The sequence below is a fragment of the Camelus dromedarius genome, chromosome 1 (assembly GCF_036321535.1).
Source record: "Camelus dromedarius isolate mCamDro1 chromosome 1, mCamDro1.pat, whole genome shotgun sequence".
Taxonomy (NCBI): Eukaryota; Metazoa; Chordata; class Mammalia; order Artiodactyla; family Camelidae; genus Camelus; species Camelus dromedarius.
In genome coordinates this window covers 4537613-4609701 of record NC_087436.1, presented here as the reverse complement: position 1 = coordinate 4609701, position 72089 = coordinate 4537613, and the positions used below count along the sequence as shown (strand labels likewise).

The 72089-nt window shown below is 46.3% G+C and overlaps 1 protein-coding gene across 5 annotated transcripts; it reads right to left on the bottom strand.

Moving 5' to 3' along the window:
- Positions 1-17276: 17276 nt before the first annotated feature.
- On the bottom strand, positions 17277-71331 carry GUCY1A1 (guanylate cyclase 1 soluble subunit alpha 1). Of its 5 annotated transcripts, none has more exons than XM_031463696.2 (10): positions 71108-71331; positions 47730-47828; positions 45949-46358; positions 39858-39919; positions 36470-36528; positions 34148-34863; positions 32113-32598; positions 28598-28741; positions 23879-24033; positions 17277-18166 (listed from the first exon to the last, which is right to left on the bottom strand). In XM_031463696.2, exons 3-10 carry the CDS (start codon positions 46210-46212, stop codon positions 17965-17967), a joined length of 2088 nt encoding a protein of 695 aa, XP_031319556.2. In that variant the 5' UTR covers positions 46213-46358; positions 47730-47828; positions 71108-71331; the 3' UTR covers positions 17277-17964. The 5 variants fall into 5 exon arrangements, with proteins under 5 accessions (XP_031319556.2, XP_031319554.2, XP_031319555.2 ...); XM_031463694.2 differs by lacking the exon at positions 71108-71331 and adding an exon at positions 70332-70768; XM_031463695.2 differs by lacking the exon at positions 71108-71331 and adding an exon at positions 69903-70158.
- Positions 71332-72089: the final 758 nt, after the last annotated feature.

The window sequence follows — 72089 nt, the reverse complement described above, 5'->3', positions numbered from 1 at the left end:
ATTAAAATAAAAACTAACAAGTTTCTTACTTTGGCCACAGCCTACACTTACATGTGGCTGAGAGAGATAATGAGACTTAAAAAAAAAAAATAAGAATAGATCTACCATGAATATGTCAAAGATTCAAAGATTTATCTACTTTGAGCTCTGAAAGGTATTTTTACAGGTCATTTAGTAAAAACCTTTTTCTATATCAGGAAATTATGCACTTTGCTTTGCTGGGGAACAATGAACATTTAAAATATTAGCCAAGAAGTATGAATTAGTAAAGTAATGAATTATTGTCCTTAGAAGCCCTGGAAGATTTTAAGATTCCTAGGAAGCCAGGTCTAAATATACCTTCCTCTTTTCTCACGTAGCGGTGGTTGGAATCGAGCCCTTGCATCACATATGTCGGTTTCAAAGTGGTCCACGACTCTTAAGAGCCTCTAGGTAGTGCATTGAAGTGTGACTCCGTTCAATTACACACTGAGTGTCACCGGTGAGAAGGAAATAGAGGACCATGAGAACCACACATTCAACTGTCTGAATGCCTCTCTTTTTATCTTTCCCTGGTTGAAAAAGCAAAGGGCAAAGTTAGCTACAGGGACAGTCCAGTGTAGGAGTTAACCTATAGACTCCTGAGTCAGACTGCCTCTTTTTCACCATTGGGTAGAGGACTGATGTTGAACAAGTTTCTCAATTTTTCTCACTTATCACATGGGGAAAATAACAGATCAATACACTCCAGGGTTAAGGAGATTAAACACATTACCTCCCTCGCAGGTTTGTTGTGAGCAGCACATGGTTTTGTGCGAGTGTGATCCTCCAGCAGTGGAAGGCGCACTCTGAATGCTCAGAAACTGATCACTTATGTTATTTTTCAGGTTGTCGCTGCGATTGCTGTTTTCAGAATCAACCACTAACCTGACGAAACTCCTTGTGCCCCTCTTCCAGAAATGCGATATGTCCCCCTCGTGGCGAGAGCACGGTGAAAAGAGCTAACATTTGTAAATCTCAAACTCCCAAACTTATCCCCTCCCACCCCGTTTCCCTAGTAACCATAAGATTGTACAGCAGAGACTGACCCATTGTAATTGATTGCACTTCAATTTTTTTTTTTTTATTAAAGAGAGAGTGAAAAAGAAAAAAAGAGCTTAAAGGCGGCAGTTAGATGGTCCAGCTCAGCCTTGTCAGTTTCTTGCTGGGCAACTTCCCTGGAGCCTCTGACTCCCCATTTTATGACCGGGATGGCAGTGCCTGGCCCACTGTGCTCAGCCAAGGTACCAGGAGCATCACGTGAGATGTGTTTGAAAGCATCGCATCAGCTTTAAAGAGCCACCCGACTGTTACTTACAGCCTGGAATTAGGAGCTCCGGCGAGGACTCACGTAGGAAGCCCTGAGTGACACGTGACAACCTGACAACTCCTCGGCTGCGTCTACCTTGCATGTTCAGAATTCTGTACTTTTCTTTTTGTTAAAAATAAAATCCAGGGGAAAGGGGAAGGTGGAGGGATAAATTGGGAGTTTGGGATTTGCAGATACACACTACTGTATATAAAATAGATAAACAGCCAGGTCCTACTGTGTAGCACAGGGAACTACATACAGTATCTTGTAATGACCTATAATGAGTCATAATATGAATCACTATGCCGTACACCAGAAATTAACACAACATGGCAAATAGACTATACTTCAATGAAAACATAAAATAAAATCCAAACCTAACTAAATTTTACAATAATATTATCAATTTTCTAACAAATATGAGTTAAAAATAATGAAAAGAAAACTGCCCTTCAATGCATTTACATAGAGTGTGAGCTTTTATTCTGAAGGGGTGCTTTATGAGCAACATAAAAAGTTGAAATTCTAGGCTGACGCGGTAAAATCTTACTCATTTTCATTGACATTTGAAGCAAAACAATTGCATTGAATGTATCCACTAGTATGTTTATCAAGCGTACATATTTATTAAAATGCCCTTTAGAATGCATTTTGAAGGCTCTTTCCTTCGCATGACAAAGAACATCAAGCTGAAATACAGAAACAAAAAGCCCTAAACCGGTTTGGCCAGATGCAAAGAGCCCTTAACGCAGCTTCCCTTGTGAAGCATCAGTGCCGTTTTGAAAAGATCAGAGTGTGGAACAGTATTTGCTCCACTGGAATGAGTCTAATGCTCTTCGGTTTAAAAGGAAAGTCTTACCTCTGGGTAACTTTTGCCGTTTACCAAGTGCTTGCACACACGTTGTCTGCGGTGTAGACGTCTCACTGTCTGTGAGGGAAGATACCGCTTTGCTGATTATGGATGTGAGCACCTGAGGCTGGAGGAGAGAGGAGCTCATAAGCTGGTAAGAGGCATCCTTCCACTGTGTGACCTGACCCTGCTGAAGGTGGTTGGTCCCAAACCCATAGTTCTTTCCTTCTGATGTAACCCTCTACGCGTCTGAAGAATCAACAGTTTGTGTTTGTTTGTTATGATGACTGAATAGGTAGAAATCAAAAAAGGAGTCGTCTGCAACTTGATCACCATGTACATAGGGGAGTTCACATGACTTCCCTTCTCTTTTCATGTCTGTAAAACAAGGACATTATAAATAGTCATGAGATAATAACAATGACAGTAATGATAAAATAATTTTATGCTTTCTGTAGTTTTGATAAGGATCAAATGAATTAACATACATGAATGCATCTTGCATATAGTACAATTTAATGCACTTTGGACTTGCTGTCTTTATCACATGATTCTCTGTCTGAATTATATAAATTTTGAACATTCGTGGTGTAAGAAAACGCCGTGAAGAGGATAAGAGAATGGGGTTCCTAAGGCTTCTGGCCTTTGGCCCTGCTGTGGACAGCTTACTAATCTCTCCAAACCTCTGAAAGTAAGGCCGTCGTGGAGATGAAAGGACATATGACAGCACCTGATACGCAGTGAATACTCATCGAACGTGACCTGGATAATGCAGATCAGAAATGTGCTTCTAAAACAGTCCCAGTCCATTTTGACCTGCGCTGTGCTGGTGACAGTGCTGGTCCCTGGTCATCAGCTCAGCGCCGCGGCCCGGAGCCCGAGTCAGCTCCAGGTCTGCTCTGCTCTATTGTCCTGAGTGAAGGAGAGTCAAGCCACCCCGGGGTACGTTTTTCTGTTCTCTCCACCAGAAATCTGCCTTCATGTTATTGAAAAGCTCTTATTTCTTCCTTCTTGGACTCTGTTGTTTCATTTGCATCCTTGCCAAGAAACCAATAAAAAAGACCACAAGTAACTGGCCATAGTTTCCAAGGCTGCTCAGACCTACTTTTTTGGCCTGCTATGGAAATCTGTGGATTTTTTCCAATCTGATCTAGGTAAAGGTGATTTTAGTGAAACCAAGAGTTTTTTTTCACATTAAAACAATAGTACAGTGGTGTGAGCTGTGAGCTAGTTAAGGAGTCCTGAGCTGTGATGTGGGTGATCAGGTGTGCTGTGGTGACAGAATCCAGACCCCCACCCACCCTCACCCCCACCCCAAGATGTCCGTGTCCTCATCACCAGAGCCTGTGAGTGTGTTACCATATATAACAAAAGAGACTTTGCACATGTGAGTAAATCAGGAATTTTGAGAGTATCCTGGATTTTCTGAGGGACCCTGTGTCATCACAAAGGTCCTTATAAGAGAGGCAGGGGTGTCCAAGTCACGGTCAGAGATGTCAACAAAAGTAGAGCCTCCCACTCTGCTCCACCCACCCTGTTACTCTGCGTGGCCCTCTCCCTGTTCTCCTGCTGGCTGTGTTGTGTTTCACACGTACATCACACTGATGTACCTTACGTACAGTATAGGAACCCACACACACACGATGGAGGGCCACGGCTATCTTTGAAGGAAGGATGTTTCCCCAGGATTAACCGTCACAAGAATGGTTTGTCCCACCATCCATCAGAGTTCTACCCTGCAAACAGTAGAAACTAGCTGTGGCTGACTTACACAGAAAAGAATCTTAGGAATATTTTTTTGTGTTGTCTTCATATTCGTTTGCCTTGTAGGCTAGTACAAGATATGGAATATAGTTCTCTGTGAATGATAGACGTCCCTGTGAACAAGAAGAAACGTGCTGCTTATCAGGTTTTGTGAGGATTTTCTTGTATTTCCAAAGTGAAAGATATTCTGCCACAGTTCAGTAGGTATCTGTGCGGATTGTTCCATATTTAGCTGTAATTTTTGGGGTGTTCGTGGGAGAGGGTGAGCTACACGCCCTTCTACTCCACCACCTTGGAACATCGAGGAACTCACAGAACCGTGAGGAAGACCAGCAAAGTCCTGGGAAAATCATAAATTATGTGGAATTTCACTAACTTCCTCTATAAAAAGTGACCCCAAAAAGAGACTCTATGAGTTACATTGCATGTATTATATAAGTATGTGGATGAGGGTGGTGGTGGGGCTTTTTACAAGGAGGCAACATTATTTAATAGTTTTTGATATGAGGAGCTAGAAAAGGTGCCTTTGCTCTGTGTTGGTAGGTGCGTTACAGGGTCTAAAGTTTTTCCTGCTTGTCTTTCACAGTTCGAAGCCCTCCTTCCACCCCCGTCAAAAGCCTTGGTCTGTTTCCCAACACTAACAAATTTTTTTCCTTTTTATCCGTCACATTTGAACATCAGGAATCTGTAAAGCTTCGCCCTGAGAGCTGAGAATGAGGTTTCAGAAAGAGCCAGCAGGGAAGCCAGAGGCTGGGAAAAAGGATGGGGACCAACAGATGAAACCGCTCATCTTGCGGGTAGAGAAAACTCCAGAGGAAGTGAGTCACGTTGCACGATGCGCCTGTGAGCACAAATCACAGTGGTGACTTCTCATGGTTTTGCGCTGAAGACACTGATCACATAAATGGAGAGTAAATGCAGGAACAGCCCTACCGGCCAACTGGCTGGCACTTCTCCATCCCAGTCCGACGATTTCACCTTCTGGTCTGCGGCCCAGAGGCTGCTCCTTGGCTGGGACTCTTAGTGACTGTCACTTACTCCTGGGCTCGGAAGTACTCCGATCACGTTTGGTCTGGCACGCTGGGTCGGTCTGTCTCTCCTTCTGCTCCAGGCTCCGTGTGCTGGACCATGCCCATCACCCCCCACCCCGACCCTGCTGAGCCTGGGAGAGCCAGGGATGTGCTGGAAGGAATCCAGGGAAGTTTGGTGTTTCTCTGCCTCCCTAAACGCGTCCGCCGGCTGTGGTCTGGGAATCTGGGGGACTGCGGGCTGCAACGCTGACCCAGCAATCCGCGGGTTAGAGAGGTGTTCCCGGCTGGCAGACTCTGCCGTCCAGCGGATGAACACTCAGACAGTGACCCAGCCCTTGGAGAGGGACTGTATATAGTAGGCATCTGGAATTGAGAATTCTGATTTTAAAAAAGACAAAATCTGTTGAAGCATTTGTTTACCCTGCAGACTCCTGGGTTGCGACCCTGCCATTCTACCTGACAAGCCTGTGGCTGTTTCCAGGGACCTGCAGCTTTAACAAGCTCCCCTTTCTCCCGCGGTTCTGAAGCAGGCGGCCCACTCTTAGAGGCCCCCGTGGTCAGGATGACCACAGACAGTGCCCTCTGGACCGTGTCCATTGTCTGCTGAGCCTCCTGGACCAGGGCTCCCGGTTACACCTCACACATGGTACCCCTGCCTCCTCTACCTTGATGCCAAGTTTGCAGGATGAGTGGCAGGAACTCCCTGTGAAGACAAGACTCCTAATCAGGCTGCACCAGCTCCAAGGAAGCTCTGTGCACACTGCAGCCCCTGGCAGGAAGGAGCTCCCGGGCTCAGTGCAAAATCATCCTGGAGGGAAGCTGCCCCCGGGTGCAACTGGCCAGGTGGGAGGAACCGCCCTGCAGGACCTGCCTCCCAGCCCCTGGTGGAGCCATGAGCCCATCCAGGGCCCTTTTCAGCCTGCACAGCCAGCCAGAGAGGGGACATCCCCACCCACAGGAAGCAGCTGTCAGTAACACACACTTCCATGCCTTTGCCAGGTGATGGCAGCCTCTCTGTTGGATGTGTCCTTGAGGGGGGGGAGTGGCGATCTCCCCGTCCCTCCCTCTACCCAGAACCTCCAGGTTTATAACAGGGAAGATGCATTTGCTCTTAATTCAGGAGTGTTTCATTCCCCCTGGAGAGAAGGGCTCTGGGCCCTGGTCTAGTAGGCTCGGTGGACCATGGACACAGTCAGAGAGCGCCGTCCATGGTCGTCCTGACCTGGAGACAGTAGGGGTGTCAGACATCAGAGGATGCGACAGGAGCCATGTTGGGGTGCCCCCTTCGCTGCAGTCACCCCCAGGCCTCACCACCCTCCCATGCCGAGCCCTCAAACCCTTGAATATCTCCTATTTCCTCCCTCCTCCTCCCGCTTCTACAGGACAGGTCTCTGTGTTTTCAGAGGAAAGGAAAATCCGGGCTGGGCTGGCACACAAGTGCAGTCCCAGATTGCACACGGTGCCCCTGGAAAGTGCTGTGGCCTCCCACGTGGAAGTCCCTGCAGGCAGGGCGCACAGGCTGATGGTGCCCCCTCCACTGCCTCCCATCCAGCTGGTAGACGTGAGGGGTCCCACCTGTATGCATAAACCAGTCTAGTCTTTGCTCATGAAGGTGTCAGGCCCCCGAGAGACCGAGTGGCTGCTGCTCCGGGGGGAGGGGAGGGGAAGGGAAGCCTGCAGTTTGTGCAGGAGATGCTGGTGCTGGACCTCTACCCGCTGTGTCTGAAAAAGTCAGTAAGTGTCAGCGGGGCGCAGAGGACCCTGTTCCTTGTAACCTGGCAAGAAATGACAGGGCCTTCAGTATTTAAGGCCAAAAAAAAAAAAAAAAAAAGATTAAAACACAAAGCATGTACAACAGTTTGCGGAGATGCAGAGGACATTTTCTTTTGTGACGAAGGTCTGGCTTGGGGAGGGGGCTTTGAATGATGACCATCACTGATTCTCTTCACTCCGCCCTCCCTCCGGGGGTCAGGGAGCCACCCCCACCACCCACCGAGGTGGGGGACTTCCGCTCCTCCTCCCCCATGAATCTGCGTCTTATTTCAGCAGCTATGACCTCAGCTTCTTTCCAATTCTCCCCTTATTTCACCTAAATCCCTCATCTGGAAAAGTCAGGTGCACTTTAAATAAAACTTAGAGAAACGAATTACAGTAACTACAATAATAATTATTAATTATGTTCATCGATTCTATTCCCCACCTGTATGGAGACTCAGTAAGAGGAGACGCTCCACCAATAGGTCTTCATCCTTATGAGCTGGAGCCGCGTCCTCCAGCAGGGAGGTGACAGGTCCACACCTCAAGCAGGACTTCTGGGGAAGGCTGACTCCCTTCCCCATGGGCTCCCACCAGCAAAACAATCCGACCAGAGACTTGCAGCTCAAAGGCATCCTGAGGGCTGGGGGCCCCAGGGGAGCTAGCACTGGTCTGACTGCGAGAACCCCCTGAGGCATTCGTAGCTCAAGGCAGCAAGAGCACAGAGCTGGTCAGTTCCAAATACACGTCCAGATGTAGATGTAACGACACTACTTATGTAGTTAGCTTACAAAGCCCCGAACACAAGATACACTTCCTTCTTTCTTCCACTGTGGTTTTTACTTACATCCCACTAATTTAATTCACATGCCACATCCCTCCAAGGAACCAGGTGGGATGGTGACTTGTCAACAACAGAGTCATAAAATTTTTCTCTCTTTCCCTCCCCCTTCCCAAACACCCCCCGCCCCACAATATTCAGACAGGTGCTTGTGACCTGTGATTCCACGTGGGGGCAGGGAGACCTTGACCTCACCCATGTCTGCTTTAAGCAGCTGAGGTCAGAGTAGGACGGGTCAAGGAGTGTGGAGGGGATGGTGGCTTCAGGCCACTAAGCAAGGAGTGTCACTGTCACTTTTGAGGGTGTGGAGGTGGCTCCATCAAATGGGCTTCCAGTGTCTTCGATCTGCCCAGCACGCTCGAGCTGGTGGCAAGGTCCTCATCACTGTCCCCGTCTGTCAGACTTGGGGACACTGGACTCTGCAGAATCACAAGGCAGATTCCAACAGGGGCGTGGGTTTTGCTCAGGTCAGTTGACAAGGGGTTGACTTACAAGTCTACAGAGCGGCAACTTCTTTTTAAGGAGCTTGCTTTAATCTGGGGCATTTGTTGCCCTCCTACCCAGAAAATATCCTTAAATTCTTGCCCAATTTACATGCAAGTTCTAGATAGTTTTCCAGGGCTGTGGGTCTGACTTCAGCACTTTGTCTATGTGAGTCTTACATTCTCCAGTGAGTCATTTTAATCAGCACTGTAAATCCAATTCAGGGCATTAAAGGTCCAAATATAGGTCAATGCCTACATTAGTTTACTTGAGTTGCCAAAACAAAGTATCCTGGTGATTAAACAGCAAGACATTTATTGTCTCCTGGTACAGGAGACTAAGATCCAAAACCAAGGTGTTGGCAGGTCTGGTTCCTTCTGAGGAATGTGAGGAAAAAAATCTGCCCATGCCTCCCACGGGAATTCTGGCTGATTCTGGCATTAATTCTTGTTCTTTGACTTGTAGAAGCATCACGGCTCTGCCTTCATCTTTACATAGTGTCCTCTCTGTGTGTGTCTTGTGTCCAAACGTCCCCTTTCTGTAGGTGTACCAGCCACACTGGATGAGGGGTGGAGTCTGTCTACTCCATAAGGCCTCATCTCATCTCAGCTTCATGAATTACATCTTCTAGGATCTTATTCCCAAATAAGGTCACATTCGGAGGTACCCGGACCAGCGCTTCAACAGATGAACCTAGGGGTAACACAGTTCAGCCCATGACAGTGCCCTCTCTACAGGTCCCATGGGAGTTGGTCTGCCTCATGGAAATCTCCCCCAAAGAACCCAGCTCCCTCGTGGCAGCCAGGGCCACTGAACAAACTCCCACACCTCTGACCATCATCTCTGGACAGATTGAAGGCTGAATGAGGTCTTCAGAAGAGCTAAGCCTTTGATGCCCCCGCTGCTGCCATTCTTCCTGAACAAGTGCTCTGCCCTCAGCGGGCTCAGGGCACCCGTGAACCAGCTGGGGCCTTAGCAATTCACCTGTTCTGCTCAGAGGGTGTGCAGGTTGTCTTCCTCTGCAGTGAGGATGAACGCAGGCTTCTGGAACTGTCGCATGAAGAGGGCTGGGACTTTCCTCTGGTCCAGGGCTGTGCTTCGTACTAGTTATGACAATGAGATGGAATTGAGGCTGGCAGCCTGATTGGGAAGAAAGTCTTCTCACCCAGAGGGGTGTTAGCAACAGTTACCAAGCCACTATTCAGATGGCTGAACTTGAACCTCCTACCTGGTGCTTGACATACCCTTCACTCCCCAGTTCTTCCTCACCAGCATGTAACAGAGGAGAACAGATCTGACTCTATGTTGGATCTGTTCCTTTAGCTTTAACCACTGTGCCCTGTTCTCTAGGCTCAGTCTTGCCAGCTCTGCACCTTTTGGGAAACAATGTTGCCTTTAGTCTGAAATCTATAGGAGAGCCTATTGTCCTGGCCTGACCTTTAAGGATGGTAGCTCTTCTGCACTCATGTAGATGAAGGCAAGTTGCAAAATAGAGAATAACCTTTGCTTTGTTGGAAGTTTACAGGGACACCATGGCCTGACCCACATGGACAGCTGCAAGAACAAAGGATTCCTGCCACAAGAAGTTTGCAACAACCAACCACACCCCCTCTCCTGTTTTGTTTTGTTTTGTTTTGTTTTGTTTTGTTTTGTTTGTATAAAAGGAGCCTGCATTCTGACTGGAGCAGGGTGGTTCTCCAAGACATTAGTCTGCCATCTTCTTGGTCTGCCGGCTTTCCAAATAAAGTCGCTATTCCTTGCCCTAGCACCTCGTCTCCAGTTTTATTGGCCTGTTGTGCAGTGAGCAGAACGAGTTTGGACTCGGTAACAAGCAGATAATAAAGTGGAAGTTCGTTATCACACTGCTGGCCATACAATTTGGTCACCATGTTTGGTGACACCACATCCCATGGACTTTTCCTCTAGATCATGATTAGCCCACAAGACCCTGGTCCATCCTCTTCCAGGAAGCCAAGTCTCCATCCGTCAGCATCCCACCCTCACTGTCAAACTGTCAACAACTATGAAGACATCTTTTGCTCCACCTGCAAGTTAACAAGTTAAACCGTCACAGTTTTGTGAAGTGCTGGCAGAAGACACAAGACCCTCGGGTCAGAGACAAGAGACTTCATGACTCACAGCTGAGCGAGCAGACACACAGAGTCAGCCTTATCTTGCACCAGCTTCCACAGGACAGTGTGATCTCCACACACACAGTGGGCTGCATTCTAGGTCAAGCCCTGAGCTTAGGGACACAGATCTTTTACAATGGGTGGTAAACATGCTGCCCTTCGCTCTGCTGGAAGGCATTACCTCTGTTTCTAAGGCTGCTGGCTATGCATACATTCTTGGAAAATTGTGTAAAACAAAGGCCACTGGTACTCCTGTTTCTCTACAAAATGCAAGAGAGTGGTGGAGACAATGTCTTCTGGTAGCATGCAGCCAACAGATTGACCCCAGAGCTACTCACCGTTACTCCTGGATAAGCTGAGGACAGTTTTACTCTTAAATTTAGGGTTTTAAATTTTTTTTGATGTTATTTGTGATTTGAAAAACTTGAATGTGAGTTGTATTGGAAAAAGGAGTTTTACAGACCTAAAGAAATGTATTTTGGTGATCTGAGTACTGTATTTAAGGGATTTTGGATATCTGTACACAGCAAAAGCCTGAATTAACTGGTGTTGGTCTTTTTTCTCCCACAGCTGTGCTAAGTTTCCTCCATGGAAAACAGCAAGACCTACAACAGAACAAATGTATTTGTACAACTTGGAAAAATACTGTTTTTACCTAACTCAATGGTTCACCTGTCTTTTTCAACAGAACAAATTTTAAATGTAAAGATTTTTAAAAATATATTTTATTGAAGTACAAGGAAGACTTTTATTTAACACTTTTATTGCAATATTTATGTGGCAGCAATATCTAACAAGATTCTGAGACACAGGATGTATTTCTGATAGACTTTGCAACTCTGCCAGAAGCTGAACTCAAAATCAACGTGTTACTTAAAGCAACTGGGAAAGTCATCATAAAAGAAGCATTGTTAATATCCAGAAGGTTTTCAATGCAAGGTCCAATAGCTATCCTATTTTACAAAGAGGAAAAATGAAAAGAAATACTTAAATTAGAAGAAAGAATTGAGATATCTGGAGCAATGCACATTTACCCAAAGCTTGAGAAAATACATTAAGACATATGTTCAATATTTGCTGAAAAGAACACGTCAGTTGTCTGTATATGGAGCTCCGTGAATTATTCCACAGAACAAGGCGAAAAGAACGAGCTGCCTTTATTCCCAGAAATCAGCAGTGATCACAGCTGAACCAAAATGCACGGACCTCTTCTAGTTATTTGTTCTTTTCTCATTTTGAATGTGATTTGCTGGTTCTTCCAGTTAGTTCCGAGTCTGACGGTCCCTGCTACCTCCCTAGGGTGGCCCAGGAGTCGATTCCAGGAAACCCCCAGTCTCTGGAGGTCCACGTCAGCCTTGGGGTATTGCCCGTGTTTAGAAGGGTGCTGGTCTGTGTCTCTCCTGCCTTCATCCATTCTCAAAGTGATATGTGACTAATGAAATGAAGACCCACTGGCCTTGTTGTAATAGTTTTCAGAGTAAAGTATAAACATGACTCGCTGGGGAAGTAAAGAAAATACTACAATTTCTGTTCATTTTCATGCTCACTTAAAGATAAGCCTTATTCCTATATTGCAGTATATCAGATTGAAAGCAGCTTATTACATTAATTAATAATGTTTATGTGATAAAATTTATTTTATATATTTATAATATATTGTTGGTGTACTAAATATCTTACTAATGGTTTGCAGAATCCAAAAGGCTGGAGAACACTGCCCCAGATGAGTGATTATCAAGTTGTGTCATAAGACTTTGCAGGACGTCTTTAATTTATGTGTGGGAGGAAGTGAAGAAACAGTACATCCTCAAACACTAAGGTATTTGTATCCACTTCCATTTTCCAAGATACAAATTATCTGGGAAGAAGGCAGCTGACTGTGACTGGACAGGGTGCAGAAGCTGCGTCACTGAACATCGCTGTTTTCACAGCCGCAGAATTCTCTGACCATTGTCACCGTAACTTCCCAAAAGGCTCCGCTTTTCCCTTCCTATTCCAGGCGTGCAATACACAAGATTTTCCAACTTCGGTAACAACATTTTTGTTTCTCTTTGTTTTGTTTTATTTTTCTCTGAGACTACTTCACGGTTCTTTCTTCAATTCAGATGGGTTTGGCAAGACCAAACATCTTCGCTGATAGTTTAAGATTTGGGCATGCTGCAAAGTCATTTTCTGCCGAGTTCTCTTCTTCCTAATCTGCAAGGTTTACTTGCAATTTAATATTTTGACATTAAATACTTGAAAAAAAGTTGAAAGGCAGCACAACCTTATCTAAAAATCTTCTACCAAAATATCTGAGATTAAGTCCCAGGTCTGTGATTTAAATTTTGTCCTGATTTCTATCCCAATACTCAAATCTTAAATATTACCATTTTCCTGAAACCAAGTTTATTATGATGGAAAAGAATTTGCTGATAATAAAAGAAGCATGGCTTTAAGAATATCACCTTTTTTCCCCTTTTGCTTAGTTTTTTAAAACTTGTAATTTATGCATTTATGAAACCTCTTTTTTTGTTTCTGGTTTTCTGGTTTTTGGTTTTGGGGTTTTTTGGCAGACACTGAATACAGGAAAAATGAGCGTAGTCATGAAGGAATCTTTTTCGAGGTAAAAGAGTGAGGATTGTGTGAGCTGGTCACAATACTTGCAGGTGTGAAGACAGGTCAAAAACAAAGCTGCCTCAGGAGAAATCCAGGCAGCAATAAAGTGTAAAATGTTTGAAGTGGCTTGAAGTGGGAGCACGGGCGGGTGCCCATCCCCAGCACCCTAAAAGGTGCCTTTGCGAGGAGCCACCCAGTCATCTGGGAGCAGACACGCCCAGAGCAGAAGGGAATGACGAAGGACGGGTCACTCCCAGGCGCTCCTGGCTCTCACAGCAGGAGTGACTCCCCCACCTCAGGAGAGAATCCGGAGATTTCCCAGGACTGGAGAAGAATTCCCGCGGAAGGTGCGCATCAGCGCTGTTAACGTCAGTGCCCGCCTCTAGCCAGTGCTCAGACAAGGAGACTGGGCTTTTCCACCGCCTCCGCAGCAAAGAGGTTGGTTTTCTGGAGACGGTGAGTCCTTCCTTCCAGGAACTGCACCACCGCTGGGCTCCCCCTCTCCTGATTGCCCCCCACCTCTCCCGTGCCCTGTCCCCCACCCTTCCATCTTTCAGTCTGCTTCACTGAACTGCCCAAGCACAGCCATTCACAGGCTGAAAGAGGGCCGAAGCCCAGCCAGGCCAGACCAGCTTTGTCGTTCAGGGGAGGGCGGTGGTCTCCCCGCGCCACCCACCCCAGCAGACACACTTCAGAGTCCTTTCCGCTGATGGGTAGCGAGTTGTCCAGGTAAGGCCCACGTACTTACAACGATCACAGTACTCCAATAGCCATCTCTCTGGGATGCTAACGGTTGCGTTAGCAGGGACTGGGGTGTGGCTTGCAAGCTCGACGCAGCCCAGACTGCACCGGGGCTTTGCAGGCAGAGCCCAGTGCGGGCAGGCACTTCCCCAGCTGGGTGACCCCTGGGGGGCCCGAGTCTGTCCCCTGCCCCCCAGCCGCTCTCCCCTTCCCTCCTGTCTCACTTGCTCACCCACCGGAGACCCTCCTGTTCTGTCTCTACAGCGGCTCCTAACCTCCCTGAACAAGGGTCTGGCTTGGAGTGACCGTCAGGGAGGAGTAACTTGGAGGAAAAGTTAGTAAAACGCTGAAGCAATCCTTCCTCCCTTCCCACCAAAGGCTCTGAGACCAACGGCTTGGAGAGCAACGCGAAATTCCCAGGCCAGGCGTCTCAGCTTTATAGTCCTCCTCGTGGGAAGGTCCCCAGGAGAGAGCAGGAACCATTATGCTCTGAGACACAGCCGTCTGTGCAAGTAAACGTCCCCCCTCACCCAGGCTGCGCTGGACGGGACAGGGCTTCTCAGAGTCACACATGTGACCCCACCAGTCCCTCCTCGGCACTTGCCGGCTTCCTTCCCCGGCAGTTTGAAAACTTTGGGGAGGGAGGCTGAAGCCAGTGGTCTGCTTTTTCCCCTTTGCTTCCTGTTTTTCCTTCTGTAGACTTATTTTGAGCGAGGGCTCCGTGGAGATTAATCATAACGGTGCTTAATGGCGAGTCACACCCTGACAAGTGGCCTTTCTGTCCTGACTGTCCTCACCCGACTCGTCCCAGGCACCTGGTTGTCTGGAAATCTCTGTCCATCTCCAAGACGCCGTCTCTGCCGGTGCCTGGTTCGCCTGCCTGGACCGCGTCCCCCCTCCTGCCCGATGGGCTCGTCACAGCCTAGATACTTCTCCAGACCCCGAGCCTCCGCAGTGTCTTCCCACAGCATCTTGTCACTCTTTCTCTTATGTTCACCATTCAGTTTTCTTTCTGATGGAATGGGCCAGACTCTATCTTCAGAGTTCCCAAAACAGCATTATTCCTGGCACACCAGAGACATTCAATAAGTGATGAATAAATACATGAAAAGTAAGTAAATGAATCTGTTTGATATTGGTTCAAACTTTGTGTTTTTTCTCCAAAGTCTAGATGGAAATAGATAAGGCAAAACGGGAAGGGACACTTGAAATCGATACATTTCTCTTTCGAAGACTCTGCTGTAACTCAGTGCTTGCTTACTGGACACAAAACAATGGGACAAAAAGTCATGGAAACAGTAGAACTGTTAGGTAGTTAGGTAAGCGGGGCACCGGGCAGCTAAGGGGGAGGGGAGGAGGGGCTGGAAGATGGTGGTGTGCCCGCCTCCAGCATAAAAAGGCTTCACTTTTTCTAAATGAGCACCAGTAAGAAACCAGTTAGAACCTGACAGCCACTACTACACAGTAGTGACAAGGACCTAACAGGACACGACCCAGTGCTCACTGTAATATAATTAACATTGTGGTTTAGCCTCCCACCCACGGGTCTCTCTGTGTGCACCACGTTATGTAAGGACATGTGCAAAGGGGCCAAACATGACTGAGCACTCCAGGGACGAGCTGTCAATCAAGAGACCACCACCAAGCGAGGGTGTAAGAGAAGAGGAGACAGAAACAGCCAGTTTCCCTCCCTTGGATCAGCCCGCCTCCCGTTCCTGGGGTTGTACTTTCCCTTTTCTAAGTAAATCTTTTAAAATCTTCAGCTACACAACGCACCATCTCCTGACTATAATCTTGCCTTCCAGGTGTGACAAGAACTGGGATCTTTACCTTTTGGGGTAACAGAACCAGTACAGAGCAGCTCTTGGATTCTTAGGAGGAACGGGCGTCTTGGGACCCCACGTGGTGATTTAGGACGATGAACCAGCACTAGGATTCAGAACCCTCGGCCCACAGCCGGCCATAGACCCTCTCGTCCATTCTTTTCTCCATCCTTGATTGCAGGGCCAACCTCAGGCCCTGTCTTGGTCCCTTCCTCTCCCTGTGAACCTGCCTTCTGGGAGTCCTGTCCCTGGCTGGGTACCATCAGCACTCTCGATCTGAGATGTCTCCAAAGTGGATGAGACACAGATGGAGAAGGGAGTCCTTGGTGCTTTTAGCACCCAAGCTGCAGATCTCGAATGCAGTCCGTCATGGCGACGTGGCTATGCCTGCCTGGCTTAAGGTCTGTGGTCTGTTCCGTGATTCTTGAGCCTCTGTAGGCTGGCCTCTGGGAGAATACATTTTTTTGGTTAACTTTTCATTCAGATAAAATATCAAATTTATAGAAAAGGTGCAAGAATAGTGCAAAAAATTCCGTGTAGCTTTTACTCAAAAAAATTTTTTAATGGAGATATTGGGGATTGAACCCAGGACCTCATGCATGCTAAGCATGTGCTCTACCACTGATCTCTACCCTCCCTACCCCAAGATTGTTTACATTTTCCTCCATTGGTTTTGTGTGTGTGTTTACATAGACATCCACTAGAAAATACTTTTTGAATTCTAATTAATTTACAACTTTTAGAGCGTAAGTTATTACCAAATTTGGGTCTGCTTAAATATTTGATAAATATTTTATGCTTTTAAATTTCATTTAATTCCTAATATTTTCCCTGCAATAAAGGTGCAGTTCCAGAAAGAAACATGTACTTAAGTCTTTATTTCCCTTTTAAATACTTTTATTAACATCATATAATTGTGAGATTATAACTATATTTTCCCAAGGCCTATAGCACTCTCCAGTAATAAGACTGGTATTTAAGGAGACACATTCAGCACTTTAAGACATGGGAGCATCATTCTGTAAAGAGTAATCATGGTAGAATTCATAGAAGCACTCTAGGGGATCCTGGAGGCCAACCAGTGAGGACTTTTTACTCCTGAGGTCACCAGGGACCAGCCTGGACACCGATGGAAATAATTAAAGAAATTTTAAACTGAGTTACTTCTCAGAACTCCAAACAAGAGTTCTACGAATACTGATTTAAAACTGTAATGTTCACCTTTTTCTCGCTCTGAAGTTGAGTCTGTTTTTTTTTTTAAATCTCCTTGTCTCAGACCAGGCTCCTGGCTGTCACTGAGTTCACCAGGGGTCTTAGACTAACATTGTGAAGAATGAAAGTTCAGGCTCCAGAAGTATGTTTAGAAATCTCCATAATTGAAATCACAGCATCGTCTGCTTCATCAATACTACCATTCTCTTTGAAAAGTATCATTGAGTTATCTCAACCAGAATAAAAACTTCACAGATGCATACTTAAGACTAAAAACTTGATGATTCTCAGGGCACGTACACACACCAAAATGTTCAGCACAAATACTTGGAAAAAAGCTATCAGCAGAAAGAACAAGTCTTCTTTCCCTCTTCTGTACTTAGATGTTCTTACTGGAACTGTACTGGGCTCAGCATGGCAATGGACGATGTCTGCTGAAACAGGTCCAAATTGCTCTTTTGTGTGTGTGTGTGTGTGTGTGTGTGTGTGTGTGTGTGTGTGTGTGTGTGTGTGTACGTGTACGTGTGTGTCAGTGTTTCACTTCTGCGTTTACGGTGTGTTCCCTGAAAACTTCCTTTGCTCCCATGTTGCTTCTGGTTCAGCTAAATTAGAACGATATTATTGCATTTTAATATGGGCTATAATCCTCTTTTATCCTGAACATTATGACGCAAATATGAATTAACAAAAATGAAATTGCTGTAGCCTTTACCATGTGTAGAATTTTTAAAATATCAAAAAAGGAAACATTTATTATGACACATGATATTACGGCGAATATTCTTATAAAATAATCTTTGATATTTACAGAAGAACTACTTTATAGTCTTATTGCAGCTAACCCATAATTGCTTACTTTCTTTAAAAAAAGAGAAAATGGAACAGAAAAGTGCAGCAGAAAAAACCCTCAATCTATTTTGTTATATATGCCAACAGTGAAATGAGGAAAAGTAACAAAATGCAGAGTTGACAGGTTCAAAGAGCTTAAGGTATTGAAGACTATCATTTCTATTCAAAATGCTGTTTTGAGACAATACTATCACAAGCACACCTTAACAACCATGGTGTCCCACCCGGGGCACGACTGCGGGTCACTCAGCAGGCTGCCCGGTCCCTGCAATCACCTGACATACAGGCGCTGAACTTTGAGTACAGGTAATAACTGATTGTTATGTAACAGAAACACCTCCCCTCCCAAAGTCACTGTTTGAGGTTTCTTTCTTTCTTTTTTTCACTGAAGACTTGAAGTACTGAAGTGAATGTATTTCTGTCCCATTAAGAGGAAGGAAAAGTAGATGGTCTCTTAGTCCCTCCGCCCCCCCGCAAGCGCAAAGTGCTTTCAGAGGTTCCACGCACGCTCCAAGGAGTCAAACCCCAAAGCCTGACCGTTGGGGATGCATTTTGCTAATCTATCCCCGAGGCTTTGCCTAAAAAGTTGGCACTGCCTTCTTCAACATCCCTCTTTTGAAACCACAGTTTTGAATTGGTTCCTTGTTGATAAGCTTCCAGAAAATGACAGATTCCGGGAATTTCACTGGGGAAGTTTGGTGGAAGTTCCTCCCTGGATCGAGGTGTAAACACAAAACCAGGACAGTCTTTGAGTAGTCTGAAAAGATGAAAATAAAAATGTTAATCCTGAAATTGGATACTGACACAACTGCCTGTTCAAGAAAAGACGATCTAACTCAATGAAAGTTCCTGAGAACGTTAATAAGCCAGCCATTTTCAGTCTGATTGACCCCAAGCCCCTAATAATGTTTACAAACACCTTCACCCAAGGACAATTCACAACAGCAGAAAATTCTACCAAATAATGTATTTCACTCATCTTAGGAAAAATAACTATAAAATTTTTTTTGTAAAGATATAGTCTACAGCCTACATAAGAGCACAAGTCACAACAGTGGGGAAAGAAACTCAAAACAATCCGAAAGTTCAGTAACAGCAAAAAAAAAAAAAAAGTATATGAAAATAATGTTACAGAATTGAAAAAGTTGAAGGAGATAAAGACATTGTCTATCAGTGCATTCATTTTGTAACTAGTACTAGGAAGTAAGCATGGACAAGAAGTTGTGACAGGAAAGGTCTATATATAAGACATTTGTATATAAAATAATATGAGAACGAGTTCTGGGTCTGTCACTAGAACTTTTCTGAATTCTAGGTTACAGGACTAAGGTGAGATTTAGCTGGATATGCAACACTCTACTATCTGACATTTGCAATAATTTTCTTCTCAAATTCTTCTTAAGAATTAAATGTCTTCAGTTCAGACCTTTGACCAGCTTTAATTACCGGCTGCATTTGTCCACTATGATAAACTCATTTTAAAGTCTAACCACACTGATTACATTTCTGGTTCCTCTCCCTGCTCTCTCGCTCTCTGTCAGATGCAAACTTAATAAGCATCTCTCTGACCTATTACTCAGGCCATGGAAGAAATGGGCTTGAGACCTCCCTCGGCAGAAAATCGCCCATCATATCTTCCCAGTCAGGGCGTGGGCATCCCCTCCCCAGTCTGCAGGGTCACGTCTCAGTGACAAGAGTGATGCTGCTACGTTTGAGGTCGGAACCATGACACCCTCCCTGGTCCAGACAAAACTGCTGGGTGGGAACGCAGGTCTCAGGAATTACAGAACTCGAGTAGCGTACAACACGTGAGTATTCGATGGACTAATTTTTATCTGTGCGCCAGCAAAATGTGTACCCTGCAAAATAATAAAACTAACAAAAGGACGTTTTAGTCCTGGATTCATAGGCATCTTAGAGTACCTATTATTTACAAGGCACAGTACTTGGTAACATATAATGAAAAATTACAGAATTCCACAATATTGGAAGTATAAGCTTCAACATCTGGTGGATCTAAGTTTGAATAGAGATGTCAGCTGTCTAGCCTTTAAAATGGGGATGACAATAATACGTACCGTCTCTTAGGGAAGTAATGAAGATTAAATACATTGATTAAACAAGCCTTATTAAGCATCAACTGGATACCACATAACACCCATCACAGGGGAACAATTAGTAAGTCTGACAACAGCAGGCACTGGGAAACAGAACTCAGACGCTGGAGTGCAGGCTGGTAAAACCTGTTCGGACAGCTAACTGATGGCTGGTAAAGCTGAAACTGGGGACAGCCCAGGACCTAGGACACCATTTATAGGTGTATTATCTAGAGACGTATGTATATTTACCCAATCACGTTTTGTAACAACTAATAGCCGGATATCCTCCAGTAAGCATGGACTGAAGACAGTCTTATTTATACCCTGGAATACACCTTACCTGGCATGCACATGTGACTTGCTGGATTTGTCTCATATGGCCCGTGACAACTGTCAAACACTGGTAATCTGTCAAGCCACAAAAACCATCGGGAGCCTGTAACCTGCCATGGTGAGTGTATCTACACTTTAAAAATCGGTAAACGCGAGAAATTGGAGATTATCCACTTCACTCCCCAAAGCTGCCTTCCCAGCATACCACTGCACTCAGAATAGTTTAAATAAATAAATAAGATTTACATTTCATTAAGAAAAAAAAAATCTCAAAACCATAATATCGGGTGGATTCAAGGCAAGTTGCAAAAGGATGCAGAAAGGCTGAGTGGGCATCTATTTTTCTCTGGTTTTATTTTTCTACCTGGAGATCTTACCAGTGGCTTTAAAACTACCCTCTGAATTTATTAAATGCCTTGCTTGGAACTGCACATCTGGTAAGCCCTGTATTTCACATTGCAGGACACACTTCTGACTATAAATCCCATGCTTTTATTTTTTAATTTTTAAAAATATTTATTTATTTGCCATTGTATTATTTAACTCTTGTATTTTGGTGAGAGTAGGTGGGGATAATTAGGTTCATTTATTTTTAGTGGAGGCACTGGGGGTTGAACACAGCACCTCACGCATGCTAAGCAGGCACTCTACCACTCAGCTACACCCTTCCCCACAAAGCCTGTGCTTTTAAACATAACTGGAGTGTCACGGAGTTAGAAATGTTCATTAAATCAGCTTCTAAAGAAGATGCGGATTTGGAAGAGAAACAGGTCAGAAAAATGAAACCATTTCGACGAAAGCCTGACGGCAGTCCCGGTGCAAATGCTCACGTGTGGTGGGGCGGTTTCTCCTTACCCGCTCATGACCGGGCACCATTTTCCCCAAACGCCTGCACCTGCTCTCCTATGGGCCCTTCATTCTCCTTGTTCCCCTAAGGAATCCACGCCCTGCCTCTGGGGGCTATGTCCTCAGAGAGAGGAGTTCTAGGTCAGCGCCCCCCCCCCGCCCACCAGGCAGCCTCCATTTACACCTCCACCTGCCAATGTTGTCTCTCCTGATCGCTCACCACCCAAACCTCTCGTTAACCCACTGACTCGAAACTCACGCAACATAGAACCTAGTCTCTTGTGAGTTTTCCGTCCCTCAGTAACAAAAATGCAGAAAATTGTCCCCTAAACTAAAACCCCTCATGACACTGAAAAGAAAGGAATGTGTAGCTGTCATTACACCTGCTACGTTCTAAATTACCGATGAGAATTTGGACGTGGACTTTGAAGGTCTGGGTATTTTTTGGTGTGGGTACCCGTCCTAAATTTACACGTGTCTCACTGTAACAGAGCAGAACAGATCTGACTCTATTGGATCTGTTCCTTTGATTTTAACCACTGAGCCCTTTTTTCTGGGTTTAGTCTTGCTAGCTCTGCACCTTTTGTAAAAGAATGTTGCCTTTAGCCTGTCTGGTAAACAGGAGAGCATGTTCTCAAGGCTCTGACCTTTCAGGGTATTAACACTTTCTACACTTATATAAGGATAACAAGTTGCAGAATAGAGGGTGGCCTTTGTTTTGCTGGAGGTTTTGCAGGAGCACCATGGCCTGACCCCCCCCAGGATGGCTGCAGGAACAAAGAATTCCCACACCAAGAGGTTTCCAACAACCAACCACACCCCTTCCCGTTTTTTTGTTTTTGTTTTTGTTTTTTTAATAAAAGGAGCCCATATTCTGGCTGTAGCAGGATGGTTCTGCAAGACAGTAGTCTGCCATCCTCTCGGTCTGCCGGCTTTCTGAATGAAGTCGCTATTCCTTGCCCCAACACCTTGTCTCCTAATTTACTGGCCTGCCGTGCAGCGAGCAGAACGAGTTTGGACTCGGCAACATCAAAAAAGTATGAGGGGAGTGACGCTTCCTAATGTCATGTTACTGAGAAATGCCATCCCAGGATTCAGCGTATTACCCATAAAGCTGTCCAGAGAAAGAATTCCCTTTAGTATTTGTACAACGTCTCACGGGATTCTGAACTTGCTCTGACTTGACGAACCATTTCGACTCAGGTACGAGCGGAGAGGGTGACAAAGGGAAACAGGTAAAGAGACAGCAAGTATCTCTGATTCAGGAACCGGTTTACCAAGTCTGATGGGAAAACTAAGGCCAGGGTTGCAGGACATCAGAGGGTCGCGGGATCCTGATCAAAGCAGACTCTTCGGTCTGTGGTTACAGGTTTAATTTCATTCTGGTGGCAATGGGACGCCATTGGAGGGCTATTACTGCGGGGTTGACGAGATCTGACATCCTTTAGGAAGCTCCCCTGGCTCTTGGGTGGAGGGTGAACGGCGGGGACAAGGCTTCTGAGGAAGCAAGCGGGGCTCAGACTGAGGTGAGGCTGAGAGGCTTAGGCTGGAGAGCGAAGGGTGGCTTGGGTGTGGCACCGAGGGAGGTGGGAAAAGCTGCATGCAGGGTATCAGTTGTAAGTGGAGGGGGTTGGACGTGACATGGAGGAAGGGATGATGGCGCCGAGGTTTACCGTCTGAGACTGATGCTGGAGACGGATGAAGTTTGGCTGGTGGGAAGTGGATTCTGTCAGGGTGAGTGTGGGAATCACTTGTTCTAACATGGTCACATTGATTGTAACTCATCAATTAGTCACCAGAGCACAAGGACAGAACAGAAAATATGAGTCTGAAACTCAGTGGAGAATTACAGAATGGGCTAGAGATAAAAACTGAACCATCAAAAAGTTAGGACCCAGGTAGAACAGGGACTGAGCTCTCGACAGCACAACCTTCAAAGGTCTAGTGTGGACAGAGAACCAACAGGAGACACCGAGAAGGTGCAGCCACGGGGTAACTAGGAAACCAGGTGAAGTGGTCACGAAAGCCCAGAGAAGAAAATGTTTGCAGGAGGGAACTTCACATCAAGTCAACAGATTCCGAGATGCTGAGGAAGATGAGAACAGAGAACTGCCCAGATTTCAGCAAGGAACATGGATGATCCTGGTAGGAACCATGTCAGTGAAGTGTAGGGACCTCCGAGTGGGGTGCACAGAAGAGGGAATGAGGGTGAGCAAGGAGAAGCACTGAGCGTAGACAAACCTTAGAAGGAGTTTTGCTGGGAAAGGAGTGGGCACATAGGGAGATGCCTGAGACAGAGTTGGAGACAAGGAAGACACCGTCTTTAAGGAGGTGTAATAGTCAGATGCGTCCGTAGTTTGATGGGAATAATCATTTCATTGGAGAAACTGGTCATGGAGAAGGCTGATACTTTCAAGAGAACAGGTTTTCAAGGAGGTGAGAGGAAATGGTACTTGGAGCAAAACCAGGGGGCCGCAGCCCCCGTAACAGGTACCAGGACCTAAGACAGTGCAGGCAGCTCTGTCTATGGGATCTGAGGGTGAAGGTGGCGTGGTTCTTAGCAGATGGTAATCTCTTTTTGCTGAGGAATAGAAAGTGAGATCTTCAACTTACAGTCGGGGCCGGACAGGAAAGGACAGGAAAGGTGGTTGGGGCTTTAATGAGAAAGAAGGTGCTCTAGGACTGTCACCTCTGAGAACAGAAAGGTGAACTTGCCTGAGGTAAGTCAGTGACCATATCGATCTGGAACAGTTTTTTTGCCCTTCGAGGATTTCCATGACAGTTGGATTTTTAAAACCAAAGTTTCCACAGCAGGCACCTGAATTAAGGGCATTCTTGTGGGGGACCACGCCCTCTAACGGGTGGGTGCTAACTCTGGGAAGTGAGTGCCAGAGTTGTACTGCAGGACACCTGTCCGGGCAGTGTGAGAAGTAACACGCCTTGAAACGGGGAAGGCAGGATGCGCATCAGGGGTCACAGCCTGGCGACAGACACCTCAGGAGAGGCGTTCTCCCGAGGCAAATGAATAGTTGACAGAAGGTTAAAGCCAGGATGATAAGAGTTACTGCTTCTCTTTTCCTTTAAGGTTACCTAAGCGAGAGGAAGGTACGAAGAGTGAAACAAACCGATGGGACAGCGACAAGCGGAGGTAAATGAGATGAGCAGACCTCGGGCGCTGGGGGCTGCAGTACCTGTACGTGGTGGGGCTCACGTTGATTTTCCGCGGCACACTGCACGACTCGAATTTGTTCGCCAAGGTGACATTGTTCCCGAAGAGACAGTAACGGGGCATTTTAACCCCAACAACTCCAGCAAAAACTGACCCGGAATGCAGTCCAATTCGCATCTGAAAGCAAAAAAGGAGCACAGTGTTCCTGGTCACTGGTAACACACGCCCCCTCGTCGCAGCTGTGTGAGTGCCCTGTCTGACTGACTGACTCCTCGCTCGCACCTCCGCTCCTCCTCACTTCCGATCAGCAGCGACTAGTGAGGGTCAGTCACACCTGTAACCCTTCTCCGTGTATGTCCTTAGGGCTGTTACCCAGGGCAGCTTTCTCTCCACTGTCTTCAGCATCTGAACCAAAATCCCACACACCCATCACAGTCACCATAGCAACCAGACACCGCGTCCATGGACCGTTTCTGTAAACTCTTCTGTTCCTCAGGTGAGGGAGACAAGACTTCTGGAGCCCAGAAGTTATTCCTGAAACACTGTCAGAGGCAGGTAACGAGCTAGCTCTGGGGATACAGAGAACGGGGCTTTTAGGTATCTTGCTTTCAAAGAACTTTATGCCAAACTTCCTCCCTATTTAAATGACCAACAAGCGGAGAAAGCGTATTGTAATATTTCAGGAAGCAGCAGAAAGCTGGGGTTGCCGAGGCCTGGCCTTCAGTGACTGTGTACATGTGAGCTAAGAAAGTCCAGACCCACGGAAAGCACAGTCGGGCCGGGTCTGGGTGCGAGAGGCAGCCAGGATACACTGCGGTGTAGGGATCCTGGAAGTTATCAACGATCTGCAGAGCAATCAAGGCGGACTGTTTTCAACCGGGATCTCCTAGAAGATCTGAGCGCTTGAGGATCCCAGAGGATGCACTAGCTGCTAAATTCCTGCTACAACAAAGCAAGTGAAAGCGGGACGTTTTAAACAACAATCGGACACCATGTGCATTATTTCCGAGTTCCATGTTCAGTTGACCATTTTTTTAAAGTCTTATTAGAGATGCGTATTTTGAACAAAGGCTAAGTACTCAGGAGCTTAGATATAATTTAGAAATCCGAAAACTGCAGTCTCCTTAGTTTTTCAGTTGATTTCAGAGCTCTTCTAGAAACTTTTGAGAATCATTTGCTTGTAACACGTCAAATCATGAATTCTGCGAAACTTTCCAACAGAAGCACTAGGCAGTGAATCAGGAGAGTTGTATTAGGAATAACCAGCAGTCTGCCTTTTTTTAAGTGGAAGTACACTTGACTTACAATGTTATATGATTTTCAGGTGTACAGCATAGTTATTCAATAGTTTATATTCTGTACTCCACCTACAGTCCTTATAGAACATTAGCTATTTCCTGTGCTGTGCATCACATCCCTGTAACTTACTTATATTTCATACCTAGTGGTTTGGGCCTCTTACCCGCCTACCCCGACTTCTCCCCCGTCACCCCTTCCCTCTGGCGGGCACTGACTTGTTCTCTGCATCTGTGAGTCTGACTGTCTGTACGTTCCTTCATTTCCCTAGCGCTCTTTCCTCGTCTATAAAGCGCAGGATTGGATAATTTCCATCTCCCTCCTTCACCAAAGCTTTACGCCAAGCACAAAAACACAGCTGTTTTATGACATCTGGCTTCTTCCTTAGGAGAATATGGTTTTACATGTAAACAATATAACAAACAATAGAAACAAATGAACAAGAATGATGACCAGAGGCTATCTTCTGCTTATAAACATCTGGCACAATTTTAGATTTTACTCTCTTTGGCACCAGCTTCTCTCTTCACACTTAGCTATTCCACCTTTGAATTTGACAAATTTGTCATAAAATTTTAATGTTTCTACTGCATGATTAATATAGAAATACATCCTCCTCGTAAACATGTGAACTACAATGCAGATAAAGCCAGTGCCCCTCTGGTTCCTCTCATCCCCACCCCGCCATCCTTTCCCAGTCTTGAGGTTCACTCTCAACTCAAAGTGTTCTTGTCAGGGAACCATTCAGATTTACAAGCATGAAAATGGTGCAACGTTTAAGATACACATCATGCCTCGAATGGACACTTGCTGGGAGTACCTCCCACTTGGGGGCCACTTTCGACGTAACCCCCTCCTCATGGCAGGCTTTAGGGAACGGGAGGAGGGCCCCGAGTGCCTTTCCAAGCTCCCTGACTCGCTCTGCTGTCCTCGCCCCCTGGTCTCCAGCACGAGTCCCCCCAGGGGTTTCTAAGCCTCAGGGGGGATGTGAGTGAGGGATCAGCCGGAGTAAGTGGGCATATGGTCTGTACAGATGACAGGCTGGGAAACCAGAGTTTGAAAAGAAAAAACGGAAATATTTCCTAGTCTTTCACCTTGACCCCATTCCATGGGGCAGGAGGGTAAAAAGTAGTGAAAGGCTGGGCTTTGAAGCTGGAAACACACGGCCCCAAGTCTGGATTCAGGAGGGACGTGGCTACTCTCGTCTGAACTGTGGGTTCCTCTTTTAATGTTGTTATAAAGATTTTAAAGAAGACAACATTTAAGTCACAATCTGCTCCCCACAATACACATTAGTGTTTCTCTCTCTCCTAAAAGTACTCTGCACTTCTGTCTCTGTGACATGTCAGGGACAGCCCCCCAAGGATCTCAGAGATGCCCTAGGACTGCAGGGCAGAACAAATAAAAAGGTGTATTTAGTGGGGAAAGGGTATAGCTCAAATGGTAGAGCGCATGCTTAGCGTGCACAAGGTCCTGGGTTCAATCCCCAGTACTCCCTCTAAAAATACACTTAATTTTACCTGCCCCCCCTGACAAAATAAAATAATTAAATAATATGACAATAAATAAAAATTTTAAAAAGGTATGTTTAACGTCTCCCTTTACAGGTCAGTAAAGCTGAACTATTATCACCCAGGTAATTATCTCGGAAACTCGCTATGAATAATTCTTGCAATGGCCAAACTCTAAAAGTACATTTCTGCAAACATCAAAAATCATGTCACTAATCCCCCTGCCCCAAACGTACACATCTTAGTAACGAAACCCATTTATGTGGAAATCCCTGGCTTGATTCTTAATCTGGATACTTTAAGCATTTACTTTGATGTTATGAGTCTCCTCACCAAAAAACAAACAAACGAACATAATTCTCCTCTAAAAAAATTACAGAAATTAAGCATCTGGACAAGTCAGATGCTGTGATGCTTTTAAAACAGTTGAGAATTATTTCACACTCTTCCTGTTGGGCAAGTGTGTGACTGCTCTGACCAACAGAATATAATGGACGTGTCACTGGGTATCTCCTAGGCGAGGTCATAAAAGATCGTGTGGCTGACACCAACCTGGTTCCCTGGGACGTGAGTCACCAGGTAAGGAGCGTGACTGCTCTGAGGTTGCAGGGCCTGAGCACACGTGTAAGGACCTGGGCCGACAGTCCAGCTGAGCCCGTCCTCAGCCACCCCCAGCTCTGGCCCCAGGCAGGTGAGTGAAGCAGGCACCTTGGAAGGGGTCCCTGGTCCAAGGGGTACCATCCAGCCATGCCACATGGCCTCACCCATCTGACTGCTCTCAGCCCGGGTACCAGGTCTCGTGAGGAATGAAAAGGCATCCCCGCTGGGCTTCATCCAAATTCCAACGCACAGAATCAGTGCACAGTGATAGGCCTGCGGTCGCAGACCTCGAAATGCAGAGGAGTGTATCACACATCAGCACACAGTGGGACGACAGCTGACTTAGAAACCAGTCCTGAAGACTCAAACACGTGGCTTCTACTAACACTGGAGAGCACCAGGACTAAACGTCTCATTTTCCCTTCTTCTCTATGTTTTACAGCACCCCAGATAGGATTCCACATCACTCCCAAGGCCCATTTCTGAAGGTTTATCAATAGAGGCTACTCTATAAAAATTAAGTGGCAGATTCACTACATGTGGGACGGATCGAAATACTCTGCACATGTAATACCTAGCAGACCAACGGCTGGCATGTGAGTTTGACTTTCTCGTCTGCAGGAGACACCATTATTCTGGGATCCGGCTCATCTAGAAATTGTGGAATTTTATGTGCCCTAGAAAACACTGGGTTAGCAGTCACCTCTGTCCTACTGTGATTCCTCCCCTGCTGGGATTGGAAAACTAAAAACTACATTTTCCCAACTCCCTCGAGGCTGCTGCATGTACTCAGGGTTGGAGACTCAGATACCCTGTGTGACATCTGGGAGCTGGATTTCTGCCGTGCCTGCCCTTCCGCTGGTTACACATGTGAGCCCAGCTGCGGAAGCCTCTGGGTTTTCTCTCGCAAGCTTAGAGGCAGCCCAGACTCCAGTCACTCATCTTGTGAGAGTCATGATGCAGGATCTCTGTGTTGCTGGTTGAAATCATAGGAGGGGCCCTTCTGTCCTGGAAACCAGCAGCACAGACAGCAACTTTCTGAGCACAAGGGTTTCCCTACTGTGGCTGTGGAGCTGTGGAGCCAGCTACCAGATCACAGAGAAAGCAGTGGTTCTGAAGTGTCACTCTGGGACCCATTTTTTGAGCGAGCGAGGTGTAGACAGACTCTTGGTCCTCTCCGCGATTCTGTAAGCCACTAAATACCACGTGGTAAACACCTTCCTGCTTGACCTAGCCGGAGACGCTGCTCTCTGCCACCAAGCCCGCGCTGGGCACCGCCCGTCTGATCACTGACCAACCACGTGGACTCTCACGACAGGACGAGGCTGCCTCACCTTGATGGGCTCCCCGTGGGGCGACATGACTTCGTCAGAGAGCTCCATCATCTTCAGGGCCATCAGCGCGATCTGGACGGCGTGAGTGTCGCTTTCTTTGTGTAACCCCCCAGCCACACAGTACGCATCGCCAATGGTCTCCACCTGCACATGAGAGATTTTCCACGTTAAAACAGGCACTTGGGAAGCACCACCGTGCACATCAGAGAGCGGGCACTCAGAAGCACACAGCAGAAATCTCAGGGTTCGGGCCAATGGAACATCAGAGTAAATCATATCCTCCAAGAACAGGCTTTCCTCTTCAGGAAAGTCACAGGTCTCTGAGCCTTGCATCATGGGCTGCGCTGAGAGGGACCACAGCCCCATGAACTCAGGATCAGGAGGGGTTCCAGCTCCCAGACCTGCCACTCACTCACCATGCCATTTCACCTTTCTTTCCCCGCCATGTAAAATGGCTTTGTAGAAACAAATGATGTACTTTGGATTAATAATAAATTGCTTAAAGTTATTGGATGATTTTACAGCATCTCAGCATAAAATACAGTGTTTTGAACAAAGCCACTACTCAGTCAATGTCAGATAAATTTAGTAAAGATGTGCAAGGTTAACAAGGTTAGAGGTTTTCAAAAGGATTTTGGGGGGTCCTCACAGCCATGATAAATTGTTTACATGAGTATTAATCACAAAGTATGGAAACCAAAATGTCAAACCAGGAGGCAGAAACCATGGTGTTTGGAAAGCTACTGGAAGTCAAGCTGTTACACAAATTCATGTACATTAGTATTATGTCATGTTACCAGCGATTTTTATCTGGGACTCTAAGTACAAAGCTAATGGTTAATTTAAACCCACAAATAGGCCACCGAATAGTGACAGGTGAGATTTTCTTCCCCTCTAAATATTTACTGTAACTTATCAGATCATATCGCCACTCTTATCCTAAGCCCCCAGTATGGAAAGATGGAGGTGAGAAAGGGAGGCTAAGTTGGCGATTCCCTATTTCACTTGGAATAAATGCTGCAGCCGTTAAAATGCCCTGAAGTTCTTGCCCGCCTTTCTGCTGCTCCCTGACTCGGCCTCCTGATCCTCCCTCTTGTTCCCTCTGTCCCAGCATCTCTGATTGTCCCTCAAACGTACCACACGTGCCCCCACCTGCTCTCCCCTCCCTCTGCCGGGAGCACCCCTCCTGGTCCCTCACTTCCCCAGGCCAACGGCGTCTGTGAACAGTGCTCGCCCCTGACCTTCCGCTGTCTCCCCCGACACCTGCCCCATTTCCCCGCCAGAGCAGCCCAGCGACGGGAACACTGTAACCTTACGCACTTGTTCTCTGTCCTTCTTTGCCCCGTGAAGCGCAAGCTCTCTGCTTATCACCTCCTGTCTCCCCCGTGCCCAGAACAGCCACCCATGGAGGAACCAGGCAGCAGTGCCTCCAGAAGCTTTTCCTCCAGTGCAGACGGAAGGAGCGCTCAGCACAACAGCTGACACATCACAGGTGCTCAGTGGGTGGAACTAGTCAGGAGAGGGGCGCCCTCACCCCTCCGTGGTGCTGGGAGTCTGTTCCCTGTGCTGCTGTACCCCCCCACACACACCGGAGAGGAATCGCATGTCCACCATGTCACAGGAAACTGTCCTGTGCCCCTATCCAGGTGCCGCCCCTCCCCTGACATGTGGACATGTGAACCCCCCTCACAGGGACTGTACCCACCATGCGGGCAAATGCTGGACGACCGGTAGGTATTTGCTAAAACAACAGATATGTAAATACGGAAATAAGCAGAAAAAATGACCAAAAGATTGAAAGACAGAAAAAAAAATGAAACGGAACAAAGTCCCGGTACCACCAGGTACTGGAAGAAACAAGAAACTGACTGCTCCTGGAAGCCATCACCCCCACAGGTCAGCCTATGGTGAACATTCCTTGTATCTTGAGTTTGCTTATTCCAAGGTCAAGACCCATCCTTGTTTACCTACAACCGCTCCAGGTGTTCTGCAAAGTCAGAGAGCAGAGGAGGTGAGATGCGGACAGACAGACGCACCCGCTCCGGATGCCGAGCCAACCAGCGGATTCTGGGGCTTCCAGCCTTGCAGCAAGGACAGATTCCAAACACTTGAGAGGAATGACCGCGTTTTTTAAAGTGTCAGCAAGGTGAAACTTCTAGAAGTGGCTGCTTGTGCTGGCAATCATAGCAGTCTGCCAAAGACAGTAAGACTTCCTAACCACAGTTCCCAGAGAGGAGACATCCTCAAGGCGTAAACTGTCTACAGATAAATACAGCAAATTCCACAAGAGGCCACCAAGCTGAACCTAACTGAAGCCAATTATTTTATCTGTAATTATACAAGGCCCTCTTTTTTTTCCCCCCAAGGGAATCATAGCTCTGCCTGGAATTTCCTGTTAGAAATTTTTAAAAAGGAAAGTTTTACTTTGAGCATCTAGATTGGGGCTTATATATTCCCATAAATAATTTTTGTTTGTTCTTCAATAATCTATTTATTTCATGTTGGCTTAAGCTCTGAAATGCCAGATTTTTATGTGGCCAATTAAAAGATGATTCAAACCACATATATGAGAAGCATGCTTTATTCTCAACACCAATATTGAGAATAATGCAAAATACTTTTAAATCAGTAAAAAAAAAAAAAAAGTTTCACTTCTAAAGAAACAGGAAGAACATGAGATCTCTTCATTAGCTCTCTGTACATCCCAAGTGCCTAGAATGATGGCTGGTACCTCGAAGGCACTCAACAAACCCTGCTGACTGATGGACCACAGATATAAATTCTGTGGGTGTATATTATTTTCTCTGCTCTAGAAATGAGAAAGGTTACTTAACGTTCTCCACTTACAAGGCAAGTAAGGTAGAAGAAATGATTTGAAGACAGACCTCCCTGTCCCGATGTTTCTGCCCTTGGCCTCTGTACAAGAACACCTTAAGCAGGTGGCCTGGTGTCTGTTACTGGCCATGAAAAATATCACACTGACTCTGTACTGAATTCACTTGGCACAAGGCAATTTGTATACTCCTCACACTCCTTTGCTTTTACAGATGAGGGAGGGTAGAGCTCAGTGGCAGAGGACCTGCCTATCAGGCACAAGGTCCTGGGTTCAATCCCCGGTACCTCCATTAAATAAATAAACAAATCTAATTACCTCCCCCCTCCAATAAACAAAACCAAACATTCAGATGGAAGGATACATCCTCCCCAGACGAGTTACACTTTGGTCCGTCTCATGCTGAATCTACTCAGTGTTCATGGTCAAGTGTCAGTTCACTGACCTCGACACGCCCCTTTTCCCCGGGGCCCCACCCCCACCCACTTACTCTCTGGGGAGGGCGCGGTGGCGGTCCTTGCACGGAATCATCGGTTTCTGCACAGATTCCGAGCGATTCCAGGCTGGACAGCGGGCAGCCACGCGCTGAGGTCGCGACGGCCCGCCCTCCACCCAGACCTGACGGGGCGCGCGGGCGGGGAAAGCGGCTCCCCCGCCCAGGGAAGACTCCCTCCCCCGCTACCTTGTAGACGTCCAGCTCCCCGCACTGCCGGTCGAAGCGCGTGTAGAGCGCGTTGAGCATGGTGATGACCTGCAGCGGCGAGCACTGGGAGCAGATGGCCGTGAAGCCCACGATGTCCGAGAAGAGCATGGTGACGTCGCTGAACTTCTTGGCCTGCACCACCTGGCCCTGCCACAGCTGCTGCGCCACCTCGCCGGGGAAGATGGAGCAGAGCAGGTCCACCGTCTTCCTCTTCTCCTCCTCCAGCGCCTGGTGCGCCTGCTCCAGCGTGGCCTTCAGCTTGCCCAGCCGCTTCTTCAGGCCGTCCTGCGCGCGCGCCTGCTCCCCGATCAGGACCACGTCCCTCAGCGCGTTGTGGATCGGGATGTCCGACAGGTAGAGCCCGCGCCCCGTGAAGTCCTCCAGCCGGTCCACGCAGGGCGACCCCAGGAACAGGACGGCGCTGGACTCCACCACGTAGATCATCTGGCCCTTGAGGTCCATGACCTGTGGAGCCAAGGAGAACCGCGTGGCGGTTTATTCAGGTCTCCAGCACCTTCTGGAGACAAAGTGAGGACGTGGATACAGAGATAATCCCTTAGTTTTTCAGCTTGATGTTTTTCTACTTGTTGCCAGCAAATGATACACTTTCTCACAGTGTAATTTACTATGCGTTCTAAGATGCACGCAGACACTTGGAGAATATTTAGGGATAAACACTACATGGAAATCTTAATTTTCCATCAGCAATGCAAAAAATACTTGCTTCGGGCCTTCTCACTACGAGGCAGGCTGATGCTTCCGTTTCTACAGCTGCAGAAGGGGCTGCCCCAAGGGAGCCCCAAGCCAGGGGAGGGTTCATGCGATCACCCAGCATCACAAGGTCTACTCGTGTGAGTGGGACAGACCTGCGCGTGTGTGTTTACCACAGCAAAGGGTTGACAGCCGCCCAGACGTCCTTCCACAGTGGGCAGTTAAATAAAGTGAAGGACAGGGAACTATACTCAGTTTCTTGTAATAACATGTAATGGAAAAGAATCTGAAAAGAAAATATACGTATGTATGTATATGTGTAACTGAATCACTTTGCTGTACACCTGAAACTAACACTGTAAATCAACTACACTTCAATAAAAAATAAAATAAAATAAAATGGAAGACAACGGTACAATGAGATATTACCCAGCCCTGGAAAAAAGTGAAACAGATGGGGATATAATGGCATGGAAAGATGCTCAAAATATACTGTTTAGTGATTAAAAAAAATAAGTTGCAAATAGTACTTTTTGTTTCAAACAGAAATGTATATAATTAATGCTTTTTGATTTTGCAATAAACACCTTTAAATATTACCTATTTTTTAAACACTTGGCTATATTATTTTTATGATAAAAAAAGCAGCAAAGCTGTCTTCCTGTGGGAACAGACAGTGTGTCTGCCAGGTTACGCGTGTCTAAAAGCCAGATGTGTCCTGAGCCTCTCTGTGAGCTCTGCCTGTACCGTCAGCTACCACTTCACAAACGTCCTTTCTAAATAATCACCGTGGTACTCTATCATGAGATGTAAGCAAAGCAGTTTTTCCCACATTTTCTAACAATTAATGCAATACATTATTATTGATTTTTTTCCATGTCTATTAAATACTGATTTAAAATCCATTTGGCTGCCTTCTGTAAGAAAGAAGCCGTTTTTGTTGGCTGTCGAAAAATACCTCTTATTATTCTAAATTAAGTCAGCTATTTGTGATGATTGAAAATGTATTTTATATAAACACGTTTCTACTTCAGTTATAAAATACTCCATAAGGATTTTAAAAGCTAGACTGCATGCGACGTGCATCTGTGAAGTGAGGGGTTAGGTAAGCAAGAAATGAATGCAGCAAGATCTTATTTTCAACTGATTCCATCCAGCCTGAAAAGTATTTGAGAATCATTCTAAACAGAAATGTTTAATTGACATCTGGAGCGAAGCATCTCTTTTTTACCTTTTTCGCTTCCTATACTTTAAAGGTGAAATCGCTGATTTCGTATTAGCAGCAGTATTAGGTTCTCCTTACCCTGGAAGCCTTCTTCACGGAGCTGTCCCACCGCCTCACTCGCACCACGAACTGCATGTTCAGCATGGTCAGGATTCCGCTGAACGTCTGGCTGATTTTGGGAGTCAGGATCTCGAAGTACTCCTCGAAGCGGGGCTTCGCCTGGAAGTCCCTTCTGCTCATCAGCCTCCGGATGCCGTTGCCGAACTGCAGAATCGCCATGTCTCTGTCAAACATGAAGTGGAACGGGAAGGTCTTGCAGAAGAGCGACACGGGGATCACCAGCGAGGACGGCGGCTTGCCCGGGGCCGGCGACGGGGCGGGCCTGGCGCTGGTGACGCGGACGGAGTAGAGCAGGCAGGGCTGCTGCAGGACGTCGCCGCCCTCCGCGTGGAAGCAGGGGGGCATGGAGGACACCTCCACCTCGGTCTCGTACAGCGTGTGGGCCGCCGCCTTAATGATGCCGGGCAGAATCAGGGACGTGGTTCTCTTGGGGAAGAAGTAGTAGACACTGAGGAAGTCCTCGTCCTTATCCAGGCAGAGGATGGACCCGTCCTCAATCCCGCCCTGCTTTTCCGCTTCTTGGCAGTGGCTGCTCTGTTTCAGGAGCGTGCTGAAGCTGTTCAGGAAATCTTTGAGGGTTCCTCCGACCACACCTAGGATGTATTCATCCTCCTCGTAACATATTTTAAAAAGCTCTTCACCCAGGGACTCTCTGATGATCTCCACCGGAACTCCTGAAAGCACATAGCACACTGTCTGCCGCAGCAAACGCGTCATCTTGGCAGATGGCGCTGGTTCTACTGTTTCTAATATTGTTTTATCTGATGATTGAGTTTGCCTTGTATCTGCTAGTCATAAGAGTTCCCACCAAAGTTAACCACCTGTATTCAAAGTGTCTACATAGATTAGCCTCCAAAATTCTGAGAACTCTCAATACAAATCCCAAATCAACTGATTACAACAGAATGATCAACTGAGTATAATGTATGACTTTTTATCTTCCTGAAACTTAACTATAAAAGAACACTTATGGTTACCAGAGGGGAAAGGGGGTGGGAAGGGATAAATCAGGAGTTTGAAATTTGCAGACGTTAACTACTATATATACAAGTTTCTTCTGTAGAGCACAGGGAACTATATTCAGTATCTTGTAGTAACCCATAATGAAAAAATATGAAAACGCATCTATGTATGTGTTTGTATGGCTGAAATATTATGCTGTCAACCAGATACTGACACGACATTGCAAACTGGCTAGACTTCAAAAATAAATAAATAAATACAAGCTTAAAAAAAAAAACAATTGGAAATATAGGATCAAGTCCATTTTAGAAGAAGCTCTCCCACCTTGTTAACAACAAAAACTGTAGTACATGTTGGTGAAGGGGTACTGTACCCCCTCAGAGGACCTCCCAGAAAATAAGCATCAGATACAGGAATTATTTTGAAATCACCTGTGGTGAAACACAATTTTGTCATTCTTTCTTAGAGATAATATAAAGTAATTTTTTTTTCTGAGTAAAATAGTATTCTTGTTGTTCAAATGCTACTGAATGAATGTGTGTTGGGAACATACTATTTAATTTCTATAGCTTCTCCTTCTCTAGTCTCCTTTAGTCTTTAAATTCTGAGTACCACATTTTTCTCATGTGAAACTCAGGGAAAACAAGAGTGCCCTGTTGCCAGACTGCTGTGGTGCTGGGGACTATACTAAAATAGTCCCAGACTCGGAGGCAGGACTCAGTGTGAGCCAGCCTTCATCATCATCATCATCATCATCATTAAATTCTTAATATCTTGTACTTTTAGAAAAATTTAACCTGTTAGTCCATGGACTCATGGTCCTTGAAAGGGACAGTGTGACAGTTACCCATTTCCTTGTTTCCCTCAAACCAAGTATTACTGAGATCACTGCTCTCCTTTTTCCCCATGATTGCTTCCAATGTTTAAAAAAATTATTCATTTTACATTGCTGAGTAGAATTTTTTATGTGTAAATGAGGAACACTTAGTTGAGTTGAAGGTGGAAGCATGTGAATGTCTATAAGTCAGCCTCACAGGCAGCTTTAGCTGCTTCTCAGCAAGTAACCTTGAAAGAAGAGGAAATGTTACAGGTCAAACAAAGATATTTATGCAGTTTGAAAAAGACATTCTTTATGTTAACACAAAACATGATGTTGAACATTTCACACTGGAAGTTACCAACAAATAAACAGGAATATTTTAGACAAAAATACTAGTTCTACAGGTAAATATTTTCTAGGAATGGACAATCTTAGTCTACAGGCAAAATATTAGTTCCACAATTATAATTATTTCCTAATTGCTCATATTTTATTACCTGCTGCAATTGCTTGGTCCCCAATTATTTTTTCAAAGTCTTCTCTTTCCAAAGATTTCCTGAAATGATTTCAATATTTTAAATTATAAACTGACGAATGAATGATAAAATTTCAGGCTATAACATACAGAAATGATGACAGAAAGTAATTTAAATTACCTTTTCTTTGAGGCAAAACTTCATTGTTAAGTTTGCAGGAAAGGAGCAGAGACATGTACAGACCTCAAATAATGTTGGGAAAAAAAATCCCAAAATGTACCTGATCTAGAGTGTTTCACCATATTTTATGAAGTATATTTACCTTTTAATCTAACTTTACATAGGCTAAGAGTGTGGGTGTTTGCACTGGTGGAAAACCAGTGGTATGAAATTTCCAGAAAGGATGGTAATGAATCAGACTGGGGTTTTCTGAACACACAACCAAGAAGAAACATCCACGTACTGATGGATTCCACTTTAAAGTATCCTTATTTATTTGCTAAAGCAAGTAACATGGTATACCCTGCTTTCAAGTTTTAGGCTCTATGTATTTAACTCTCAGATTTCACTACATTAAACTTTCATCCTTGGTCTTATATAAGAATTCATGACTACAGAAGTCTATTCCTTATTCAATTACTGCACATAGCACAGAAGCCAATAACGTAATAGCATATATTTTGATGGCTAGAAGGTGTTAGTAATTTCAGCTGGACAACTTGCTAAAATACAAACATGCTATTGTGTTTGCTTATTTGTTTTTTTAATGATTTCCAAGAGTGATGACTAATTATGACCAAATGTGCCACACTGCTAAAGTGTTTTAAAAGACACTCAAGTTCTATTTGTGGTTCAGCTTGCCAAGATGGCAAACACACAAATTTCAACTACTAGACAGACTTCAGTAAAGCACCCTACATGGAGAGAAGTTTCAAAGGGAAACATTTTTGAGCCGGAAAACTGCTCAGCTGGCTACTTTATCACATACAGGTGCACTGCTTACACTTATTTTAAAACGCTAGGTAGAAAATTATTCTTATCTAAATAGATTAAGGGCCACTATATGATATCTAATTTGAATCAAGAGATCCCCACCTCCTTGTCACATATGTTATATTAATCCGTCTTTAGATCCACATCTTTTTTCTCATTTAAGCAATGTCTATTTTTTTTCTGAAGAATGAGAGCAAATCTGCCTGGAGAACTCGACTCCTGCCAATTCCCAGCAAAGCTCAGCCAATCCAAACAACACACGGTGCAATTCAAAATACGTTCCCTATCTTCACCTTCAAAAAAAAAAAATTCAGAAAGAAGAAAGTGTAAGCCTGCATTACACCAGCAAGCGTGTGTGTTGTACACACATGGCCACACACCCCAGCCATGAGTTCATACGTGGGATGCCGTGATATGAACAAAGGTCCTGGAAAAAGAAATGAAGCAGAAGCTCTCTGTGCAAACAGCTGAGAGGAGCATCGTAAGGACTGGGCTGGGACTCACTCACTTAGAAAGGGGGTCCAGCACTTTGTTTAGAAGCAGTGTACTGTTTTATATATAGAGAGAGATTTTGCTTTTCAAGTCACATAAGGTAATAAGCAGTGCACAAAACAGAGTTATTAAGGTATGTTCAGCAGTTGGCAAACTGACAGCAGTAGAAACGGAGGCTGACCCACCAAACACACGGGGGATGAACCCAGTACCCCAAGGGCCTAAAAAGCACAGAGAAGCCACTTAGGATAATCAGCAGGCCGTCTTCTAAGAAAAAAAGTTCCCTGATCTTATTTCAACAACAGAATAATCATTGGGACAATTTAAAACTATGATCCACTCTTTCAGACATCAGGGAAGTGGTAAAAGATGTTTCAAGCTTTCCAAATAAAATAATTTTTGTAAGTTTTGAGATTTTTAAAAAAGATACTTCTCTGGGAACTCATCCTGCCAGCATAGCTGCAGGCAGCTTAGGAATACTTGCGTGCACAAGCCCTGAGCACGCACTCGGAGTAGGGGAGCTGCCTGCCAAGGGCTCAGGCAGACAGACAGACAGACGGACGGACGGTAGCAGCTCCAGGACTTGTCAGATATCTTATCAGCTTGACTGAGGAGGAAGGGCCGAGGTCTCTGGCATGCTCTCCATATCACTCTGTAAACACAGCTCCGTCAGACTCAGAGCTTCACACTCTCTCCCTCTGGACTCGCCTGTGACCCCTTCTTGGCGCGCCTGCCGCCTGCAGTGGGGGACCAGTTCGCCAGCAAGGGAGACCAGCACAGATAATCCCCAGAGCAGATTACCCGCTCTCCAGCAGTGGACAGATGGATGGATTTATGGACCATTCCCGATAACAGCGCTGGTTTGCAAAACATCAAAGTCTGATTCTGAAAATTGGAACTCAAGTGTTTGTGTTATGATTCACCAGTGAAATAGCCCTTTGATTGCAGGGAAACAAACATGAGGCCAAATCAAGCTCCCCATCAGCAGTCAGGTGCCAAGATATCTTTAAAAATTAACTGTAGAAGTCAGGTTGTTTTTTATAAAATCACCTTACATATTAATTAAACCTCTACAGAAAACTCTCTTCAAGAAAATTTCAAACACAGAGTAGAAGGAAAAGTGTGAATAGAACTGCTACTCAGCCAGTGCACACCAGTATAACCAAACTAGCCGTGGAAATACCAAAACACCTCCCTACAGAGTGGCAACTGCTGCTGCCCCACCCCCCGAGCTGCCCTCCTCTCGCTCCCCCAGCCCTCCTCCTCCTCCTGATGCAGCAGCTAAGTGTTTTTCTCTTAATAATTTTTATTTATTCTTTGGGGGGGAGGGGAGGTCATTAGGTTTATTTCATTATGTATTCATTTAATGGCGGTACCAGGGACTGAACCCAGGACCTCCCGCATGCTAAGCACATGCTCCACCACTGAGCCACCCCCACTAAAAAGTTTAACCTGTGGTTGAAGTTGGGAGAAGGTTGACAATAGGAGGAGGCAGGCGGCCCTGGGACCCTGCCCTAATCTTCGAGCAAGGAGTCCGCTCCGATCCACGCTGCACCTTTGTTAAATATTTCAGGAACTGCCCCTTAGTAGGAAAGAACAGGCCTTCTGGGAGCTTATCAAAAGCAGCAGCACAGGCAAGGTGGTTCACATCAGGGGCTCTGAAGAACCCCAGCTTGAAACCCAGTTCTGCCTTTTCCTCAACAGCTGCAGAATCCTAAACATTTTATATACACCCGAGCTTGCCTGGCGATAGAGACAGTGTGGAACATGAGTGTGCTGCGTGCAGACTCGCGACAGCTGAGACCCGCAGCCCGGTGCCAGGTGTGCCAAAGTGATGCCCACACGCTGACGCATCACTGAGCGCCAGTTCCCGGCAATGGTGACTGGACCAGGACACTCACACAACGGAACTGGGTCAACTTACCTGCTTTCCTGTATTTGGAGTTTTGCCAGTGTTCTCTGGAGGGCAAGGTTCAGCCGCTCAAACTGAAGATGGAAAAGAAAAGTTTCAAGCATCCCCTTAAGTAATCATTTTCTTGAAGATACATATGTAAAAATTCTCTCAGGAAAAAGCGGAAACGTTCCTTTAATGGTTTAAGTGTGGGGAACTCACAGTTTCCTGTGCACTTTGTAAACTTGGGAAGCAGCAAGGAGCTCAGGCTAATTGGAGTCTGGACCTGGGCTGTGGCCCTCAGGCCCTGCCCTGGGTGGGTATCCCCTGCAGCCACAGAACAAGCGCCAGTCCCCACCAGAGACTCCAGTTTGGTAAAGTTGGGTCTTCCTGGAGAAATCTCAGGAATCTGCAAACTCACATTCCCGGCACAGACACTACCCCAGCCCCAGCAGGGACCTCCCCGCTTCGCTCCGAACACACATTCATGTCTCATGCATCACTTACTTCTGCTCCAGAAAACTCCAGACCTCCTGTCTTTCCTCTCTGAGCCCTTAAACCCACCCTTGTCATCAAGGTCAGTTGATCATTGATTTGGAACAAATCTTGGATTTCCTGTAACTTGTACTCATTTCCTCTCTTTGAACTAATAATCTTCACCAAATACTTACAGGTTTCTTCTTTTATTGATTTCTGAGTGTGTCACAGTTTTTCCTCTATGGCAAAGTATTTGTACATAAGCCTCCGGAGTTTTAGATACTGGTCGACTATCTCTTCATCTCTTGTAACAGCTCCTTCTCCCTAACTAGTTGCTAAGTGCAAAGTAAAACCCTGGTAAACAGTGCTGCCAATTTTTCTGCATCCCTCCCTCCTCCCCCTCAAAAAATCATATGTGTGTATATAGCCGTGGACTCTCTCTGTGGTTTACCCAGAGGACAGTGAACGATTCTCTGGCTATGTCCCAAGTTGTGAAATTCCTTTTTCCTTAGGAACTATTTATATCTCTCCCGGAGTTTCCACTGGTCAAGTGGGACAGCAGAGTTAAGCAAAACACACCAAGCTTCTGTTTCAAGGAAATGAGTTATGAAAAGAACTTTTGGTTTTTAAAGTGCATAGAGCTGAGAAAAGAAATGTGAAGTTCATTGAAAGAAAATGCAAGAGATGAGAAGAAATAAAAGAAAACTTCAGTTCACATGTAGAGCAGTTTTTCTGACTGTTCAGGTGAGAAGAGGGGGCACACCTGCCTTGGGAGGAGAGCAGAGGTTGGAAGGAGATGGAGCCCTGGGCAGATTCAGAGCAAGGGCCCGGCGATCTCTGTGATGCCTGGCAGGCGACGACCGTGTTTGGGAAGGGAAACGTGGGCCTGTTTCTTGGCCGTCTTTGATATTAGGGAAAGAGGAAGGGAACATTAAATTGGAGACTGTAAATAGGCAGATCAGCCCGGGGTCCTTAAGAAGCTTCCATTTCTCAAGTTACTCTGGTATTCCTAACGCCAGCATGTTAGTGTGGATTAAAACCCATAAAACCACGCTCCATCTTTCTGGGTGTTCTTGGGGAAGAGAGTCATGAGTGAAACGAGGGCACTGCCTCTGCGCATGCTCTCAATCGTCTTTCAGGCATTTGCTACCCGACTTTTTTTCTTACTACCTGTCCTCTCCTCTAGAACAGAGGCTCCGACAGGGCAGGGACGACCTGCTTCGCTCACCAAGCCACGTCCGGCACCGAGACAGTGCCTGGCCAGAGGGATGCTCGCTACGTAATGATGGAGTGAACAAACGAATGAACGAACACCATGTGCCCCCATCAGTTAATTCAAGTCTTGAGGGCTTCGTCTATAATTATCGCATCTGTGAAGCAACACAGCCCAGGACAGAGCTGCTGCCCTTTCAGCTTGCTCATGAGTCCCTTCAGATTGTTTCCAATTTAAAACGATTTGAATTATATTTGTTTATATACGAATCACTGCTGTGACTAGGAACTTCTGACGGGCGATGAGGAAAGACAACCCATCCAACCCTGCCTCTGAAGCCGTTTTTCCTTCCTCGCCCCGGTCAGGTGGGGATATCACCATTCTCTCTCCTCTCAACCTTCTGGTTAAACCGTCACATGCACGTTCATACCCTTTTCAATCAGTATCCTCCTTGGTCCTTCACTTCCTTCCCGCTGCCACCAGGAGCTTCTCTTTCTAGTCTTTCCCCCCTAACACATGCGCTGCCACGGTAACGGAGGAGAAACGTTCCCTCCCGGTGCTGGGGCCCGCGGAGCAGAGGTCTTCCTGACTTTCCACATTGCATCGAAACTTTTTTTTTTCTAAAGAACTTTTTTTCCTGGCCACGTTTTAACAGCATACTTTAGTGATAATACAGGTTAACAGGCTTTTGCACCTGCTTTCATTATATACCACTGCTCCCCTGGAAAATTGTTACAAATTCAAAACAAGACAAGGCAAAAGCCACAAGCTTCCCAAGCAAAACATTTACTGCTAAAGGCTGCTGGGGTGCAGGATTTCCTACCACGGCGCCCACAGTCCTCCTGAGCCTGGATCGCGAGATGACACCGTTCACAGGGAAGCCATTAAGCAGGACTGAGCTTGAAGTGAGACCTGAGATTCAGAGCCAACTGCTGTGGAAGGTCAGGTACTCCACATCCTGACAGCTATATACAGTGACTTTCAGTTTACTACGGTATTTGAGGACCAAGTCCAGTATTTCCTTCTAAATTAAGTCCCTGCAATTCAATGCACATCAATACTGCACCACAGTCTTCTGAAGATTCTCAGTTCCTGGCCCTCAATCTCCCTTTTACCCAGGAAGCATCTGTTTTGAGTTTTGGAGGAACAGGCTCACTCATACCCCCAAGCCTTGGACCCTGAAGTGCTGTGGATCATGGGATTTCTGATGGACAGAGAGGATTGCCCATCCCCAAAAGTAAATAGAGTGCTGCTCTCAAGTTGTTTCTCTTTACTTAACAGCTCTCTTTTGACTTGATAAAGATAGATATGTATTCTGTTGTTAAAACGAGCATTTTCTCACAAACACAGCACACAGCAGTACTTAGGTACAACTGCTGTTCAATGCACTTTTGCTGTCAACACTCTGGATGGAATTTCATTGGTAGGGTTTCTGGATAAGCTGTGCTATTTCAGTTGATTTTCAACTTTTCTACAGTTTTTAATGTTTTTCTAGACCAAGGATATTTCAATTCATAAGGATAAATTGTGACACTGCTTCTTTTCTTCCTTCTTGCAACGCAGTATTTTGGAGCACATTTAGAGACTTCAGGAGTTCCCTCGGACCCTCCTTAGTCTCATGAGGTCTTTGGTTTGGGAGAGTATTGTTTACACAAGCAGATCTGACTCAGCTGATTCAATTCAATAAGTGGGTTCTGATTTGCTACAAGGGTGGTTGATACTGTATTGCAAGTTTCTTAAAGACACTATGTCTGAGGGGCTTCCAAGATTACTGGGGTGCACAGCCATGAAAAATGACCTAACGATGTTACATCAGAAAGAGCAATGTGTTATGAGTGAGAGGCAGAGACCTTTTCACCTCCCCCCGTTATCTCTTACTTAAAGCAAGCGTCCTGACTTTATGTGCTTCAATCTTTCCAGACGAATGAAAAGTTTGCATTAGATAAGCCATAAGCCTTTTCTAAGTCCTACTATTCCATGGCTCTGGAATGCCAGCTCCCACTCTAAATTTGCTCAGCATAATGAACTATAATTCTTGCCCCCCCCCAATAAAACATAATTGGGGAATTAAATCTGATTCTCTAAAACAAGAACTATGATGTTGTCAAATGCTGTCTGGAGTCTCCTCCTTTGAGTTACTGATAGAACCAAAAGTGAACAGTAGGAGAAGTGCTACCTCTGACCACTCAAAAAGAAGCAGTTTAAAAGAAAAAAAACCTTCTTTAATCAAAGACATTCAGATGTTTGGACAGTTGATGATGTAACCTAGGCTGGTTACTATACAGTCCAGTTATACCAACACTGGATAGTCACTGTTCTAAGGCCAATAGCCTCAGTTGTGGGAAAGGAGACCTAGTCATTGACTCCCACTGTACCCTCCCTCACCCCTGCCTCCCAGACCCGACAGTCTTGCCTTCTCTGCTGCATAACCCTGTAGTCAAATCCTGATCCTTATTCCTGGGAGTTTGCAAGCAAATGACAGGTTATTCTAAATACAGAAAAAGAAAAAAGGCAAACGTCATTTTTAGTTGGAATTCAGAATGTTTTTTAAAGAAATTCCAACATGTACATGACTTCTATCAGAGGGACTCAAAATTTATCAGACAAAATAATGACGCCAACGGGACAGTGACAGGCTGGACTCAAGGAAGCAGGGATGCTCTCCAGCTTCCCCTCCCCCACCCTCTGTTCCTCTGTGTGTCTCGCTCTGTCCTTGAACCCGAGAGTGCCACCTGCTTCCCAGGCTGTGACGCCAACCAGCTGCCTGAGAAGGGCCACACTAGGGGAGAGTAAGTCAGTATTTCCATCTCAAAGGCCACTACCCAAAGGGCTACTGTTCTAGCATTACATCTGAAATAAGTTCCCTCGACTTCCAGCTAATTCTAACCCATCCATCCTCCGAGCTTCAGGTCTCTTCTTTCTCACTGGAGCCCATATTGTCGAGAGCAGTAACTGCTCTCCCCCTCGAAAGCTGTGTGACTTTGGTCAAGTCACTTAACCTCTCTAGTCCTTCTTGGGAGTGAATCAAGATGGCCTCTGAAGCTCCCTCAGTCCTAGAAGTCTGCAGTCTGGTTCCGCAGTGCTTCGCACAACGCACAGGGTCGGTGCTGAGTCACTGACAAGCCATCAGTGGATCATGACGGCTGAAGTCTGATGACATCAGTGCCCGATCTCCCAGCTTAGTGAATTTATATAAGCCTGCGAACTCTGACAGACCGAGGAAGACACACCGTGAAGACACTCAGCCTCTCTTTTCTTCCACCCCACGACAGAGAGGAGCTCCTCGCATGTCTTCTATTCCAAAGATACTTGACTTAATTAGGTACATACCTTGTCCCCAGAGCTCTCCCTTCCCCGCAGTTTTATTGAGAAATAATTGACATCCATCACTGCAGCATGATGGCTTGATTTACACAGAATGTGAAATGATGACCACAATAGCTTGGGTTCGGCTAACACCCATCTTCTTATGTAGGTACAATAAAAAGTAAAGAGAAGACATTTCTCGCTGCGATGAGAACTCATAGGCTTTCCTCACGGAGGCTTTCCCATACATCATCCAGCGGTGCTGGCTACAGCCATCTCGCTGTCCTTGCGTCCCTGGTACCCAAGCATCTCCGAACTGAAGGTGGGTCTCTTCTGACCACCTTGGCCACCTTCCTCTAATTCCCCTCCCCCACCCTCTGCCTCTGGGAACCACCAGTCTGATCTCTTTCTCTTTGGGACTTGGTGGTGTTGTTTAAGATGCCATATGTAAATGAGATGACACAGTAGCTGTCTTTCCAGAGGTCTCTTAAGGGAGGGGCTCCAGATCTCAGCGCGGCTCTAGGCTGTTCACTATAACAAGGCATGTCCCAGCTGCCGGCAGGTAGGTACTGGCAGGTGCGGGTCCCTGACCCCAACTTAGGGATGAGGTCGAGCCTGGCGTGAGCGGAGACTTCAAACTCAGAGCCAGCAGGACACCTCAGCAAATTGGCAGGGAATGTGTGATGCTCTTTGGACACAGACCAGGACAGCCCAGCAGAAAATAAGTTATTCTTTGAGGAATTTAGCTCTAAAAACCAGCTAACAATGGATGGGTCCTTATGGATGGCCGGAGCTATGGATTGTTTTACTTCATGCACATTGAGGCTCTATGGAGTGGGTGGTGTCACCATTCCCATTTTACAGGTAAGGATGCTGAGGCCAACAGACTAAGCAAGTCATCAAGCTCACCAGAGTGCAGGACAGAGTGCAAGATCTTAAACATTTTAAGATGAAACACAATTCAAGAACACGATGCCTGTAGAGGAATGTTTTTATATGTTTCTGGAAAATACTCTACATCCACCACAGCCCTGAAAGTGAGAAAGCAAGTGTTCGCATTTTCCTTAGAAAAACATTTTTTTAGCATCTTCAAAATATCAGTGCCATCTCGAAAGGGCAAGCGCTCACCTCCGGGAAAATCAGTTTGCAAATGCTCTCGGCCAAAGTCTGAAGATAGACGCGACTGCGGCTGGTCTTCCTGGGGGGAAGCCCCCCGTGCGCGCGCCCCTCGGGGACGCCCCTGCTCGCGCGCGGGGCTGCGGTCCCGGCCTCCGAGCATCCGGCCGCCGCCGCCGCCGCCTCCGCCGGCTCCTTGGCCGCGGGTCCCGGCGCCAGCAGAGAGAAGGGGCAATCCCCCGTGATCTGCAGGTCCTTCAGCTTCGTGCAGAACATGGTGCTGGCGGCCCCACCTGGGTGGCCCCCCAGGGAGCTGCTCTCAGGTGGGACAGACACACAGAAGCCACGACAGACCAGGGACCCTCGTGACCCGCGCGTCTACAGGCAGGAGCAGCTCAGAACAGAGGAGGCACCTCCTGTTCCTGCGAATACAGAAAAAGCCAGGCATGAGAAAGCAAAGACCCTACTGTCGTCGGTCATTTCCAAGCAAAACAAAAATTCTGGTGGAGATGTCAATCCTAAAATGGATGGAACACTGGTGAGCATTCTGGTAAAATACCTGCGTACCCAGGAACCACAAAGGACCCCTGGCTGGGACCCTGCACGTTCACTGTTAAACTGCACAGGATGAGGCTGTACATGAATTAATTACAAAAGAGTCATATTTACCAACATCTGCACACACATTTGAGAAACTCCCAAAATTATCTATGTCTCACAAGTTGCTAGACCAACTATTAGTATTTTAGTATTTTCCAGTGGAATATAATTTTCTCCAAAATGCCTTTAGAACAAACTACTGATTTCCCCTTTTTTTCCCCAGTCCATTTGGCCTAGTTTGATTCCCCAAGAGTGGAAGACGATGGTTTTAGGACAGAAGTCAAGTCTCAGTCTAGGTCATACTAGTGTGGGAACTACTACACCCTCACTATGATCTCTTCTGAAAAGTCAGAACAGCATAACTAACGTCTCCTAAACACACCTGAAGAAAAAAAATACATTATGATGCCCAAGTGTATGTTGTTAGATCTGAAACACTGACTTTCACGTGAAAAAATTAATTGAAATGATTACTGCAAAAGATTTTTTTTCTATCAATAGTGCAGTAATTTTAAAATAGCATCAAAATGAAAAGCAAATAGTATTTTTTTCAAAGAACTCCTGATTCCTTGAGAACATGCCATTGGATTTGCAGGGGTGTGTGGATCTGACTCTGGAAGACACTGGAGTAAACCCAGAAGGCCTCTCTCCCTGGGGGTCCACGAACATCACGCGCTGGGCTGTCCTGGCCTGCGCTCCCTCCTGCTTTTGTTTGTGTTGATGCTGTGACCATGCTTCTCCACACAATCCACCACCCGTTTCTCACCAGCTACTTTTCAGCCGAACTGTCTGCTTGTAAATTCTGCTGATCAGCAGTACCAACGATCTTGACTACCTGGGTCCACCAACTTTCCAAGCTTGTAAAGTCAAAAGGCACGAAAGTGTGAAAAAGAGGCCGTGTCGTGCCTGGAACAGTGCCGGGAACTCTGTGTTTACAGTTGGGCCTTGCGGCGAGCTTCTTTGAAACAGGCATTATTATCCCCAGTGGGCCAGAGGCTCCAAGTTGAGGACATTTTCTTCCATCTGAAATGCTAGAAAGTGACAGAGCTCGGGCTGAAACGCAGGTCCAGCTGACCCCACAGCGAGTGCATTTTCTGTGAACCCAAACTCATTACCTAATGAGATGAGTTTCTAAATAATCAGGTTTATACAGTTGGATTAGTTTATCTTAAAGATACGGTTTATAAGTTTACCTTAGAAAGCGAACAAGAACATAAAAACCTCCTTAGCTGATGGAACTTCAATCGTCCAGGCTAAAGTCTAACATTTCACATATCACTTATATGTGGAATCTAAAAAAAGAAAGAAAGAAAAAAGAGGACACTATGAACTCATCTACAAATAAGGAACAGACACACTGACATAGTAAACAATCTTACGGTTTCTGGCGGCAGGGGGTGGGAAGGGATGAATTTGAGAGTTTGAGATTTGCAAATGTTAGCCACTGTATATAAAAATGGATAAGTAACAGATTTCTTCTGTATAGCACAGGGAACCATATTCAATATCCTATAGTTACCTTTAATGAAAAAGAATATGAAAATGTATATGCATGTATATGCATGTACATGCATGCCTGGGACATTGGGCTGTACACCAGAAATTGACACATTGTAACTGACTATGCTTCAGTTAAAGAAAAAAAGGCAAGAAAAAGAAAATAATTAACTTACAAAAAAAATTAGTGTATTTAATAATAAAAAATCATTTATTATTTTCTTTTCTATGCACCTCAGTGCTCTCCATGTATTCCTAATATGTATAAGCAACAGCTTGTAATTTGTCACAACTTATCTAGTACGTCGAGAACAATGGCCTACTCATTTCCCAAACTGGGACAAACAAGGCAGGTGAAGTCGCATTTGCCAGCCCTCTGGGTGTTCAGGGTGCCCAGGGTTGGGGAAGGGATGAGGACGGGCCAGAAGCAGCAGACGGGCCAGAAGCAGCAGCCAGGCCCTGGGCCCTGAGCTACTCAAAGCCACACCCACACCTGTGGTCAGGTGGAATTTAGGAATCTTCGGGAAGGTACAGGGAGATCGCAGACCCAGCAGGGAGATGATCAGTGGTGAGAAACCTGTGTGTACAGGGCCGGAGTGGGTCACTCCCACTCTGCAGTCGGAGACTCAGCTCCGCCACTCCCCAGCCCACACACGCAGAGGGATGAGAGATGGGTCTGGAGAAAACTTGCAAAACCAGACTGGATTTGGCCTGTGGGTCAGGGGTTAGAGTTCCTTCCTCATCTCTTCCACCTCAAAGTGAGCCTGTGTGGGTTCAGTTCTGCAGAATTTCAAAGTAATAAAGGGGGAGTGTATCAGATAACCTTACATAAATATTTATTTATAAAAGTTAAATCACCATTATTTTATATGAATTTTTAGGAAGAAGAACTGTCTTAATTGAATGTCATGATTTCAGTTATATCAAAATATAAGCCAATAACTAGAAAAGAGTTCACTCAAAAAAAAGGAAGGCTATACAATAGATTACATATAAAATTGATATAGGACAGGGAACTATATTCAATATCTTGTAATATCCTATAATGAAAAAATATGAGAAGAAATATACATATGTATAACTGAATCACTATGCTGTACATGAGAAATTAACACAACATTGGAAACTGACTATACTTCAATAAAAAAAAAGATTTTATGGTGGAGCCCATTCAGGTCTAGAACTTCCTAAAATAAGTTATTCTGGGACATACTCTAATCTTAGCATTGGACCAAAGAGTCTGCCATGACATACTTCATGAAAAATTCCTTCACTACACCTAATCTTGTCAGTTAAGCCAGATTTTAGCCCTTGTCCCCAAACCCAACACTGTATTCTCATCTTCCTCTTCAGTCCCACAACTGAACAGCCAACCCTTCCTGGAAATCTCCTCTGTCACAGTGCTGTAATTCCCAGAAAATGTGCCCAACATTGTTTTTAATTAAAGCAAAAACAGCAGCAGGAAACAAGTCTGACTTCACGATCAGTTAAGTGTTTAGTCTCATTAAATCACACATGTGTAAACAAACTCATTAGCAGTCGCCGTCTGTTCCGCGGAAGAATTTGCACCGAGAACAGATGCGTGCAGATTGGGCACCTTGGAAGTCCGTGTTTGCCTGGCGTGGTCCTGCCAGGAAGACAGAACGCGCCCTTGGGCTGCACGAGGGATGATCTGTAGGTGCAGCCTTAGCAGTGACTTCAGGAATGGTTTGATCGCTCCCGAATTCAGTCCAGAGTGGGGTGTAGAGATGGCAGTAAAAAACATGGCAAGGAAAAAACAAATTAATTAAAGTGATGCATTTCGTGACCAGGCCTTGACAGGCAGTGGGGTATATATTCTCAGAAACTCAGAGAGGTGCTTGTCATCCACAGTTGATGATTAAACAGCCTCCAAATGTTCTGACTGCTCTCTCCTTTCACTGGTAAGTGATTAACTCTGCTGCGCTGAGAATAAGGGCCCATCTACTGGCCTCAAATTAACAACCAGGATACCCTACTGCTCAGGAAATGTGGCTCCATCATTAAACTCCAGGAGGGAATTAAGCACAAAAGCCTTGTTTTTCATATGTTTAAAAAAAAACCAAACCTGAGAGAAGCACCCACTAGGTCCTCTGTCTGTTTCACAACAGAGGTCCTTACACCAGACCCAGCACCCAGCCAGGCCGAAATCTGTGACTAAAGAAGTATGAGTGTTTTAAGATTCAATTCCAAAGTGCAGATTTTTTAAGAGGGAACTTCAAAACAGACAGCCTCAGGAAAGGCAGAGTGTCCACACTCCAGCACACACCTACCGACCATTTTCAGAAACAGATGTCAAGAGGACAGCTTGACGTCCCTGGTAGACTGCAAGCTGAACGCTTTCATTCCTCAAAGGCTGCACAAATGTTCAGTACAAGTCCCTAAGTCAGGCTTGTAAACTGTGTTCTTTTCACTTGGCAGTAAAGGGCACTTACAGAACTTGCCCCTTCGATATATCAGGAAAGCGGGATGAAGCAGTGGAGGAGCTGGTGCGAAGGTCCAAGTCTCTCCAGCACTAAGTGGAGGGAAAGGACGCGGTTCCAGCGCCTCCAGGCATCACTCCTCCCTGCTTTCCCTTCTGTGCTGTGTTCAAGTCCTCGGACAAGATTTATTCCTGCGTCTCCAAGGCTCTGGTTTTTACTTCCCCGGTGTCACCCCCAACCTCCTTGGTAAATTCCAGGATGAGCTCCTGGAAGTTAAAGCTCAAGAATCCTTCGGCACTGAACACACTCGATGTCATTCATTCCTTTGCTTGTTCACGTTTCACTCTGTTCAGTAGATATCTAGGATGGTCTGCAACGTGTGGGCCATCCTTCCAGACGCCAAGGGCAGAGCAGCACGCAACGGGCATCACATCCCTCGTGGAGAGGACGGTCCAACAGGAAAGCTATTTCCGACGCACAGTTCGCGGTGTGACATGTGCGACAGCAGTGGCGCGTAGCTCTGGGAGGGCAAGTAGGGGCTGAAATCAGTCCCAGGAGGAAGAGACATCCAGCTGCATGGTGGCTGGGAGCCTCAGAAGACAGTCCCAGAGAGGCCGACGTGCTCGGAGGTGGGGACAGACCAGTCGTGGTCCAGGGGGTGGAATTCCCCGGGCCTGGCTGGGGCGTGTGGACAGTGGTGAGGGGTGGCACGGGCAGAGGCCAGGGCGTCCCTGGCAGGAGGGCCCTGCAGACCAGGCTCAACAAGCCTAAGCTCTAGGCCACGGGCCACCAACTGAGTGATGAAGAAGTGGGTCTGAGTAGAGCAGACTGGGACGCAGAATGAGAGGTGGTTGGCGCTGGACAGGGGGCTGGCCTTGGATGGGTGAGAACAGTGACCCAGGGGATGACAGAGTGGGTCATTTCTGGCTCTCTTCCCAGGGAGAAGCCACAGGCTTTGGCTCCTGAGGGGACCCGAGGGGACTTGAGGACTCTCCGTCTCAACACCAAAGCCAAGGCACAAGTCTGGGGCCATGGAGGGCAATTGAAATGGTCCAGGGTGCACCCCCCAGGCCTGGGGCTATTCGTGGTCACTCAGCCCAGATGCAGGCTCTCAGTGTGACCTGACACCTTGCAGGAGGGGACGCTTCACCTCTCCTACTGAAATCTCCTTCGGGAAGGCGTTTCTCATCCTCCCAAAGCCCAGACACGGGAACACTGATTGCAATTTACATCAATATATAAAAAACAAATTTCTTCTGTACAGCACAGGAAACTATATTCAGTATCTTGTAATGGCCTTTAATGAAAAAGAATATGAAAACAAATATATGTATGCATATGCGTGACTGGGACACTGCTGTACACCAGAAAGTGACACACTGTAACTGACTGTACTGCAATTTAAAAAAAAAATGTACATCACCAATTCGCAACAGACTGCACTTGTACATGAGTGTCAGTGTCTCCAGCTCTCTTCAAGAACAGTGGGGGGGTGCTTACTTTTTGTTACTAAGAGCCTAGACTGATAATCCTCCCAAAACAAGGAGGTCACCTCTAAAGCAGTGGAAACCTCAGATCTACGGACCAGAATGCCAGGAACCCCCATTCCCCTGAAAACAACTGCCTCACTGAAGCCACGGGATCAGACACGAATTACGTCTAACACATGACACTAAGTCATTGAAAATGAGGTGGTGTGATCCACACCTTTCTTGTGGGATTTAGGGGGCAATTCAGGGACAACTTTGTCATAGTAGCAAAGTTTAGTACACTCCATGGTAGGGAGATTTTAACTCTTAAGGATTATCATTTGTTTGATTGTCAAATTGTACAGCAAAATGTTTGCAGAATGTCTTGTAACTCATTAAGGAGCAAAACCTTTGAGACTATAAATCCTAACCATCTATGTTTTTAAAACTCTCCAATAGGATTATCAGTGAAATTTGAATACATGCAGTTACTATCTCTTCAAATTACGTATCATGACCACTTAGAGCAGGTCATGGAGATCATGAGGAAACCGGACCAATGTCTCAATATTTTGCTCCTGAAATGTATGAAATAACTTCCTGGGCTTTTCCTACCATCCCCATCACAGTATACAGCTGAAATAGTTCCTTCCAGAGACCAAGCCATTTACAAATATATGTACTGAAAATGTAATAATTACTATGAAAAGGGTGAAGGGAGAAATTACCTCTGTTACCCTATAAAAAGCCATTCCGTTTTTCCTGTTTTCCGGTGAATACTGGGTATTTCTGTAATGGGATGTGGCTCGTACTCAATTACAAATAGGGGGATATTTCGGGATAAAGTAGCAGTCACGCTAGGTCCCCGCCCCACACTCTCCCTCAGTCTGCACGTACACCGTGTCCTGGGAGGATTTATCACACACTTTTATCTATTGCGTCTCCACAACTCAGCAGGTCCAGCACTGTCCTCAAGTCTCTTCCAATCAAGCCACCTTTTCCCCCTACATCAGTCCCATAATTACTGTAGTGCCGTATTCCCTACAATACAGCCTATCTTTTTAACTAAGCGTGTATATTTTTTAGGATTGTTACAACTTTTGTTACTGCTCGTGTTGACTGGTTTCACCCCAACACACTTTCTTCCCATAAGTCCTTTTATTTCTAGTAGAGTTGAGCAGCAGAGCACACGTGGCTTTTAAGGGACACGTATATCGTGCTGTATCAGAAATGCCTGTATCACAATGATGTTTGATTTAAATTTACAAGTAAGGTTAAAAACCTACTTAACTATCTGGAAAAACATCCAAGAAGGTCACATTATCTTAGACTTCACGGCTTTTATTACGACTTAGTTAGTATACTCCGATGAGACTTGCAAAATGCAAGCAAATCCATGATGGGGAAACAACTGGGCTGGTAGATTTCAGGTAAGTGGCATAATGACACCGTAACCTTTTCGTTTTCTCTTCTTTTTCATTTTAGCCAGCCACAAAGTCCCGGAAGCACATCCCTGACTTGATGTGCCCGCAGCCACGCGTCCCCACTTCCTTCCCTCTTCTGCAAGGATGCATCTGGCAGACACGTGACGGTTGGCGCAGTACGATGGAGCCCTCGTGGTCTGCGGGGACCAGCTCACGCAAACGCAGCTGCGCTCTGAGGTCGTGGAGTCGGACCAGCAGGGAAGAGCTCCGTCAGGCCCCAGGACCGCAGGTCCGTGTCTGCCTCTCGCCCCTACCGTGTCCCAGCTCTGTGACGTCTCAGCCTGACTTCACCTGAACTTTCCGCACCTGGGAACAGGGATGCCAACAGCAACTATTTCATGTACGTGTTGTGATGGGAAACGTCGATAAACGTAAAACACTTAGGAAAGCAGCTGTTGCCCGTCTGCAGTGAGTAAATGTCAGCCATTACAGTCCCTCCTCAGCAGTTCAGGGATGTCGACCAGGCTCCTACACTTCATTAAGCTTCTGTTTCCTCACCCACGAAAGGGGAAAACGGTGGTGAAATGGGGATACATGAAGGATCAGAGAAAATAATATGCAAAGGCCATCACGCTCACAGAAGTCACTAAATAAATGACTGACAAGATTATTCTGCCTTCCCAGGAAGATCTGGGAACATCTGAAACCTGTGACACTCTCTTTCCATCACTTTTCAAAGCCAAGGGAGCTCATACATGGCAGGTGCTTGGTGCCCTGCAAATACAGAAAATGTTCTCCACCTGAAGAGCATGACAACACATCCAGAAAGGAATGCTTGTCAATAGTTAGGGTTCCTTTTATTGAATTATGAAATAATAGTGTTTACAGCCCAGCCCAGAGCACTGACGTTCTATTTTGGTTTCATCTTGTGTAATTCGATTAGCTAATAAGCTGCATGCCAAATTTCTTTAATAAAATATTAGAATAAAGAATTGAAGAACTATTCTAGATTCTAAATCTCTTTTTCCACTCATTAATCCAAACGTGTTATATCAAGCAAGTCTTTTGTCACCTGAATGCATACTGTTTTCTATAAATCCACATTATCCCCAATGTGGAAAATTTTTTGAACCAAATAAACTCTTAACAACCAAGCTGAAAGAGAAATTCTTTGCTATCTGATTTTCTTTTCCTAAAATGAGAGATTGACAAATAATTAGTATGTGTTATACAAAGACTCTTATCTCTAGTCACTGCTTTTGTAATTACCTGTTCTCCTCAAGGTCAAGTCAGTGTTAACCCTTCCATGGACTCACTTTCTCAAAGTTTATTGATCTTTGTAGAAGGGTTTAAGTGATGAGGAGGGAGAGGTGAGACACTTACTGGAATGTTAATTTCAGGATATTTGTGCAATCCAGGTGAAGCACCCAGAGTCTGAGTAGAATCGGGTTTCTAACAAGAGTAATTAAGGTAGGTTCTGGGACTGACTGTCACATCCGTGCAGCACCTGAAGTCACATGCTGAACACTGAGGAGACTGGTGGAGGAAAGCCAAATGATCTGGGCTCTAATCTGTCATATTTGGAAAGAAGATTCTAGAAGAAGATGCAAGAGTGACCCTGGAGTCTCCTAATCCAGCCCTTGGAGCTTTTCCCAAGATCCTTGAGGGAAAAAAAATGACCCCCAACTAAGAATCATGAAGGTTTGTCACCACTGCTGGAGACGGAACCTCATCCAACCTGCTCAAGAACAAATGAATCAAGACACGTTGGCCTGGCCACACAGAAAGACAGAGGAAGCCCAGGAGAGCGGTGAGAAATGTGCCAATGGTGGAGGCCCGGGCGGGGAGGAGCTGGGCACCGGGCCAACGGGGAGGCTCAGACGAAGCCACACCACCCCTAGAAGGACACTGGACACGCATGGGTGGGCAAACCATGGCCCGTGGGCCAAAGCCCGCCTCATGCCTGCTTCCTTCCAGCCCTTGTGCTAAGAATGGTCTTTCCAGGATGAAAGGCTGGAGAAAAATGTGAAGAATGTTTCCCAATGCAGGAGCACCGCATGAAACTCGAGTTTCAGTGCCCACAAATAAGGCCTCACTGGGACACAGCCAAGTTGCACCACAATGAGAAATGTGTATATATATATATATATATATTTGGTCTCTGCCCACCCGCTCCCTTTCCTAGTTGCCTAGCACCCTAGGAGTCTCCAGTGACGTGTCTTTTTGTGTGCCATTGAGGGGGCTGGGGGCTGGGGGCTCCCTGATGGCCCGAGCTGGGGTTAGAGGGTCGGAATCCTGTGTCCCAGCAAGTCTCCGGGGAGGGAAGGGGCTGGAGTTGCCCTGAACACTAATGGTCAAAATTTAATCAGTAGTGCTGACCTAATGAGGCCTCTATAGAAAACCCTGACCGGAGGGATTTCAGGGACCTCCTAGGGTGCTGAACACACGAAGGTGCCAGGAGGGTGGTGCACCCAGAGCGGGCTTGGGGGCTGGCGTGGGGGCTGCATCCTTCCCCCTAGTCCTTGCCCCCTGCGTCTCTTCCATCTGGCTGTTCTCGAATTGCATCCTTTTGTAATAAACAGGTAGGATGGTAAGTAAACTGTTTTCCTGAGTTCTGTGAGCTCCTCTGGCACATCCCTGAGCCCAGGGAGGGGCCGTGGGCACCTTCAGCTCACAGCTTGTTGTGGGAAGGACCAGGCATGGACCTGGGATTAGGATCCGAGGTGGGGGGCTGTCCTGTGGGACTGACCCATTCATCTGTGACTCTAGGAATATGGTCTCAGAACTGAACTCAGTGGTAGATGCCCGGCTAGAGGCGGGGAGCTGCTTGGTGAGGGAAACCACACGTCTGGTGTCAGGTGTTAAATGCTGACATAGAGGGAAACCGGGTTTTTACGTTTCCAGGCTCGTTCACTTACAGAAGGCTGCTGAGTTGGAAGGCCAACGAGACAGACCAGGCCAGCAAAGCCGAAATCACTTACTGTCTTGTCCTTCACAGACTCAGCTTGCTGACCTTCTAAGACGGCACATACATTACCTCACTTAATCTTTGCAGCAATCCTACAGGGAGTCTGCGTGTGTGTGTTTTACACAAGAAGAATCTAAAACACAGATTCAGAAACTTGTCTGCAGTCACTGCTTACGAGTGGCAGAAACAGGCAATGAACCCAGGCTTATCTGGCTATAAAGCCAGTGTTCTGGGGCGACTCTGAGAAATGGGGGGCCTTGTACATACCATCGTGATTACTCCTGAAATTCCTCTACCAATAAATACAACCTGGGAAAACAAAGATTAAATTTATCAGCTAAAATAGAAGGTCAGACTGTCGGGCCTGGGGGCTGAGGGAAAGTCCAGACGTTCCCGAAACACAGGTGTGGGAGACCCTCTCGGGAACCCCTTCTGCAAAATTTTACTTTGAGCCAAGGCCAGCCAAAAAAAAAAGCAAATTCCAAGACAATGCGTTCTGATTTTTCACATTACAAGTAGTTCAGGAGACGCCACGACCAGAAACGAGATTTGGCCTCTAAACGTGGACTTCACGGGTGTGTATTTGGATCTGCACAAAGCATGGGCTGAGAAGGCTGAGTTTGTCCCCGTTAGACCTGAGACCACAACCATATCCTTCAGTGCCGCCTCGTCTCTGACTGGCTGAAAACAGACAAGGTTAAAGAAATGTGCCTGCTCACAGTAAACGCAAACACGTTTTCTTCTTCGTTTCCGCATCTCTCATGTAAACGTCAACGCTAAGGCTCAGGCGTTTACAAGCAGGAGAGATGTCAGAGCTTATTTACAGCTGGTGGAACAAAAATCCAGATTTTTGTGACTTGGCCCAAGCCCCAGAGCTCCTGTGGCGTGGCGGTCAACGTGGGCAACTTGACCTTGGCCCAGAGCTCACCCCTACACTCTCATCACCCCCTCACCCGAAACGCAGGGAAACCTCTCTCCTTCTGTGGGCCCACCCCCCAAACTGCTGACTCTGCTTTGACCAGCAGGTCACAACTAGTTCCCCGAATTCCAGGTCCGCACATGATCAGTTGGGAGTTATCACACACACTGGGTTTCAGTCCGATCAGAGGCTTACGTTCCATGGACGTATCACACCAACACTAACACACACGGCAAAACTGCTTTAGCCATCTTCAGTTTCCAGACTATTTCCCCAGGCTCTTTTGCATGATTTGCTCATCGCCTTTTGTACTTTCTCAAGGAGTTATCTTTAGTCCTTTCTTAATTCTCTAAACATCTTTTCTGAATAGCCTTATTCATCAGCCTGTCTTTGCCACTTAATCGAAAAGTTATGGACGTTTCCAGCCTTAACCTAACCAACCACACAGATTACAAGCTATCCGACTTTAGACTTCCGGTGTGCAGTTTTACACTGAAATGGAAAGACAGGACTACCGGCTTGCAGCCATCTGGTGCAAACGCAGGCGATGTACAGGTATTAAGTCCTCACCACACAGTTCACTCTTACGCCTTTATCTCCCCCGAAGCTTCTGCACGTGCAGCCCAGACACAGATGCAAACAGCACAGAGCTGGAGAACGAAGTCATTTCCAAAACGTTTTCCCATATAGTTTCCTCTTTTCTGTTTTATTATTTCGTATTGGCTGTCCCACTTTTATTATTTTTGTCAATTATATTTTCCCTTCCTGTTTTATCATTCTTCGGCCTTTTTTGGAAGGGAAAACTCTCACTTGACCCAGAAATGGACGAGGTTCCCCAAGGTCATCTGAAAGTGGCTAAGACTGGACGTGAAGTCTTCAGCACAAGGTCCTGCCCGAGGGGAAGAGCCGTGCGAGCGGATGGAGGGATGGAAAGTTGTGGGGCAGGCAGGAAAGGGTGGTGCCTGAGATATTCCAGAATTACAGCCGGCGTCACGGGCAACTGACCAGGCATCGGGAGCAAGATTTTGCTGAGCTCTGCCTGGAAGGATAACACGGCCTCGCTGGGAAGATGTGAGTCTGGGGAAGGACGCTGACTTCTGTGCTGTGTACACATCTCTGGGACTGCTGGCCGGACAGCCAGGCAGGGACACATCTGACCACTGGAGTCCGCAATGCAGGAGCATAAAGCAGACAAGAGACGTGAACTCCTGGGCCCCCACACCGGGAGCCATTAAATCCAGGAGCTTAATTCAAGCTGCCTGGTGTTGAAGGGCTGGAGCCGAGAGGGAAGATGGCCCGACCAAGCGCCCCGGGAGGACGTCCTTCACTGAGACTGAAGAAGGGCCACATGACTCAGATGGAGAGGCAGACGTCAGGAAAACACGAGGGGAATGCAAACAGAAGCGGGCGTGTGCTCAAAAGCAGGTTTTTCTGGGGGCCTGAAGAGGGTACGGGGGTGTGCCTGTCGGCTGGGGCTGCCGCCACGCTGCACCAGAAACCGGGGGCCTAATGGCAGGGGCTCGTTTTCTCCCGGCCCTGGAGCTGCAGGGGGGCAGCACGAGCGAGTTTTGGTGAAAGCTCGCTCTCTCTCTCTTTTTATTTGTAACACCTTCATTGTGGCATGGCTCCTGTACAGTAAACTACACGTATTTCAGATGTACCATTTGATGGATTCTGATAGATGTCTGCACCCATGAAATCACCACCACAATGAAGATAGCCAACATTTCCATCACTTCCCAAGAGGTGCAAATTTAGAATTCCCAATTTATCCCTTTCCACCCCCTTTACCCCCTGATAACCATAACTTTGTTTTCTATGTCTGTGAGTCTGTTTCTGTTTTGTAAAAAAGTTCACTTGTGTCATTTTTTAGATTCACATTTAAATAGTATCATAGGTTTGCAGATGGCTACCTTCTCCTGGTGCCCTCGCATTGCAGAGAGAGAGAGAGAGACAGCCTTTAGCTTTCTGCTGTCTCCTTCCATAAGGGCCCTAATCCCATCCTGAGGGCCCCACCCTTGTGACCTCACCTAAACAGAATATTTCCTAAAAAAGTCCCTTTGTGTTCTATAGCATTAGTCATGAGACATTAGAATGCCTAAAATTTAAGTCCAACAATGCTGAGACTTGATGAGGATGGGGAACAACCAGAATTTTCCATAAACTGTTGGTGAGAAAGTAAAAAGGAACAACCCCTTCTGGAAAGCAGTCTGGTGGTTTCTTAAAATGTGAACGCATCCTGCTATGCTGCCCAGCGTTCCACTTCTAGGTAAATACCCAAGAGAAAGGTCAGACAAAGACCTGAATGCAAACACGCATAGCAGCTTTACTTGTAATTACTGAAACCTGGAAACTATTCAGATGTCTTTGATAATGTGAATGAATGAAAAAGAAGTTGTTTTAGCCTTACATGGAAGGACCGTTATCCAGCAGGTGTGGGCAACCAAGAGGATAACCCCTCAAAGTCATCATCGGAGTGAACGGGACCACATACAAGCATCCACACCGTGACATTACTTTTATCTAAAGCCTAGACACAAGTCTGCGAGTCCAGATGGCAGAATGGCAACCGCCCGGGGACAGAAGAGGGACACTGACTGGAAATGGACATAGGAAAACTTCTAGGGGAGATAGGGATGGTCTTTCTCTCGACCATGGTGGTGGTTTCACAGGTGAACACACCTGTCACATCTTCTCCAACTGCATATTTTATGTATTTGAGGTTTATTGTACACAACATTATACCTTAGCCAAGTCATTAAAAAAAACCCTCAGTGGAAGGCTAAAGAACCCTAAATTCCAAAAGAGACAAACAAATAACGAGCCCTAGGAGGGAAGAGATGTGGGCATTTGCATCCCAGATGAAGCGGAGGCAGGAGACAGTCGCCCACAGTCAGGTCACGAGAGGCCGGATGAGCGTGCGTCGAACTTCTAGCTGCTGCGTGACAGAGAAGAACCCCCCGGGGAGCCCCTCGGCTGAGACTGACTCACCTTCCAGGCTTGCAGCCCAATGTAGGGGTGTGCTCCACAACACACACCTGACAGGTGACACGTGAAAGGGAACAAGAAAGGGACCCAGGGGCAAGAGAGAACCGTCAACAGAAACAGACCAAGGCATGGCCCAGATGTTGCTATCAGACAGGAATGTGAAAACAGCTGTGGTTAAACACAGTAAAGAAACCAGTGTATAGTTCAATAGCAGGCCTAAGTAGTAAGCTTCCATGATGAAATAGCATGTAAAAAAAAAAAAAAAAAAAGGAACCACTGGAGACACAGAAAATGCAATATCAGAAATAAGAAAGGAACTCCATTTAACATCAGAGGAAAGGATCAGTGAACATTAAGTCAGGTTAACTGAAATAACCCCAGCAAAAACACAAAGAGAATAAAAAGTGATAAATAGAAAAGCATCTGAAAACTGCAGAACATCAAAAGGTCTCACATACACGTATTTAGAGTTCAGAAAAAAAGGAGGAAATGGAAGCAGAAAAACATTTGAACTGATAATGGCTCTGAAGATTCCATATTTGATGAGAGCATTGCACACATATCCAAGAAGTTCCTTAAACCCCACCCATGATAAATGCAAAGAAAACATTCCTAAACATTACAATCATGACAACTTTAGACTGGCGGAAAATTTAAAGATACTTTGTTTATTTTAACTGAATATCTATCATCTGTATTAAAAGTATTAATTTTTTCTTGCTTTATGTATTTTATTTGGAAGCTTATAGACCACTGAAACCTAACTCTAAAAACTCATTATGCTCTAGAGTCTAATTTGACTGTTGTAAAAACAAACGCTATGAGTCACATGCAAAGTCTTTTACAAACCATCAGAAAAATGTGTATATAAGCCAAAAAGGCAGTAAAGCACAGTTTTTAAGAAGATGGACCCTGCGGGCTCAGAACACTGGTTCCTCCAATAACTCAGTGGATGACACTGAGGCAGATTACTTTTCCACCCTTGACTTTGTTTCTCATTTTCAGATTAAATGACAAGGGCGTGACACTTCTCAAGTTGTTCAGTAGAGGCAGCTCAGTTTTAACAAGGCTTGGAACACAGTATGTCCTGAATGGATGCTATCATTACCTGAAACTGGGTGTAAATTATTCCAGCATCTTAATGTTGTTTTGCTCAAAGCTTGGTCAGCAAAACAGTAGGTGTCTAAGTGCGCAAAGGCCCACACACTCCTGGGGATGTGCCCTGAGACCCTTCCACGGGACGAGCAGGTAAGAACCATTTTCCTAACGGTACTCAGATGTGATGTGTGCTGTGTGCACTCATGCTCTGGGAACCACGCAGTGCGGCTGTCCACCTGCAGCAACGCAGACGGACCTGGAGGTGATCACGCTAAGCGAGGGGGGTCAGGCACAGAAAGCCAAGTATCATATGACATCACTCATGTGTAGAATCTAAAATATGACACAAATGAACTTATTTACAAAACAGAAATAGACTCACAGACACAGAAAACAACCTTATGGTTACCAAGGGGAAGGGGAGGGGGAGGGATAAATTAGAAGTTTGGAATTAGCAGATACAAACTACTGTATATAAAATAAATAAACTAGGTCCTACTGTAGAGCAGAGGGAACTAAATTCAATCTCTTATAATAGCCTGTAATGAAAAAGAATTTATCTGTATAACTGGATCATTATGCTGTACACCAGAAGCTAATACAACATTGTCAGTCAAATAGACTTCAATTTTTAAAAGTAATTATCGATAAAAATAAGTAAGTAACTAAACAGATTTTGCTCGGGTTTGACAGCCTAAGATAATGAAGGCCACAACACGCTGGTGAGGGAAAATGGTCTGACCACCCGAGTTTCTCCTTTAGCGATGAAGAAAACTAACCAGGCACAGAAAGTGCGAACAAACAGCTCTGTCTGGGACCTTCTCTCTCTTCTTTTGACCCTCGTCTTCCTCTCTGAGCATGACGTTGCTGCCCAGGGCACCCTGCTTGTAGCACTGAAAACAGAGGCAACCTAATAAAAGTGACTTTCGCCATTGGACACACAGGCCGTGCTGTGATTCTGGGTGAAACAGTTATTCCGTGGCCTCCCAGAGATACCGTCCAGATGGCTGCCCCCAAAATGGGGGCAGGACCCCCTGGGGGGCAGGACCAGGGGAGAGGAACTTTAATGGATGGCGTCCTTGCGATGGCCGTGATGTATGACCTCCCTGCTCCTGGGCAAGCCAGCAGGTGAGCTGCAGGTGACACCCCGGCCTAAGCCAGGGGAAGGTCTGACAGCCTCAAAGGGCAAGGGGAAAAGGTGGGGGGAGACAGCACTTCCGGTCGGGTGACATGCTACCCAACAGACTATCAAGAAACAGCACGGCTCTCACATACCGCCACTGAAAACCTCTTAGCATGAGACGACACATCAGGGGCTTAAGAATATTACTCTGAGCAGTCACCACCGAAAAGAACCAGAAATAGATCCTGCAGCACATTAAATTGTTCCTTGGAGTAGAGATGAACAAAGAGGAAAGTTAATTAATCATCATTAGGGGCTGCAAATATTTTAAGACATAGGAAAAAATGAAATTTTACCCAGAGTGTTCACTGGGAAGACAGCTTTTGCTAACCACATTTGGAAATGTGCACTGAGAATCCAGGGCAAGAGGATCCTGCTTCAACTCTGGACACATCAAGTCTTGACAGTGTTAGTGTTTATCCAAGTATTTCCCACGTGACATTTGTAATTCTCTGAATGCTGTACTGATTAAGTTTTAAATTCACAAATATACAACCTAAAAGTTCATATTATACTAATGAAACATTGGAATGTTTTGTCCTATGTTTAATTGACTTAATACAAACTTTAAAAAATAATTTAACTACTTAGAGCACACATTAAGCTGCAAAATGACTAAACATTGAGCATAAGCAGCTAACAATTTCAGTGTAGACATATAAAATTAGACCAGCAACGTAACAAAACTCCTCTAATGAAAATGCACGGTATTAACGTTCCAGGGTTTGTCAACAGCATGGATGGAAACACCAGCCCTAAAGTAAGGAGTCAAACGATGTCCTTGTTGAGTCTGGAAATGCACGTGTAACTCTGAGTGGTCTGAACTGACCCACGAAGGTCTAATTAAAAGTGATGCAGACCCCACACAGCCTTTCCCCCAAACTCAAAAAATCAAAAGGGCTGCTCATCACCTGATAAAGAAAGGCTCAGCTGACGCCCTGGCCTTGTGATCTAACCCCTTTTACCTTAAATCTTTTTATAAACGCTCCCTCCCCACCACCGCCGGCTGCTCCAAGCGGCTGGATCACGTGACACGGGTCCTGCGCGCTCACGACCCGCGGAGCAGTTCTGGTGAACAGACTGGGGGCTGAACAGGAACAGAATGTCGTCCCCAGGGGACAGCAGACAATTCAGAGAGCAGGGACAGCGGAGGAGTACGGGGATGGTTCTGAGAAGTGGAGCCCTGTGTGCTGCTGTGAGGAGGCGCAGGTTCGCGCCTCGCAAGGATGGAGATGGGGGGGGGGCCGTCAGGACAAGGGGGGGGCCTGGTGATCCCAGAAAGAACAGAGCAAACCGCGGCTGGCGGGGAACTGGTGCTGCCCTTTGAGCTCCATGTGCTAGTCGTGCGCACACACTCAGACACACTTACATACTCATACACACACACCCACAAATACACACTCACATACTGACACATGCACAATCACGTACATGCATACACACTCACACATACACTCACGCACTCACAATACATTCACACTCATAGACTCACTAACACACATACACACTCACATACTCACTGACACATGCACACACATACACCCATATGCACTACACACATGCACACACACACTCAAACTCATACACACTCAAATTCATACACACTCACATACACTTATACACACATACACACTCACAATATACACATATACACTCACACTCATACACACTCACACACTCACCTGCTTCCTACCCTGCCCCTTACCTTCTCTCTGCCTAGAACATTCTTTCCAGTATTCTCTGTATTTAAATGCTACAGCTTCTGCAAAGTCCAGCATTCTGGTGCTGTCTCAGACCTGAGCTCAGTGCTAAGAAAGCCTTCTCCAACGCGGCCCTCCTGTGGCCCGGGCCTCAGGCTCTTGAGAACTTAGTAAACCTGCACCACGGGTATTAAGCTCATTGTTAAGGGCTGCCGTGTGTAACTCTGAGACTATTTCTGGGTCCTGCTATCTCCACACACAGGCTTTAAACTCCCCCAAGGGAGGGAATGCCATGAACTTGTTGTCTCTTCCTCCGTGACTAGCATGATTCATGATAAACCTCGCTGTGAGAACTAGAAAAACTGAGCACCCTCTGAAAAGAGTCTCATAGAATATAAAGTCACCCGAAGCTTTCAAAAATCACAAATTCCAAAACATGTTCCTGTAATTCTTGGTATTATTGCCAGACACAGCGGCGATAACAGCATTTTTATTCGGTGTGGGAACAGCACACTGACTGCTGGGGGAGGAAGAAGTTCAATGGCAAGTACGTGGCTGGACCCGCAGAACCACCCTGCTCCTGCCCTGTTTCTTCTCAGCTCCTCAGGAAAATAGGACTAAACTGGCAAAAGCAAGACGAACATCAAAACAGCAAATTTAAGGCCCACGGTAAAGTATGAGGTTAAATCTTTTAAATGAGTTTAAATCCATCAATTTGGCTAAATTTCACCACCAAGGACTGAAAGCATTTCTGGATGAGATAAAGGCAGAGGTAAAATCATTAAAATACTACAATGAAGAGAGGTGTTGATAGAGAACAAGGAATCCCACCATGGTCTCAATTTTTCAAAAAAGAGAAGAAGGTGGATTCCACCAGCTTCAGCCTAGACAGCTTGACACTGATTCCAGGCACGGTCCCCAAGAGACTGCCACAGTGATGGTACCCAAGCTCTAACATGCGACATGCTGCTGCCTCCAAGCTATGCAAGGTCACCAGGAACCGACCCCTCCAATCTAACCTACTGTTACTTCCTTCTGTTTTTGCAGGGTTCCTGATAGCCATTCTGCAGAAAGCGGAAATGCATTTCAGCAAGGAATGTGACCAAGCCTGTCACAGTATCCTCCCGGGCCACACGGAGGAATGTAAACTCTGAGGAAAGAGAGCTACCTGGCTAGGAACAGCCCTGGAAAGAGGACTAACTCATGGGCTCGGGCAGAGCAAGGGCAAGGCATCTAGGGTGACGCTAGACGTCCCTCTGGTTCACAATTCTGCACCGCGATCTGGATGAAGATAGTGACTGTATCCTGATCCAATCCGCTAATGCCCCTTGATGGGGAAAAATGCCTAATCCGTATCAGGAAATCAGAATCCCAAAATACCCTGACCTTCTGGAACAGCAGGCGAGCTAAAGATAAAAATTAAACTTAATGGCAGTAAGTATTTTTTAAAAGTCCCGAATCTAGTGATCCAATGCACAAATAGAGGAGTGTATTTGCAGAAGAGTATGCAAAAAGGTGCGTGCTCAATGGATGCGAAAAGCAGTGGGGGGACAGGTTAGATTTCAGGATGACTCACCACCTCACACCCAGAGGAGCTCACGCGGCCTGTCCAGTGACCTGCGCCCACCCATCTTTGCTCAGCCCTGAGGACCACACTTTCAGAAACCCGGGAGGGCATCCACGGGAGAAATGCCCTGCTGAGAGAGTTTCAAACTATGTCAACAAAGGATGGGTTAAAAGGACTGAATATGACCACAAAGACCACAGGCATACTGCTGTCCTATAATAAAAAGCCTTCTGTATACATCCCTTAAGAGGTAAAAATTGGGATATGAATATTCTAGAAACAAATAGCATAGTTCAATATGAGAAAAGATTCTTATGCTCAGATCAGGTCAAATCAACAAACGTCTCCTACATTCAAGCTGAATCTTGATAAATAACTTGCCTAAACTGACCTCAATATTCTCCTTGAATCGGACATAAGGTCATCTGCTAGGAATGAAAAGGAGAAAGATAATGTGGACTGGAAAATCCGGAAAAATCTGGAACGTGGACTGCGGAGAATTGGAGAGAGATTATCCAAGAGGAAATAAGTAGCTTCGGAGCCCTGTTCACGTCCCTGGAGCTGAAGCAGAGTGCATCAGGTTCTGGGAAGAGATGGAGGGCTTGGAGCAGAGCCGGCGCTGCCCAGAGTAAGCGTGGCGAGCAAGAGAGGGAGACAGAGAAAGTCCGGGCCCAGGAGCAACAGCAGGAGAGGCGGGGTGCGGCGGTGCCCAGGGAGGGGCTTACCGGCAGGACAGGAGGTTGGGGTCAGAAAGGGAACATGCAAGTCTCAGCTTTTCAGAAGGCCAGCTGAGTGAATGGCAGTGGATTCCCCGAGGGGAGAAGGCAGGCTGAGGTCCTGGGGGAGCCCACGGGCTGATGCTGAATGAGGTCCCGAACAGTGACAGCTGATCAAAGTGCAGACAGAAAGTCCTCCACCCGGTCACACTCCCAGGGAAAGTGGACTATTCAGGAGGTGGACGGGCACTGGTAACGGGGACGGGGAACGTGAGTGCAGGGTGTAGACCTAGAAAGACAAAGGGTCACAGGGTGATGCTGAAGGAAGCAACAGTTGGAAGCAGCTCTGAACAGGCTGCAAGCCTTATGGGAAAAGGCACAGAAGTGTCTGTGTGCGACAAAGGCTGCAGCTGTCCCCGGAGGCTCACGGCTGGCCCATCACTGGAGATGGTGTTCTTGAACAGAATAACCTGCAGCACCAAGACATCCAAACTTAAGTCAAGGAGGGAGGGCGGGGCTTGCTGGAAGAGCATGTGCTTAGCATGCATGAAGTCCTGGGTTCAATCCCCGGTACCTCCAGTAAGTAAATAAACAAACAAACTTAACTACTTCACCCATCAAAAAAAGGAAAAAAATTAATTTTTTTAATTTTAAAAATATAAGCCATTTTTTTAAAAAAAGGAAAACATTTTTTTAAAAAAACACGTCAATAATTCCAGAGACAGCACAGTGAGGCTCCCCAGAAGCCCACGAGGCCCCAGGTCCCAGCAGCCGAGGCTGCCCTCCCCCCCAGGGACAGCTGAGTGTGGTGGCAGCACAGACACCGGAGCATGTGTTTCTAACTGCGGTGAAAGGGGACACACAGTTACGTCACACCCGCAAAAAGTTCAGGACTAGGAAGCTCTCCTTGGTTCCAAAGGCCTGAGTCCCTTCCCAGGGTGCTCCCTCCCAAAGGCCGGGTGTTCTGTGTCTTCTTGCAGATTCCTCCTGGGGTGAGGAGGGGGCGGGATGTGCCACTTAACCTGAGTTGCGCTGATTTTTCTGAGGGAGGGTTCATTTTAATGCAGAGATTGCGGATGGCCAGCAAGCATTCCAGGTAGGCAAGTCCGAGCAGCAGAGAATCACACTGTCATGGTGGGGAGTCAGGCCCCAGGGCCCCCTCGGGGTGTGTAAGGTGGTCCCTCTCTCCCGCTGCTGTCCCGGCCTGAAGCTCCTCACTCCCGGTGAATGATTCCAATCAGACCCTGTAAGCCTCAAGGCTTATGTAAGGAGGATGAGCCTGCAGGCCTGCACTCAGGGGAGAGAAACATGAAATAGGTCAGACACGTCCAAACTGCTTGAGAAAAACAAAAGCAAATGGAATTCGGGATAGCCCCAAAATGACTCCAGTGCCAAAGAAGTCAACTAATCTATGGGCAACAAATATATCATCTAAAGACCTAACAACTGCCAGAAGCTCCTCCTGTATCAAGATGGAGGTACCCAACCAAAACAGACACCTAACGAATGCTTAGCATATAGTTCTAGATGGCCTAGAAACTAAAAAACCATTGGAATTACTGATATTTTAGAAGGAAGTGTATCTGCTTCTACAAATATGCAGAGAAGGAATCAAGAGCAGTGTTCAAGGTTAAATCACCTGGGTAAATATTTCTAATTAAGTGGGATAAAAAAATCAATGACATAAAAGTTATACATCCTAGCAAATAAGAGAAAACTGAGCAACTTCCTGGCAAATCTGACATTTATAATGAAAATAACAATTCGAGTTATCACTTCCTTAGTTTTTATTAGTACGATGATAATTTTAAAAGTTTTTTTTCCAAATAATGCCTTACAGCGTTATCACTTAATAAGCCACAGTTATAAGAAATATGAGGACCAAATCTTGTGAAGCTACAGTACCCCCTGTATTCTCATAAATGTCAGAAACCTATCTTGGACATGTTATTTTATACCTGGATATCTAGAAAGAGGGCCTTTGAGGGGCCATTTATATTCATACACTGTGAAACATCACACAAAGCATAAGTACTTTCTGTTTGTGTTGGGTTTCAAAGAGAGAAAGGTAAAATCCTTATTTTGTATGCCATAGATCTTACGGCGCAAGAAGAGAAAGAAGGTACCCATCTATTCATTACAGATTTCTATTAAATAAACTTCAACATCTTGAGTTTCCTGACTGATACATTTAAAAACATACAAGTGGGTCTGTTTTATGTGAGATGTTTAATTACTGTAACAGTATTTAATCATTTTAGAATTTTTTCTAGTATTTATGTAAAAAGCTTACTTGTTTTGACTTGGAAAAGGATATATTTTAACTCTGCAGTTCTTATTTTTCTGTTGGGTCAAAAATATTGGATATCTGAGGACCCTGGGCTATCTCCTTAAAAATGCAGTGACTCAAATGTTTAGACACAATTTCAGGGACCCCCTGAAGCAATCCACAGACAGCTGTTCAATCTGAACAGAGAGTACAGACTACTGCCATTGAAAAGCATAAAATTTACTTGCCTTTTTGACAAATTAATGTTTGCTTTGAAATTTTAGACATTCATATTTTGTTACATTGCTGCTATTGATTTTTACCACTCTTCATAATATACCTTCATAAAGTACCTGAAATGACTTCTGCAGAAAAAAAAATAGCATAGCCATTTTAAGAAAAGCAACAGATTATTTCTACACTAGGAACCAAGATGTGAAAATCTATACCATTACTGAACGCTCCAGCGTCTACCTACGCCTAACCAGAGGGTTAAAGATATTCTTGTCAAGACCAGCTCCAGTAAGTAGGCAAACCTTCAGTGAAATCACCTTAGGACTGACCTTGAAAAATCACTACCAATATGTTTTAAGTGAAGGTCTAATTTAAAACTATATATATGACCTGTGCTATTTAAAATTCAGAGGGATTTGCAGTCTGTTGGAAACCAAGATGCCTCAGCCACAATTGACGCCTTCCACCTTCTGGTTTACTTCAGAAGATATAAACTATTTATCAAGTGCAAAATGAAGGAACCACCGTGTGAAACAAGCGAGCAAAAGAAAGACTCCTGAAATCGCACGACCGCATGGCAACGCAGCCCCCACACAGAGGCCACCGCGAGGCTGCCGAGCCCTCGCAGGGCGGCTCCGGGCACCGACCCGGCCCGCAGAGACCGCGGCGACCCCCGGCTCACCGATCCTCAAAGTGCTGCAGTCCTCGGGGGACGGAAGTCAGACCGCCAATCGGTAATTAACGCGCGCGCACACCCGCCTGCACACCCGCACACGCGTGCACACTCACTCTCACGCCTCGGGCAAACCCCGGGCGGCGCCCCCGGAAGGCTGCCCGCGCTGAGCGACCCTGTGATCGCAGCCCTCTGCTCCCGAGGAGGGAGAATCGCTCACCCAAGCAGCCGCCGGCGGCACGAAGTTGCGGAGGAGCCGGAGCGGCCTCAGTCCCCGCGGGCTCTGAGGTCCAGGCGACCCCGGCGCCCCGACTTCCCGAGGAGGCGATGCTGCCCGGCGCCCCGGCCGTGGGAGAGCAGCGCGCGGCGCCCCCCGCGTCCTCACGCTCGCGCCCCGCGAGCGCAGACGCCAGCGCGGCCAGCCCTCCGCCCTCGGCCGCCGCGGGGCCCCCGGGCCGTGAGCTGCCCCGGGCGCCGTCTGCTTTGCTCCCTCGCTCCTCCCCGGCGTGGGAACCGGGCCCGGCCCCCGGGGCTGGGCAGCTGGGAGCGCAAGAAGGCTTCCGGTGCGGGGAGGGAGGAGGACCGGCCCAGGACTGGGGGCGCTCACCCGGGAGACACGACCCGGGGCGGGGACACGGCGACCACTTACTCGGTGGCTTCCCGGACCTCGGGGCTTCGTTCCCGGATCGCCGGCAGCTCCGGGGCGCGCCTCGCACAGCCGCACCGAGAGCGCACAAAGAGTGGGCTTTGGGGGCGGGAGAGGGGACCCTGCCGTGGCACCTGCGGGTCCCTGCGCCGGTGCACCCACCGCCCGCGCGGCCGCGGCGCTTAAGTCCGGTCTCCTGGCTCAACAGGCGGGGTGGGGCGCACAGCAAACCGGATTCCCCGCGCTGCGCCCCAGCGCTCAATCAGCTCTGCCCGGGCTCTGCCTGTGCCTCCGGATCTCTCTCTCTCTCATGGCCCGGAGAATCCCTTGCAGCGCCTCTCCCAGATGCCTTCGACTTCTCCTCGGAACCCCTCCCCTCCCCTGCAACAAAGACTGAAAAAGAAAGTAGCTGCTGAAGCGCACCGTGGGGAGGTCACTGGGGGCAGCTCGCAGCGCGCCTTCCCCAGCAGGTGTCGGTCTCCCGGGGCGGCTCCCCGCTTTCTGGCGCAGCCAGAGTGGAAACCTGCGCGTGGAAAAGCAGCTCGGCGCCGAGTCCCCGCCACTACGACCGGACCAGGGCAGGGTACCCAGTCCTCCAAACGCCCGCCCGACCGCCGTGACTGGGTGCAGTCAGAGGGGAGACGGGGACAAAGGAAGAGAAAGCGGGAAAATAAAAAAAAGGGAGGGAACTCAACGAAAATTTGACCCACTTAAAAAAAAAAAGTTTTCCAGTATACACTGGTCCGGAAAAGCTAGTTTTCCGTGGTTAAAAACTTCACCTGGGAGAAACGGGAAACTGATGTCTGCATGGATGGTTTTCTTCTCTTGGTTTCCAATCTACTCCTTTGCAAATGCAGTTGTGTGGTTGCAGGGCAGTTACATCTTTCCAGTAAGATCCTGATTCTGTCACTTGGTTCAGTGCATTTAGTTCTGTGGTTGGGTGTGCGGGGTGTGTGTGTGTGTGTGTGTGTGTGTGTGTGTGTGTGTGTGTGTGTGTGTGTGTGTGTGTAGAAACAGAGAAGTAAGTTCTGATATGTTTGGAAGCACCTTCCTGACTTAAAAGAAAAAAACACATGCGTTACTCTCTTTCATTGTGATTTCATAACTAATCATGAGTGTTATGTGCTCTCTCTTCAAGCCCAGGGACTTTGAGACAAAATGTTCATGGTTATCTCCAATTCTTGTATTTCTCCCTAAACCTTCCACATAATCCCATCCTATTTTAGAATCATCACATCTGCACATTTTTCTCCCAGCCTTGACAACTAATGCTCTGCACATGTCAGAAGAAGCAGAAAAAAAAGACATTTAAGTTTAAAAAAAAAAAGGTGTTTAACTAAACATTGCCTTAGTATTAGGCAAAAGCGCAGAGCTACGAATTTGCATTTTTGGTTCTGCCCTCTCAGGAGCCTTCTCTTTCTCTACTCCCAGCACTTGATAATCTGTTAGATCAAAAGGTCGTTTGTCCTCAGAGTACTTAGAATTTAAGGCCTCAAAAAAAAAAAAAAAAAAAAAAAGGAAGAAAGAAAAGAAAAAGAAACTGCCAGTAATGCATAATTGGAAGAGAATCTTACACTATAAAAAAAAATATAGTGGTATGAAATTGCAGAGAAAGAAGAGGTATCCTCAGACACAGGAGAAATACTTCATAAGGGAACAGCATGAGAGTTAGGCCTTAAAAGGTAGTTCAGATTTTAGAAAAGATAAAATAAGGAAGTTTTTATCTTTTCTTTTGTGTTGTGCTTTTCAGGCAGAGGCAAA

Coding starts and splice junctions, on each gene's coding strand:
- GUCY1A1 (XM_031463696.2), bottom strand. CDS start 46,212: ATGTTCTGCACGAAGCTGAAGGACCTGCAGATCACGGGGGATTGCCCC. Junction 32,599..34,147: donor CCGTGAAGAAGGCTTCCAGG/GTAAGGAGAACC, acceptor TTGGCTCCACAG/GTCATGGACCTCAAGGGCCA. Junction 18,167..23,878: donor GTGAGCCCCACCACGTACAG/GTACTGCAGCCC, acceptor TCATCTTTTCAG/ACTACTCAAAGACTGTCCTG.